At 44.4% G+C, this 72,089-nt stretch overlaps 1 protein-coding gene across 1 annotated transcript; it reads left to right on the forward strand.

Moving 5' to 3' along the window:
* The first annotated feature begins 2,482 nt into the window (after window positions 1–2,482).
* Window positions 2,483–58,955, forward strand: LOC139580153 (neurabin-2-like). The gene is made up of 11 exons (XM_071408698.1): window positions 2,483–2,706; window positions 5,749–7,275; window positions 42,782–42,914; window positions 44,162–44,282; window positions 44,397–44,501; window positions 47,122–47,257; window positions 49,144–49,287; window positions 49,448–49,501; window positions 49,644–49,873; window positions 54,895–54,991; window positions 55,177–58,955. Exons 2-11 carry the CDS (start codon window positions 5,812–5,814, stop codon window positions 55,228–55,230), a joined length of 2,538 nt encoding a protein of 845 aa, XP_071264799.1. The 5' UTR covers window positions 2,483–2,706; window positions 5,749–5,811; the 3' UTR covers window positions 55,231–58,955.
* Window positions 58,956–72,089: the final 13,134 nt, after the last annotated feature.

Here is a 72,089-nt window from a genome sequence, read left to right on the forward strand (position 1 = left end):
TGTCTCTAAGTGCAAAAATGATGATTCTATCAATTTACGAAACATAAAACAATGGCATCCCTCATAGAATACAAGTTTCCCTCTAATCCTGCATGTTATTGTCATGTTCAGTGGGATAGGCCTGCATTTTAAGAGATGGCTTGGTTTATTCCCTATTTTTCATAAAAATCTATTTTTCAATGGAGACCTTCATTTATATACATGTCTTCCATGTATATTCAGCTATCCAGTCCATATGTGCAATTAGCCTAGTAGTACCCTACACACTTAGGAAAAAATACGCTATCTAGAACCCAAAAAGGGTTTCCCCAGAGGATTCTACATGGGACCCAAAAGAGTTCTACCTCGAACCAAAAAGGGTTCTCCTATGAGGATAGCCAGAGAACCCTTTTGGAATCCTTTTCTTTCTAAGAGTGTATATGATTGATTGAATAATATGACACTCATAATGTGAGTATAATTATTCAATACTGTATAAGGCCATAGCTCTATCAAATGTATTCTCTGTTCAGTGCATTGGTAAATAATAACGTCATGCTCCCTGATGTGGTTAGTGGTATAGGCTACTATAAGACATATTTATGTCAAGAGGTCATTTGTTTGTAAAACAACTGAACAAAAATATAAACGGAGCAAAAATATAAACACAACATATAAAGTGTTGGTTCCATGTTTCATGAGCTGAAATAAAAGGTCCCAGAAATGTTCCATTTGTACAAAAAGCTTATTTCTCTAAAATGTTGTGCACAAATTTGTTTACATCCCTGTTAGTGAGCATTTCTCCTTTGCCAAGATAATCCATCCACCTGACAGGTATGACATATCAAGAAGCTGATTAAACCGCATGATCATTATGCAGGTGCAGCTTGTTCTGGGGACAATAAAAGGCCACTCTAAAATGTGCAGTTTTTTCACACAACAAAATGCCACAGATGTATCAAGTTTTGAGAGAGCGTGCACTTGGCATGCTGAATGTCCACCAGAGCTGTTGCTAGATAATATAATGTTAATTTCTCTACCATAAGCTGCCTCCTACATCATTTTTGACAATTTGGCAGTATGTCCAACTGTCCTCACAACCGCAGATGACGTGTAACCAAGCCAGCCCAGGGCCTCCATATGTGGCTTCTTCACTTGTGGGATCATCTGAGACCAGCCACACGGACAGCTGATGAAACTGAGGAGTATTTCTTTCTGTAATAAAACCCTTTTGTGTGGAGAAAAAAAACGAATTCTGATTGGCTGGGCTGGCTCCCCAGTGGGTGGGACAATGCCTTCCCAGCCACAACAATGGTTGCGCTCCTTCCCAGTCATGAGAAATCCATAGATTAGGGCTTAATTAAATTATTTCAGTTGACTGATTAAAATTGTTGAAATTGTTGGATGTTGCATTTATATTTTTGTTCAGTATACATCGATAAAGGAAATGGAAACACTTTCAGATAACATATGTTTCATGTAATGAAAAGACACTATAATGCCTGTAGCCTATCCGATAAACTCGACAAGGATCTCATCTAGATTAAGCCTTCTTAAACCCCCTAAACCCATAAACGATAAAGATTTTTTTGTTGTAATCTATGAATAACTGTATTAGGCTCAAGAGAAATCCTATTTGTCCCTGCATTTAAAGAGCAACTGCCCGTGGCAAATGGTGTTTGCGTGGAAGTGGGACATTCTGCAAAGGATTGTTTAAATTTTACCACAAACCAAGAACAGAAACTCGTCACACTTATCACCATCGCATAAACGATCTAACAAAACCTCATTGGGTTTGGATCATCTTAAGAATAGTAATACAGGCCTAGCATACCATCCCGTCAAAATAGTTAATTGTGTCTTTGGAAGATGTTGTGATTGCTTTTGAATAGTGAGCATTAACCATTGTTCTTCTTGTGTGTTTACAGATTTAACTCAAGAGGTCGCTGCCGACTCTCACATTTTTGTTCCATTCCAAGGAACAGCCTAACAATGTAACAACCACTACCACTTCGATATATATATTTTACTGTTCATTATAATACATTTTTTTATGATGTGTGTAACATTTCATTGGGCTATACTTTGACTTAATTTATTTCAGATCGAGCTATATGAAAGTGTAACAGCTTAGCTTTTGGCGTTTGGTCACCAGTAGGCCTAATGGTTTTGTGCTATAAGGGGCTATACACGCAAATACAATGTCATTTGTAATTATTTGGGTGCTGAAATTAGTCATTTGTATAAAAACGTAATTATATGTGACGTCGGGGCTCCAGTTTAATCGGCTATAAACCCATAGGTCTAGCAGTCGGTTCAGTGGGCTAATAAATCATCTATAGGCCTGTTCGATTATTGTCCCGAATTTATTGTAGCCAATAGCCCTACGAGAGGCATGCCTCTTGCAAGATAAAATAGGGGGAATCTTCAAGTCTATTTTGTTTTGCTCTACATCAAGGGTTAAGGTTGCCTGTGATGCCATATGCTGTTGGTGGTGAGGAGAGGAGGGGGAGGTGGAGAGAGAGGGATGTAGAGAGAGAGAGAGAGAAAGAGTGAGAGAGAGAGAGAGAGAAAGAGAGAGAGAGAGTGAGAGAGAGAGAACGAGCAAAGGCATCAGTTCGCTACGATCGCAAGGGAATCAGAAGCGAAAACAGAACGTGGACACAATGGATTCTATAATAGACGGATTGTAACTTGAACCAACCTCAGTGAAACACTGTGAGCAAGGTACGGTAACCAAACCTAGTAAAGATGTAACGACATTACATGTTTTTGCTTTTATCTTGCTCTTGTAGAGAAAAATAACTTGTTATTCCGACTGCAGAAGATGCAGGAAGCGATGTACAGCCATCATGCACGCGAGGTGTTCGAGGCCCTTCATTTCCGCAGGGTCCTAATGTTTTTGACAACACGGAGTTTTGACGGGCGCACATAGGGTATTGTCGGGGATGTTTAATGAAAGTGTATTCCACAATAAATGTCCTGTATATGCATAGTTTGTTGAGCAGTGCTAGCGTTTATAGCGAACAGACTAAAATATAGCGCTCCGTAATCCTAACTGACTGTCTGCCTGGTAGTCTATTAGTCACAACAAAAACCTATCATGACATGTGTTTATTTTAGATGCTCCGTTGCACATCAGACACACGTTGCTACATTTTACAGACTACCTATTTGGAACGTGTGGTTTCCTGATACAATGTATCGTACGATTGTTGGACTGTAGCTGAGAAAATTGCTATTTTGTGTCAAAATTACGGAATGGTCTATTTAAGCTGAGAAGATGAGTCACTGACAAAATAGCGTGCTCTATGACTAAAGAATTTCGGGTAGATTGTGTTCGTGTTTTGTAGAGGATGTCCTTTGTGCTGTCAATGCATAGACAGTTGCAATAGGTTATTCCATTCATGGAAATGGCACTGATCAAATGCGGATATCCGGATTCTCTGTCCGATTTCAATTAGGCCCAATGTTGGATAGATTCTCATCAAAGGCATTACGCATATCATATTTAAATCAAACTGACATCATACATGACATGTAGACTACAGCAGTTTACATACAATAGGCCTATGTGTAGTGGTAGCAGGATACTGTGCTTTCCTTGTAAATACAATTAGAACGTTCATGGGATAAGGGGTCGCCATGGTAATATACAATAACAGGAAACTGGATCAATACAGTGCTGCCGATTTGAAGAATAAAGGCATTGTGGCTGGTATAATTATGGTCCAGCCTGATATGTTTTACATGATTTGCAACAACAATGAGGCATATTTAGTCTATTACATGGTCTGAGTGCGGCAGGGTAGCCTAGTGGTTAGAGCGTTGAACTAGTAACCAAAAGTTTGCAAGATCGAATCCCTGCAAGGCAGTTAACCCACTGTTCCTAGGCCGTCATTGAAAATAAGAATTTGTTCTTAACTGATTTGCCTTGTTAAATAAAGGAAAAAATATATATATATACAAAAGTATGTGGACACCCTTTCAAATTACTGGATTCGGCTATTTCAGCTACACCTGTTGCTAAAATGTGTATAAAATTGAGCACACAACAATTGGCAGTAAAATGGCCTTACTGAAGAGCTTAGTGACTTTCAACATGGCACTGTCATAGGATGCCACCTTTACAACAAGTCAGTTTGTCAAATTTCTGCCCTGCTAGAGCTGCCCCGGTCAACTGTAGGTGCTGTTATTGTGAAATGTCTAGGAGCAACATTGGCTCAGCCGTGAAGTGGTAGGCCACACAAGCTCACAGAACAGGACTGCAGAGTGCTAAAGCGCATAATGTGTAAAAATCGTCTGTCACTACCGAGTTCCAAACTGCCACTGGAAGCAACGTACGCACAAGAGCTGTTCGTCGGGAGCTTCATGAAGTGGGTTTCCATGGTCGAGCAGCCGCACACAAGCTTAAGATCACCATGCGCAATACCAAGTGTTGGCTGGAGTGGTGTAAAGCTCACCTCCATTGGACTCTGGAGCAGTGGAAACACGTTCTCTGGAGTGATGAATCACACTTTACCATCTGGCAGTCCGAAGAACGAATCTGGGTTTGGCGGATGCCAGGAGAATGCTACCTGCCCCAATGCATAGTGCCAACTGCAACGTTTGGAGGAGGAATAATGGTTTGTGGCTGTTTTTCATGGTTCGGGCTAGGCCCCTTAGTTCCAGTGAAAATAAATCTTAACGCTACAACATACAATTACATTCTAAACAATTCTGTGTTTCCAACTTCATGGCAACAGTTTGGGGGAGGCCCTTTCCAGTTTCAGCATGACAATACCCCTGTGCACAAAGTGAGGTCCGTAGAGAAATGGTTTGTTGGGATCGCTGTGTAAGAACTTGACTGGCCTGCACATAGCCCTGACCTCAACCCCATATAACACATTTGGGATGAATTGGAACGCCGACTGTGAGACAAGCCTAATCGCCCAACGCCAGTCCCCGACCTCACTAATGCTCTTGTGGCTGAATGGAAGCAATTGCCCGCAGCAAAGTTCCAACATCTAGTGGAAAGCCTTCCCAGAAGAGTGTTATAGCTGCAAACGACGAGCAGGTGTCTACATACTATTGGTTATATGCTGTATTTGAGTGACCGTAAAGACATTGGATTTGTAGTCCTCTCTCACCCAGAGTCATGGCTCTGATTACATGAATGAGGATTATTGTAATACAGTTAGCTTTAAGACCCTGTGGTGTCTTTCTACTTTGCAGCAGCTTTTGCTGTCGGTGGTGAGACCAGAAATCTTGAGGCAGCTGAGAGAAATCCTAGCGATCAAAATGATATAATGACTAAGGGATACAGCACAAGTAATCCGTCACAAGTTGGATTTCTGCCAGGCCTACTCCAATTTGCTATCTGTGTGTTATTGTTGTAAACCCTAGACTAGTCATATCATATTTATCTCATATCATTCACTGCAGTTCTCCTTTCTAAGTGTAGGTGAATAAATAGGTTATAGCCTGGGGCGCTGCAAATCTCCTATTTACATCAGCATAAACTTCCCTCACACCCACGTGTGTAGCTTTCTATTTTTTCTCTCTCTTGGATTTCTCTAACTTGCTCCTTTTCAAGCCTCTATCCATCCTTCCCTTCCTTTCTTGTGTGCAAGATCTCTATCTACTGTATCTTCCTTTCATTTTCACTAACCCACTCTCTCTTCGCCACTATCGCTCAACGCGGTTATTGCATTTGTGTCTGTCTACCTTATGTGGCAGGCAGACTCCCTCAGGTGAAATTGAGTGGTTTTGTTTGTTTTTCTCATCCAGGGGGAGGAAGACAGAGGAGCTATGCTGTCACTTCCAAGTCTCAGTGGCTCAGTTTGATTAACCATGATGAAGACTGAACCCCCATCGGCGGGCAGTGCCAGCTCCACCCTCCGAAGCCCGTCCCCCCACAGGAACGCCTATGAGGCGGGCATCCAGGCTCTGAAGCAGGCCCACGACGCCCTGAATAATGCCGCCAATGGGGACGATGCTGCCAAGGACGGCAAGCCGCCCCGGCCTACCGGCAGGGGCCGCCGCCAGTACGGCTCCAATGTCCACCGCATCAAGAACATGTTCATGCAGATGCAGTCGCCAGGCGACGAGGATGACCCGTCCAAGGCCAATGACCAGGCGGTGCGGCTGTCCCTGCCCAGGGCCAGCAGCCTCAATGAGGACGTGAACCACAGCGCCCTGCTCAAGCTGGGCGCCACTGTCTCCGAGCGTGTCAACCGCTTCGACCCCAAGGGCGGCGAAGTCGGCGGGTCCCGAGGGGCCTCAGCGGGGTACTCCAAGCTGCAGGAGACGAGGAAGATCTTCGAGCAGCGCCAGCTGCAGGAGAAGCAGTCGGCCACCAACCGCATCCTGCTCAAGAAGGAGCGTCCGGTTTCGTCCGCGGTCCAGGACAGCCGGCTGGACGTGGTAGTGCGCTTCAATGGCAGCACTGAGTCTCTGGACTGCCTGGATACGGTAGGGGGAGCCGGTGAGGCGGTGTCGCCCACCGTTAGCCAGCTAAGCGCCGTCTTCGAGAAGGGTGACCTGAGGAACAACCTGCACCGGCCCTCCTCCACGTCCCCGTTGCCCTCCCGAGGAGAAAGCCCCACTCCGGCGAAAACAGCGGAGTGCCTCAACTCCAAAATCATCGCCAGGAAGGTGCAAGTCTTGCCCCCAGGCAGTCAGGAGGATGGGAGCAGCCAACCCTTGGACCAGGAGGGTTCCCCCAGAAGCCCCAGGAACAGAGCAGCTCCCCGAAACGACAAAGGCTCCTCAGGAAGTCCACAAACAGGGGACAGGACCTCTTCTGCTTCTACCGAAGCCAAGCCTGAGAGGGAGAGAGGGAAGGAAGCCAGGGGCTCAAGTACCGGAGGCGAGCCTGGCAGGGAACCAATACCCAGGGACCAGGAGGACTCCTCCACACCCGAGGCAGGAAGTCGGCTGGTGCAGGCCGAGATTCACGCCTCACTGGAAAATGGAGAGGCCTCTGGGGGCCCCAGCGACATGGCAGGGCGGCAGGTGAGAGAGAGGAGCCACAGGGAGGAGCCAGGGGAGGGGCCCCAATGTGAGGGACAGGAAGAGGATGGCCTGGAGGAGGAGTCTCGTAAGGATGATTACTCAGAGGGCGACCTGGTGGACATCAGCGCATACAGCGGCATCGGAGAGGACTCCGGCGGCAGCCAGCTGGATGAGGATGAGGAGGAGGAAGATGAGCCCTACGAGCCAGAGTCGAGTTGCTCTGAGATCCCGGGACTGCCTGCCGAGGAGGAAGCACCGCCGGAGAACAGGAAGATCTGCTTTAGCACTGGACCAATAAAGGTGAGTCTCTGGTTCGGGTGGGCAGAAAGGAGGAACAGTTTATCAAGAGATAAGGGAAGAGACTGGTCTGAAGTGGAGATCAGAAGCTATCTAGTGGTAGACTATTATTTCTACCCTTAGGCATAGTACTTTGTTTTATTATTAGTTTTACAGTAGTATTCAGAAGACGAAGCTCTGTGACTCATTTGTGTAGAAGTTATAATAGTAGTTGGTTGACGCTGCCACAGTTTACATTGGCCTACGTCTACACTGACACATTTGAATGACTTTGCATTTCCTGTATTGGTGAAAGCATCTTGTGAAAGCCTGTGCAAGATCAGCATCCACATACTTCCTTCCACCTTCAAATCAAATTTTATTAGTCACATGCTTTGTAAACAACAGGTGTGTACTAACAGTGAAATGCTTACTTAGGGGCCTTTTCCAACAATGCAGAGAGAAAGAAAATAGAGAAATAATCGAAAAGTAATACATGTAATAATAGATACACAATGATCAACAATAAATTGGCTATATACAAGGGGTACCAGGACCGAGTCGATGTGCAGGGGTATGAGATAATTGAGGTAGATATGTACATATAACTAGGAATAAAGTGACAGATGGTAAACAGTAGCAGCAGTGTATGTGATGAGTCAAAATAGTTAATGCAGATAGTCCGGGTAACTATTTGGTTAACTATTTAATTAACCATTTAAGAGAGGTGCAAGAGAGGTGGTCAAGTTACATTTGAAATTCTCTGCTAGTGTTTGCCAGGTAAGTATCTTATAAGTTTACCTATCTAAGATGTGCCAAATACATTCTCTCCAGCACAGCGCTCCAGCTATGCATTTGGTTTGCTAACTTTCTAGATAAGTAGCTAGCTTGCGAGATCAAGCTTCTTGGTTACAGCAGAGACAATCAATCCACTCCTGGATCAAGATCCCTGCTGTCTAATATTGATTGTGCGCGTGCAACCTTTTTGAGATAATTGTACAACTTCATGTCCTTTGTCCTTGCAATTAGTTTAATGTTCTCATGCCCATGTTAGCATTTAGCTAGTGTTCGCTATGTGAATTTGCCAGTTTTTTTAAGCATTTATTGAAAAAAAATGTTTACAATTGTGTGTATAACCATATACCCCGGTATGGTACAGAAATGGTATGAAAATCTGGATACTTCCCAACTCTTCTACGGAGTGCTTCAGAGATAGAAGCTAATAGCTAGGTTTTGACTTCTGGATATCAGGCCCACTTATTGGTTTAGCTGTTTCAACACAGCAGCTGTGTTTACTGCAGAACACATTTAGCACTACTGTGTGAGCTGCTCTATGTATGACTAAGTGACTGACAACTTGTGAAATCTCTTTTTGGCTTGGTCAGCATTCATTCATTTGCTTGACACTGAGGGCCTACTCAGTAGTCCTGACAGCAAGATAGACTTGTTCCTCCTGCCTTGACGCCAGTCAGGTTAATCATTTCAGCTTGCACCAGCAATAAGTATTGTGGTGAAATCCAATGTAGAAATCCCCCTTCAACAGCTTATTTCCTCTAAGATCTGTATGTTGTATCAAGGGACCTCAAAAAAGCTGGGGCGTAGAAAACTGATTTTTAAACTCCTAATGCTGACTCCTGCTCCAATGATATGTCATTTCCAGCCAGGTATAGGCTAGGTGTTCTCAGGGGCTTCAGCCTGAACCACAAGTACATAGTTTACATAAAATGATGTAGGTAGGTAGATATTAGCTCTAGGCTTCTGTATATTGTCATTATGAAATGTCAGATGAATATGCCAGTGGCCTTTCTCTCCTGTCCCTTGGTGACTTGCCATTAAATGCCACCAGCAAGGATTTCATCTCCCCACCATGCACAGCATGCTAACCAACCGGACAGCCACCGTATCACTGTAACTATGTGAGATGGATTTTCAGGAGCAATTTTTGCCTATAAAATATATCTTCACCTCTTCTCAGTCAGTGAGTGTCTGAGATCTCATGATTGTGATGGGGCCCAATAGATTTGCTGCATAGCCTTGTAATCCTAGTAAAGCATTGACTGCTTCACAGTGGGCCACCCTTAAGCGCAGCCACTTGTGAAACGTGTAGCGGCATGCCATGACTTTGCTGTCACAGCAAGCAACGTCCCTTTATTCCTCAGTGGCGGAGGATAGAAGCTATCATTTAGGCTAGTCCACCACGGTGTAGAGTGGAAGTTTTGAAGCTGTTAAATCTACTAGACCTATCTCTGCATAGCCATTGCTGTTGCACTGGCTTGATCTGACCCGTGCAAGAACTGGAGATGACAGTTCAGCGTCTCATTTGACCTTTCTGACCTATCGACCCTGTTATGATGCTATGGCTTTAACTCAACCACGGGTGTGGCTTAACCATGACACATTCACTGCACCTGGGAGTTCATTCTGCGGTCAGCTTCCATTGTTGACAAACCGTGCTGTATATGAGTGTCTTGTTTTGTCTGCATTAGTGCCTGATACTTACGGATATTCCGTACCGTGACTGACTGACTCCGTCTCTTAGCCAAGGTGAGGGCACTCGGTGAAGAGAATGAATGTCAGTTAGTCATTCAGCAGGCCATGGGGATGACTTGGTGAATCACCCGTGTTGTCCTCTTTGCAGAGATAAGGACAGAACAGGCAGGTCGGTCAGCTCCAGAGTTTCTGGGTCACAGGAGGGCTGCATCACAAATTGCACCGTTTTCCCTAGATAGTGCACTGACCTGGTCAAAAGTAGTGCATTATAACAAGTTAAATTCAGACATTGGCCTCATTACGGGAAAAAATGGCATCATTGATACATTTAATCACCATTGATTTCAGTGGGGTATCTCTTTGAAATAACTTATTCCAAGCCTATTCATAATGATAATTTCAAGGTTTCCTGGTCTAGCTACGATTCTTGAATCCTTGGTAAATGTACAGCTTTGCTCTTTTTTTTTTATCTGAGAAATGTATTTACGAATGTATACCAATCAGGGTTTAGGCCTGGGCACAGCACTATTACAGCAACCATTTTAGTTGTTAATGATCTTGTCAATGCTTTAGACATTGAAATGAAATGAGCTGCTTTGTTTGTGGACCTGTCAAAAGATTTTGATACTGTTGATCATGCTATTTTATTGAATAAGTTGTCCTCGATAGGCCTGAGCTCTGACACCTGTTGCTGGTTTTATAATTATCTCAGTGACAGAACTCAGGCTATCGTGATTGATGGGGTTTAGTCTGAATTTCTTGAAGTACATGAAGGTGTAAAAAATTGTAACTTCATCTGTATGCAGATGATACTACTATGTATGCTATTGACCAGACTGTTGATCTGGCATTTTCAAAACTACAGTCAGATTTTGTAGCTATGCGGGAATCCCTTGCTGATTTAAAATGTGTTCTTAATACGGGCAAAACGAAATGCGTGTTGTTTTTAAACTCTCGTAAAAATGTTTCCGATTAAATACATGTTCACTCAGTAGATGGTTCTCCAATCGAACGTGTTCCCGCATTTGGATTGATAATGGATTTGATGTTTAAAACAATTAAAACATATAGATGAGCTGGTTAAGAAGCTACGATGGAAAGTTGTATTTTTCGACAGAAACAGATTGTGCCTTTCTTTAAGCAGTAGGAAGCAGAATATTCAGTTAACCGTTTTTATCTGTTCTTGATTATGGTGATATTATTTATCAAAGTGCAGCTGGTACTACTCTTAAACCTTGGATGCCATCTACCCTAGTGGCCTTCATTATGTTACCAGGCGACAGTTTTGAGACTCGTCACTGCATCCTGTATCAAAAGGTTGGCTGGACTTCCCTGAAGACCTGTATATCACTCCCTTTTTGTTCACAAGGCCCTAATTCATCGACTTCCTTCTCATCTAACTTTGTTGTTGACGTATAGAATATATCAAAATACATTTCATCTAGATGTTCTGGTGCCATTCGGGCATTGTGAATTATTGATTGGGAACTTATTTGTTGAGGAATGTAACTGTTTTTCTGGGTGATATGTGATGTATTTGTGCTTACCGTTTGTGTGTGTCACACTCACCACCGTTCAAAAGTTTGGGGTCACTTAGAAATGTCCTTGTTTTTGAAAGAAAAGCTAAACGTTTTGTCCATTTAAAATAACATCAAATTGATCAGAAATACAGTGTAGACATTGTTCAAAATCACATAGATTTTTTTATGGAATATCTGCATAGGTGTACAGAAGCCCATTATCATACCACCCTGCATCCCACTGCTGGCTTACCTCTGAAGCTTAGCAGGGTCGGTCCTGGTCAGTCCCTGGATGAGAGACAGATGCTACTGTTGGACGGCCAGTAGGAGGCACTCTTTCCGTAGGGCCAAATAAATATTCCAATGCCCCAGGGCAGTTATTGGGGACATTGCCCTGTGTAGGGTGCCTTCTTTCGAAGGGGATGTTAAACGGTGTCTTGACTCTCTGTGCTCACTAAAGATCCCATGGCACTAAAGATCCCCTCTTATCCTCTCAAAGGGAGGAAGCAGTGGAGAGGGAAGGAGGGCTGGGAGTGTGGGGGCAGTTTAGGGGGAAGTAGGGCTGGGTGGGGCTAGGGCTGTGGTGATCATGAAATTGAATCAGCCGGTGATTGTCAAGCAAATACATGCCACTCTCACAGTAATTGACGGTTAATTAACATGAACACATTTAGCATCTCCTGCATTCCATACATAGCCTACAAGCCACTGATGCAGTCCTTTTGATCATTACATTTTAAAAAGTCTAATAAATCCATGTAATGTAGCCTACACCATCACAATAAATCCATTATTTATTGTAGACAGGTCTAAAACATATGTAGAAAATGTAATCTATTTCAGATTAACAGAATAGCATAGTCTGAGTTGTCCTTATGTTAGTCCCTGATCTGGCTATGCCATTTGGCTGTGGGCTATACTAGTTCATTTAGCAGACAAGATTTTCTTGGAATTCCGTGATATTATTTCATAGTATGAAAATGCAATTGAACATAGCTGAATAAATAGAGCAAAAGCAGCTTTTCTGTGTTGAGCAGTTAATAAAGAAACAGGTACTCCTATATGCTTAATTAAGAGTTATTTATGTAACTTTAGTTGTGATAAAAACGCTGGGCTATATGTTTTGATCCTTAATACATTCTAAGGCTGCATGATGCGACTCTAATGATGATTTTTTTTTTAAGTTGCATGAAATGCATGAACTCTGCTTTGTTTTTTGCACAGGCTGCTCACACTTCATCAGTCTATCAATCACAATTTGACAAGCACTTAATAATTCCTCAAATTTCCCGGCGGCATCCGCTTAGTGTGGCCGTGTTGCTCCCTAAAAAAATCCAGGCCTTTTGCGGCCAGTGGCCGTTTTGCCTTTGGGCTGAATATAAGAATTATAATTATAATTCCCTGCTGCATGCTCCATAGCACCCCTCACTCACATGGCTCTCCGTCATGGTGATCAGGTATTTCTCACAGGCTACAAGTGAAGACCGACACATAGGCGACGCAACTGCGCGTGTCCTTATCCAATTTCGAGGTGGATATTGGAAGAACTGTCGACATGTACTTTTTGTCAGCCAACAAGATGAGTAGGCCTAATGAACAGCAAAAGCACTAGCCTATGTCAATCTACTATCCCTTATAGTACAAAAGTTGACTTATTCTGTGCGAGAAAGAAGTATTCCAAACATAGTCTGGGACAGTTGTAGGATGGGATAGATCCCAAATGAATACAACCACTAGCATCAAAAAAACTTTAAGCAATGAGACTGACATAACAGATCAGAACGTTTAGCTTAACATTTTGAGAAACTATTAGGCTATTTCTTCACATTATAAGCGTAGCAATGCGCACATGGCAGTAGGCTATAAGCGCAAATTTTTCATTAGCGGGAAAACGCCATTCTCAAAAGGGACCACAGATGTGATTATGCATGTAATGCTTTCATTATAAAGGTGCGTTTTTATGGCGAAAATTATCTTCCCCAAACTTGATTAACACGTGCTGCGTATGTATGCCAGTTAGGCTTTAAACCCGTTGTAAAGCTGATTTAATGTACTTCATTTGATGAAGTTATTTGGCCACATTAGTTGTGATACAACCAGAGGCCATCACTCTGTTTTCTCACGCAATTGCATAGCGTGAAGAAATGTTGCGCAACATGGGCTCGTGGGCTCTCATGAAGTGTTTGATTAGATTTTCGATTACATTTGCACTGATGTCAGAGGGACAATAGAGTGCTGAGTACCAGGCAGTTAGTGAGTTTTGTAGGCTACTAATGACCATCAGAAGCATCAGAGCTCGGAGAAGCCTAGTTACCGTGACTAAACGGTCACGTGGAATTTGACTGCCATAATGACTCGTGACCGCCGGTGTGGTGGTAATCCGGTCACCGTAACAGCCCTAGGTGGGGGCATGTCTCAGAGAAGTATATAGCCCAATTTCGAGAGGAAGGGTGGGAGGGAGAGAGATCACGTTTCAGTGTGTGGACACCTGGCTCACTGCTGAGGTAGCGCCTTGATGAGTCTGCCATCACCAGAGCCAGCTCGGCTTGTGTCTCTGACCTGGGATCTGAACCTGCAGACACTGTCTTGTAACAGGTCAATGTTTCACCTTCCTCACATTGAATAACAACTGCCTGCCATCCGTAGTATTACAAGCAGACATCCTTCAATGCATCTGGTAGATTAAACGTGTCCAACTAACCACCAGCTACCATGATTGCATCAGTAAACAATACTGTTTTTATGCATCATCTAAGTCGCCTCGGTGGGTAGATCTAGCTTATGCATTCCAAAGGAAATGACTTATTTGAACAAATGACCTTCTCATCAACATCTATCCATAGCATCGGGGTATAAGCGATATATAGTACCATAACCTGGTCCATTGTCTTGCCCAGGCCTTGTACAGTGCCACAGTCTAAGTATTGAAACAGATTAGCGGAATGCCCTAGTGGTTATAAATAGAAGTCTACTGCTCTGAACGTTCCCATAATCCACTGCTTGGTTCTTAGAGCCTCTGTACTGCCGTGCGGGGTTATTTAAAGACATCTCCCTGTGTCAGAATGCTAGGGTGGCGCTGCAGGGGGGGCAGGTCTGAAAGCCACTTAGGTTAGGTAGACGTACTGTACCATAGACGAGAGAGTAACGCTGCCATACCGTGGATCTTTTCTTCTGTTTCTCTCCCCGTTATGCAGAGGCCCTTATCTTTCCGATACAGACCGCTCTGCACTCAGCAGCCTTTCTGTTCACGTTTCGATTGTTATCAAAGTTTCTGCATTCCATGACAATGCTTTTTATAGTCTTAAACGGGCAGCCGTGGCTACAATGTTGCCTAAGGCTTAGGAGGGGGGAGCAGGTCAATAATGTCAGTAGACAGGAAGTTTTAACATCTCCAGTTCCTGTCCTCTCGTCACCACCTGATAATGACACTGATAATGTCATTTGTATACGAATGTCAAAAGGGTGACACTCTCATGACTCATTGTTTGGGTTAAGCTAGTTAGTAGTCTATAAGACCAGTCACCAAACAGGACCACTGTACTGAAGTTCTGTGTTTGTGACATATAGAAGGCTATTCAAAGGTCCAAATCAACGCATAGCCTAGGCTACAGTCTAAATGTCCACTCAGGATGCTGTATATAGCATTTTTTACATATTAAAACACATTTTGAGAGAAATAATATTTGTCCAGCAATAGCGACTATGCTTGCAGATGTGCATCATGTGCTGCCACCCTAATCCAAAAGTATTTAACTCCAAATAACAAAAACGTAGCTTTTGTAACATTTAAACTTAAACAACTCCTTTGTGAGCTAAATCTTTTAAAATCAAACATGTATGGAATCAGGTGAATTAACACTCCTCAGTTAGCAGGCTTAAAAAACCTCTTAAGGATCCACCCTATTTTTCAATTTTCCCTTAAAATGACATACCCAAATCTAACTGCCTGTAGCTCAGGCCCTGAAGCAAGAATATGCATATTCCTGGTACCATTTGAAAGGAAACACTTTGAAGTTTGTGGAAATGTGAAAGGAATGTAGGAGAATATAACACAATAGATCTGGTAAAAGATAATACAAAGAAAAAAACAACCGTTCTTTTGTATTTTTTTGTTGTACCATCTTTGAAATGCTAGAGAAAGGCCATAATGTATTATTCCAGCCCAGCTGCAATTTAGATTTTGACCACTAAATGACAGCAGTGTATGTGCAAAGTTTTAGATTGATCCAATGAGCCGTTGAACTTCTGTTCAAAATTTTGTATCAAGACTGCCCAAATATGCCTAATTTGTTTATTAATAACATTTCATGTTCAAAACTGTGCACTCTCCTCAAACAATAACATGGTATTCTTTCACTGTAATAGCTACTGTAAATTGAAAATGCAGTTAGATTAACAAGAATTTTACCTTTCTGCCAATATCAGATATGTCTATGTCCTGGGAAATGTTCTTGTTACTTACAACCTCATGCTAATTGCATTAGCCTACATTAGCTCAACCGTCCCGTGGACTGGACACCGATCCCGAAGAAGTTTTAAGCTAAAACCCACATGGTAGCAAAAACTAACTAGCAGAAATTGTTAACAAGTTAGAAATGATTTAAACACACTTTGCTGTAGGCTACAATTTACTAGTTAACAAAAAATGATGTATGTAATATAAAATATATTCACCCCACCCAGTATTGTAATCAAAACTTTAGCAGAAAGCATGTTGTCCTTGGCTCAGACAGTGTAGTAGCGTGGGCTCAATAGCACCTCATTAGTGTGCAAGATCTTGTGAATCAGCTGTACATGTGATGGAAGAGTGTGATGAAAGAATGCACTGTGCATGCAGATGGTTGCAATTCCATTGAATTGGGGATAGTTTAACCAAAATATGCCACAATACCTAGAATTGCCTTGTGTATCCCACAAAAAAAGGTTCACTGTTATAAGCTAACTTTCTTGATGAATTTAAGCAAAATTCCCTGGCTTAACTTCCCATGGATAATTTCCGGAAACATACCGTAAATTTACCGGAAAGTTTCCGACTCTTTGCAACCCTAAGTAGCCAGCCTAGGCTACTGCTCATATGTTGCTGTAATAGGCCTACATGTTTCTCCTTTGCATGGTGTTTTGTTGCAGGTTTTTTTGGGGGGGGTTATTCATTGTCAAGCTTTAAAAACTGAAGCCAGACTGCAACATTTTAGTAGTACCCTAGCTATGACTGTGATATGTGCCTGTACACTTTCCCTCCACTGCGCGAAGTAAACGGGACACACGAAGCAGGGCAATTGACTTTGAATTCACAGATGCCAGCGCCTCATCAGACTGTTATCTCATAAAGTAGATAACTCATTTATACTTGCTTGTGTCCTATTGTCCTTTAGTAGTAATTTATACCCACATGTGAATCCTTTATCTTATTGGTATTTATTATGGATCCACATTAGCTGCCAACCAAGATGATATTTTCTGTAGGCTACGGCAATGACCCGTTGGAACCGAAACTTGGCATGGACATTTAGCCACAACACCTTTAAACATTTCAGTCTGGTAGAAGATTTGGTCAGTGATGATATAATACAGTGCACTGGCTGGCTCGTGTGTGTATGGGTCTAGAAAGAAAGGTGTGTGTGTGGCAATGCACTGCCATTTGGCATGCAGCACGTTGGCAGTGCTTGCTGTGACTTGTAGTGCAGTGCAACGCGGGCGGTATGGAAGCGGGCCAAAAATAAATTGACAACCTAAATCATTCGGCGGGCCACATAGTAATGTGTCACTGGCCAGATCCGGTCCGCGGGCCTTGAGTTTGACACTTGTGGTCTAAATCTATTGTCTATATGTCTATGGCTGGACTGTGTGATGGAGTTCGAATGGTGATCTGTGTGCATTTTGTGTCAGTGAGTGTGGAGAAACTGGGTGTATCATATTAAAGAGAGGAAGCAGAACAATACCAATGGCATGCCTGAGCAGCAAAGCAGAACTCCCTCTTTTTCCCTCTCTCGCCTCAGTCTGCCATTCCCCTCTCCCTGGAGAGAAGGATTAATAAAAAAACCTGTCTCTCCCTTTCTTTCTTTCTCCCAAATCCTCAACAGGAAATAGGCTATGCCGTGAGTCTCATTGTGCCAGTTCACACCCAATACACCTCCGAATTTCAACGTAGCTTTTAAGTCTTTGATTCCACACTGTGGTATTTTCGGTTTTTGAAAACAACCTCCCATGACCTATTATCATTTCCCCAGATTTTGCCACAACAGACATTTTGTGTTGCCGTCTGGCATGTTTGCTCTTTTGCCGACGGCGGTTTGCATCCACAGGGCAGGACTCGTTAGCAGAATCCTTGAAGACCGCTTCCGAGTTCACGAGTAGAACCTCTAAGAACAGGAATCGGACAGAGCGCTTGTTCCATTTCTTTCAATCGGTTTGCGTCACCAACAGCGCAGTATTGTTCTCCACCATCCAGGCTGGTTTGTCTCGAACTCTTTCTATGCCACTTCTAGACAATTTTACGGATACAGAACAGTTACTGTATTACCAATGGGCTTAACTCAATTTAAACATGCTATTGGAATTGTTCTGGTTCATTAGCCTAACCTTGGGAGTCTCTCTCCAGTCTGCTAACAGTGTTCTGCCTGTGTGAACGAAAGCTCCTAATGATCCTAATTATCTCCGAACTTCATTCCATCCCTCCGATGCCTTCGGAATTGCCTGCTGTTGTAATCCCCCATTACAGAATGGGGGGGGGGGGGGGGGGCAAATGAGGATATAGCATGACTTCAACATTACCAGTAAAAGCCAATGTAATTCGACCCCAGTGTTTGTTTCTGCCAACTGGAAAATCACTAGTTTATGACGCTCCTCGTCCATTGTTACTGTATCGTCTTTGTCTTGTGCCCTCATGTTAGAGAGAGCCTATTCCCCTGTAGATGCCCATGAACTGAAACATGCTTAGAATGAGGGAGGAAGAGTGTTTTTTTTTTCTGGCCGTGAGGCGGCCATCTTGGTAGTGATGTACGCCGATGTGACTTGCCCCATTTATGGAAGTAGAGACATTCTTTCTGTACATGACATAGATTGTTTGTGAGGTTAACTTCAGCGATAGCGTGTACTGTACCCCCAGTCAGTGTGTGGGGCCGTATGAACTGGTCTTGGCTGTGCTTCAGCGCTCAATGAGATTAACATCCTACTTCTCCCAGGATTCATTCCGCTGCTGACTGTAATGGTACAATAACTCATCTGATTTAAAGCAGCGATTATTGAAAATGGTGTTATGAAATATTTTTTTATTTCACCTTTATTTACCAGGTAGGCCAGTTGAGAACAAGTTCTCATTTCCAACTGCGACCTGGCATATTGACTTGGGCTTGGTTAAATCACAACCAAAAACAGGAAGGCATTGACAGCAAGCAGATTCTGTTTTTCCTCAGGACTTATTCTGCAGTTCTACATAGGCCTACTCCAATCACTTCTTCCTCAGTATGTGCCCCACAAAACAAATCTACTTTCAGGTGCTGTCACAGTCAGAAGCCTGACACAAAGCCAGGTCACAGGTAAACATTGTAAAGCACACACAGCTTTTGTACATGTATCATGGGCAGTAGGTAGCCCAGCTGCTAAGGACTTGGACCTGTTGCCGAAAGGTGGCCGGATTGAACCCTGGTCTGGGCACCGCACAAATGTGGGAATTGATCGTGCATCTGGAGGGCTGCTGGGTTCAACACATCCTAAAAGACATTGCCCTACCGTTAGGCCCCTTGAGCAAGGCTCTTAACACGCTCTCCATCCAGGTGTGCTGATCCTGTGCTTTTTTTATTTTCTGTCTGTCTGTCTGTCTGTCTGTCTGTCTGTCTGTCTGTCTGTCTGTCTGTCTGTCTGTCTGTCTGTCTGTGAGTGCCTTGCCGTCAGGGTGAGGTGAGAACAGCATTTAACCATATGACTGTGGACGTTCAATCCAAGGCCGTGTTTATTTTAAAGCCCCAGGTATAGGCAGTGTCTTAGCCATGACTTGTTTTATCTTGTGTGTAACCTCCACAGTGATCTCTTCTCAGTGTTTTCTCCCAGTCAGCGGAGTCTGACATGTAGAGGAGGAGGATGGTGAGAACGGATTGTTTGTGCCACATCGATTAAAGAGGCTGGAGTGCCATTTTGTAGCGTCGCGGGCGTCTGAATTGAGCTGGGATGTAAGTTAGTGACCCTTTACATCCCTGTCATCATAAGGTTACAATGAAACGATTGTGTAATAATGATTAATAGACTACCCAGCGCCTCTCAAGTTTTTTTTTCTTATATTTTCTCCTTAAAATAGCTAGCCATCAAGCCTCAATATCTAGCAACTTTCTCACATTTGAGTTAAATGTAACTGGTCAAGGAAGTATGACAATGTGATTGGCTTACATTCACTCCAAGTGACCCATGAAAGCACCTAGCCGTATAGGAAACCTCTGCAGTGAGCTACGTATGTTGGTTAGTGACTAGCCCTCGTGTAACCCATTCAACTTGAACCCCACCCTTACCGCGACGCTAGCCACGTAGTAACCGTCATAATAGGATTACTGCTATGTCTCTGTTCGATAACAGCGACACTTACTAGTGTGTACAGGGGAGGGTGGCCATGTTGGAATCCGAGATTCAGAACCGTGAACCAAGATCAACAAGATGGTGCACTTTGATTCAAGCGTAGATGATCAGCAACCAAACTTTGTTATGGCGGTCTCTTACATAAACAACCTAGCCCTGTCGTGACCGGATCAACGCTAGTCATTGTTTCCATTCTGTAGCTGCATATTGGTCACAGTGAAACCTTGGTTTGCACGTGGCTCTTCTGTCGCCCCTCTGCGTTTAATGCGACCGTTTAAGTAACCTCATTTTGAACCATGGGTTCAGAACATTACACCAGCATGGGTTTCCATTGTAGTTTGATGATCATGTGAACACAGTTAATCAAGCCATCGCACTCAGAGAAGGCTTTGACCTTCTAATGGCTGTTGATGTGATTGTTGCCCAGGCAACTCCAATCGCTGCTGCCCTTCTTACTTTCAGTCTCTGACATCTGTTTCAGGGTCAGGTTTCTACCAAAAGCCATGGCCATTATGAGGTAACAAGCGGAACAATCCTCCGCAAATGAATGTACTTCAAGGACATTCTACACTGAATGTGAATAATTGTCTTGTTCTCGTCCTCTTGTCTCGCTCGCTCTCTCCTGGAGAATGGCTTCTGCCTGTCGGTCTAAACTGTGGCAACCTTTTTCCTACTCACCCGTTTATATGAAGAAGTTCTGTCTGCGGAGGAGCCATAGCTTCTTCTTCCTCTCCCCTGTACACACACACCTTCTCACTGACACCATATTCACCTGTCTGTCTGTCAAGGCATTCCTGCACAATACCCCCATGCTTAAGCCGCCTCTTTACCAAGATATCAACACCAATGCCATCTAAAGCAGGACTTGCTTATGTCTCACCTTTCCCCCCCCCCCTTCCTCAAAGCAATGAGCAGGGTTGCCAGTACTGGACCTTTCAATCCACCATTTCTAAAGCGCTTGGGTTTGATTTAGCCTAGTTCTTATAGAGGCTGTCCAAGGAAGGTCACAGTAGGGGAGAAGAACTGGCAACCCCCTCACTAGTTATGACTCACACCCTGGTCTCTGTCTCAACATGCTCCTGAGCCATGACTCAATCCTGCTGCTTTCGTTCATTCTTCCTTTCTCTAATGCTCTCTTTATTTTTGCTCCGTTTTGATGTCCTCTCTTTCTAGCTCTTTACCTGGCTCTGACTGACTGCTTTCTCTCTTTCTTCATCGTGTTGTCTCTCTCGCGGTGTGTCTTTCTTTATCTATCTCACTCTCCCCTCTTGAGTCAATTCAAAAGTCACAAAAAGAAGAAATGTGCCAGGAATTGACTGAATTGAAATGGAATTGAGCCCAGCCCTGAAAGATACCATGTAGTCAACACTCCAATGTTACAGTTACAGTGCATTGTGGGGGATTTTTATTTTTGTGGACAGCACATGCAGGCTTTTAGCCCGTTTGGATACAGGCTTAGTTAATGACTTTCTCAGACACACAAAGAAGCTAGGCTAGAGTCTGCTGTTAGTGTTATTGTGTTTTCTCTCCGACATGTTTTCCTGGTGTTTGAGACAGACGCCTACGAGGCCACGTGGGATTGTGAACCGCGCCCACCAGGAAAAGGGGGGAAAGACGAGGAGGAGAAGTCGTTGCCCGGCGGAGTGAGGGTGGGAGGGAGGGAGGTCGATATATATGAGGTGATGTATATCGAGGTGATATGTGCCAGGATGAGTTTGGTGGAATGGTAGGAGGGAAAAGGAGAGAAAAAGAGAGTGGGGTTGATTCAGGATGTCCCTCCCGGACTGCAGAGTCGAATGAGGTGCACCGTGCATTCTCACGCACATAGCCAATCAATTTCTCCTTCTCCCTTTTACACCCTTCTCTCTGACACTTGGACACTTCATCTGAACCCCTGACACACATCTCTCTCTCTCTGTTATCAGGCTGGCTCTCCAGTGTTGGCTGGCCCTGTCTGTTTAAACTATAGAAGGATCCTCCTTTTCACACTGAGCCCACTTTCAAACACCCCCCCCCCCCCCAACATCCACACTCACCCCCATTCCCTTTTCCAGCTTCTCTCAGCCCACTTCCCCTCCATAGACCGACTCTGATGGCGAGGTTGTGGTGTGGCGGCCTGGAACTCCCACATCCTCCGAATTTAGAAAGCGCTTATTATTTTCTCCACTTGTCCTCCAGCTGTCTGCACCGTCTCCTCGCCTGTCACTACAACTACTCTGCTCTCTCTGTTGCGCTGTAGCTACGCGTCGGCTGGTACCGCTGTTGATCAGTTTATGCTCGCTTTATTACGACCGCGCAACGCTAGGACTACAGTGCATCCCTTTAATAGGGGCAAACGTTGACTTTTCTTTACTTTTCGGTGTCTGTCTCAACCTGGTGTTTTGAAGCAAGGTCTTTAATTTCTCAACTAGAGTAAATTCCATCCCTGTTGCACCCCACTTTTTGTAGTTTTGACATATTTTTGCCTATTCGACATGCCCTTAGTGAAAAGTGCCTTAGTATATTACAGACAAACCTTGATTGTATTTGTCGCTGCTGGGGCTTCTATTGAAGTCTCAAATATTTGGTGTGTTTGAAGTTTAAAGTGAACGGTAATTCTTATGTTTTTATTTTTTTATTTCAACTTTCCTTAAAAGTGTTCCCAACACCTCTGGTGGTATGCAAACAAAACTTAAGGAGAGTTGTTTGTTTGGTCTCTGAGCTCACAGTAAAATCTCAAATTTCAGACTATCTAGTGTGACTGTTCTTACACAACCCTCTTAATTCAGCTTCCCTGTACTTATATTTCAACTCTTGTGTAAGACATTTTGGGGGGGGGCATACAGTATGTGACACGTGTGTGTGATCCTTACAATGGATGGCTATCACGTCACGGCTTATAGCAGGCATAGTGATCACCTTGTCGATGAACACTGAATATGACGACTGTTGATATCAAACCTGTTGTTGCGAGTCTTAGTTCTGCATGTCTAGTTTCATAGGCCGTGATCTCAACAACGAAAAAGAAGCCTATGTACACTAAATGTAACTAAGACGTGATGAAAATGCTCCTGCGTAAGTAATCATGTCTATAAAAACATGCTGCGTCCTCCCATCCATCCTCCCACTGCCCTGGCATCTCTGTTGCTTTTATGGTTCTGCAGTTTCCTTCCAGTTTCACAGGAACAAGGAACACTATTTTAAACGAGAATGTTCTCTGGAAGTCGGCTCGCTAGACATGACATCCATTGGCATCACAGCACATAATGATGACACGGTCGAAGTCCCAAATGGCACCCTATTCCCTATGTAGTGCACCACTTTTGGCCAGAGCCCTATGGACCAGTGTAGAAAATAGTGTGGAAACTGTCAATAAACAGTAAAGTGTTTGTTATGAACTTTTAGAAGTGGGATTTTCACTGGGCGGTTACTTGAACCATTTGTTACCATTATCACCATGTTACAGATTGTGACAACACAACGGCCATTTCAAAAGCCGATCCAACAGGAACCTGCTGACTTCAAGGTCTAATCGCGCCTTGTGAGGGCCGAGGTCATGGAAGACTTAGCAATATAAACTTGTTTACGAGAGCCGAGGGCAGGCAGGAAACAGCAGTTAGAGCTGAAGAGAGAGAGCTGTGTTCATGTTGCGCGAGTGACGCACAGCTTTTACTGTCACTTAGCTAGCTGGGCTACAAGAGGCCCCGGGAGGAGGAGGAAGTGCACTGAAAACAAGGTGTTTCGGCTTTCGCAACAGGCAGCGCCAAACATAGATGTATAAGTAATAGCTTGGGTATTACCGCAACCAAAGTGTGGTAATTGTTTCCAAGTAGATAAAGCTCATTGACTGATTGGTCTTTTTTTTCCCGGGTAATTCTAGATCTGAGTGTCTTATCTGGTCTATTTGACATTTTATTCTATAGAAGAGGTTTGTATGGAAAGTGATACTGTCGTCCTCAGTCACCCAACACTGTCTCTTCTTCAAACAATGTAGATATGATCTGAAATCATGTTTGGTGCTTTGCTCTTACTTCCTGAATTGTTTGGCAGTTGTAATGCCTACTCTGTTCTACAAATGTCAAATGCTACAAATGTGTTACCCTAAAAGGGAATTGTGTTAGGGGGCATAGCTGACTTTCGCCTCGTTCTTTTGACGTTACTGTCAGTCTCTTTTTTTTGTGTGTGTGTGTGTGTGTGCGCGCGTGTGTGTGTGTGTGTGTGTGTGTGTGTGTGCGTGCGTGTGCGCCACACACACTCCACTGTGACATGTAAAGTCTGTTCCATAGCAATGACCCCCATTAGCACTGGTAGACTGAGACCTATTTCTCTGTCATTTAGTTTCTGTGCAACACTTTAAGACAGCTTCCGCCTGGAGAACGGCTTCTCTGGACGACATTGTGATTGTTTGGCCCCAAAATGGCTGTCGTCAGCGAGGAATGTCACTCTGGCTCAGTGGCCTCCAGGGCTGTTTTTGCTCTCCCATGTCGTGGCTAAAAGACCGAGAGGAGGAGAGGGGACGGCGAAGAGGACCTTTTTAAGACAAGCTTAACTCGTGTGTGTTTGTCCTGTTTTTCTACCTTTCACAGTCATCATTTCCACTAAGAACCTCTCCTCCGATGACAGCCGATCTTTGACGTTTTTAGTTTTTTCCCTCTGTTATGCTAATTATTTAGGCGAGGTACATCTCTTCACGTGACGGGCGGCCTTTGAATAGACTTGTGCGGTTCTTCTAGTTGTCTTGTTATTGTTCTTGTTTTGCTGCAGGATGGTCCCAGAGGGTTGTTTTGGTTTCGGAGAGGAAGTGCTAAGGCTGCTGACACAAAGGCTATTTTCCTCCCCTTCTCCTCCTCCGCGTGGGAGAAAATGGCGCCTGTCTTTGGCTGGAAACACAGGGGGTCGGTTGTCAAGAGGGGCACAACGGGTCAGGCTGAAGTGGAAAGAGACAGACAAAACGAGAGAGAGAGAGCTTTTCTGTCTTTCGCTCTCTCGCTTTCTTATCGCGTCCCTTTGATAGTCTTCCACTGGCTAGAAGCCTGTGGAATGGTTAGAAAGAAAGAGAGAGTGTGAGGGAGAGAGAGAGCACACTGCCATCTTTGTTCTCTTTCACTCTCTGTCTCCTTCCCTCTTTTGCTCGTGGGATCTGTGCCTCTCCCTGCCCTCTCTGCCACTCTCTCCCACTGCCTCTCTCTTTTCTACCTCTCATTCCATCTTTCTCTGTCTGCTGTCTCTCTGTCAACCTCCCTAGCTCTCTGTCAGTTAGTGCCACTGTCTCCCCTCTCGCTTTCTGTCACCCCTCTCTCCCCCTCGACCCTCCTCCTTTTACACTGTCCTCCTCTAACTTGATCTCTCTGTCTTTTCTCCACCCATCCTGAATCCACCTCACTGCGTATCTGTTCAAAGCAGCCATTTAAAGAAATGGTCTCATTGTAATTACTGCCACACTGCCTCTGGGTGTCAAACTCATCCAGCCCAGAAAGCCTACTCACTGCTCCTGCATTATGTATGCGTTGTTTTGTTATTGTCCCTCCGCTGTGTGTGCCTGGTGGGTCCTGTTTTTTAGGGGGTTACCATTTTGCCACTAAGCGTGTCTCTGTCTGTCTGTCTGTCTGTCTGTCTGTCTGTCTGTCTGTCTGTCTGTCTGTCTGTCTGTCTGTCTGTCTGTCTGTCTGTCTGTCTGTCTGTCTGTCTGTCTGTCTGTCTGTCTGTCTGTGTGCGCTAGGTTAACTGTTTTCTAAATGGGATTCCTGGAGCTACACATTTAGCAACCAGCTGGGTGGTTGTGGAGAGGAAGGAGGGAGAGGGGAAGTTTGGATTCAGTGGTTTGGGGAGAGCGATCATGATTGGTTTGTTTGTTGTAACTGGTAGAAGCTTTGGGGTGGGTCTTTCTCTCCGTCTGGCATTTAGTAGTTCAGTTAAAGTAGCTGTATTGTTGCTAGTAGCGGTAGGCTAGAAGCACTGGCAGATGTCTCTCACTAACATAATTGTAACTGTGCAGAGTTTACAGTTAAACAACAGCAGTGGCTACTAGCAGCCGTGACCTCGGAGGCAGTAGCCAGTCTCAGCCAATGGGACAGAGAGGCTGTGACGGAGACAGTGCCCTGGGGGGGAGGGGGGGTGGTAGGCTGGGCGTCATGCCTTTTGACCCCTGACCCTTTTCCCTCCACGCTACTGAGCCTCTTTTGTGTTGCCAAAGGACAGCCATTTTGGTCAGTGTAATGCGCCCGTTATCGGCCTCGGTCCCGTGGCCAGAGAGAAATAAAGGACCTGTGAGCATCGAAAGGGCATAATCAGGCTTTTACAGCTGCTAAGGCTGAGATGGAAGTGTATACTGTATGGAAACACACACATACATTGTAGTAACCCAATGTGTGGACAGTTCTACAGCTAGTGTTTCCCCGTGACATAACGTGCAGTAGCAGTTCCCTACCAGCGGTACAGTACAGTACACCAGCAGCAGGGGTATTTATGGGTGTTCATCATTAAAAGGCTGCAGGCTGAGAAGGACATGACCTCTAAAAGAGCCAGAGAGACATGCCCCTGCTTCTTCATCAGACATAACTCAATGACTGCCCTTGTGTGTGTGTGTGTGTGTGTGTGTGTGTGTGTGTGTGTGTGTGTGTGTGTGTGTGTGTGTGTGTGTGTGTGTGTGTGTGTGTGTGTGTGTGTGTGTGTGTGTGTGTGTGTGTGTGTGTGTGTGTGTGTGTGTGTGTGTGTGTGTGTGTGTGTGTGTGTGTGTGTAAAAGAGAAAGGGGGAGACCATTTGTGCATTCTTAATGTGTATCTGTGGCCATCTGGCCAGTATGTAGGAGAGAGTGTTCGTATCTTTATACGTGTGTGTGTGTAGTTATATTGGTGAGCGTGTGTGTAAGCCCTCCTCCATTCTCTCTAAGCTGATTGGACGGTCTCTGACAGCCAGTGTGCTCTGTGGCAGCAGTAGCAGTGCTGTGATTGGTCCAGCTGCTCCAGTGGCGGGGGCTGTCCCAATGGGGGGGGGTTTGACGTCAGTACTGCTCACTGGGTCAGCATGGCGAGAAGGGAGGAGAGAAAGAGGGGGGATGATGGAGGAGGAGGAGGAGGGAGGGGACACTGCAGCATTCAGCACCCCTCCAATACAAGGACGGATGTTTCTTTTTCTTGCCAGGTTGGAGGAGGGAAGATGGAGAGAAGAGAGGAGACATTCATATACACTCTCTCTCTCTCTCTCTCTCTCTCTCTCTCTCTCTCTCTCTCTCTTCTGCAGTGACACTCCTGCTGGTAGGAGTGCGTCGAGGGCCTTTCTATTTTCAATGGCGGTTGTTGTGCAGAAGGAGTGGGGGCAATTTTGGGAGGAGGCATTTGACTATTGTGGCTTCTGCAATGTTGGATCCTTGGTGGGCAAGGCTTGTCGTTTCAAAAGATCCCATCAAGATATAATGTGGGAAACTTGAAGGTGTTAGCAAGGCTCACACCATTAGAAAGATGGATAACCGGCCTGCCAGTGAAACACTTCATTCCTTAGTTTTTTTTAACTCTAAACGGAGAGTGTTCAACTCTGCGTGTTGACTTGTCATTTCTTATTTGTAAAATCGATGGTGGATCGCTCTGACCTGCAGTACTGTCCCCATCCATCATGGTGGAGGGACCAGGAACAAACACCTCAACTACCATGCCGTTTACAGCCAGATACGCTCTCTCGTTGTAGTTCTCTCTCGTTGTAGTTCTCTCTTTCTCCCTATCCACATCCTAGTTCTCACTCGTTGTATTGCTCTCTTTCTCCCTATCCACATCCTAGTTCTCGCTCGCCCTCTCACTGCTCGCTCTGTTTCTCATTACGTACAGGGCCAATAACAGAACTGAAGAGTGCTCTGTCCTTCATTTTCTCCCTCACTCCTTCTGGGGAGAAGTAAGGGGTTATTAGAACAGAGGGAATGCTGCATTCCTCTCGCCATCTCTCTCTCCTCATTGTTGATTAGCAGGGAGGAGAGCGTCACTCCCTCTATTGCTCTCCTCCTCTCTCTCCCTCCCTCATCACCCCCCACTCCTGTCTTTCCTCTCCCCCTCCCTCCCTCATCACCCCCCACTCCTGTCTTTCCTCTCCCCCTCCCTCCCTCATCACCCCCCACTCCTGTCTTTCCTCTCCCCCTCCCTCCCTCAGTACCCCCCACCCCTGTCTTTCCTCTCCCCCTCCCTCCCTCAGCACCCCCACCCCTGTCTTTCCTCTCCTCTCTCTCCCTCCCTCAGCACCCCCCACTCCTGTCTTTCCCCTCCTCTCTCTCCCTCCCTCAGCACCCCCCACCCCTGTCTTTCCCCTCCTCTCTCTCCCTCCCTCAGCACCCCCCACCCCTGTCTTTCCCCTCCTCTCTCTCTCTCCCTCCCTCAGCACCCCCCACCCCTGTCTTTCCCCTCCTCTCTCTCCCTCCCTCAGCACCCCCCACCCCTGTCTTTCCCCTCCTCTCTCTCCCTCCCTCAGCACCCCCCACCCCTGTCTTTCCCCTCCTCTCTCTCTCTCCCTCCCTCAGCACCCCCCACCCCTGTCTTTCCCCTCCTCTCTCTCCCTCCCTCAGCACCCCCCACCCCTGTCTTTCCCCTCCTCTCTCTCCCTCCCTCAGCACCCCCCACCCCTGTCTTTCCCCTCCTCTCTCTCTCTCCCTCCCTCAGCACCCCCCACCCCTGTCTTTCCTCTCCCCCTCCCTCCCTCAGCACCCCCACCCCTGTCTTTCCTCTCCTCTCTCTCCCTCCCTCAGCACCCCCCACTCCTGTCTTTCCCCTCCTCTCTCTCCCTCCCTCAGCATCCCCCACCCCTGTCTTTCCCCTCCTCCTCTCTCTCCCTTCCTCAGCACCCCCCACGCCCGTCTTTCCCCCCCCCCCTCTCTCTCTCCCTTCCTCAGCACCCCCCACCCCCGTCTTTCCCCTCCTCTCTCTCTCTCCCTTCCTCAGCACCCCCCACCCCCGTCCTACCTCACACTCCTTTTGTCCCTCCCTCGGCACGTTTGTATAAGTTCAATCATTTCTAGTCGTCGTCTGTCTATCTGTGTGCCCTAGAAGGGTTAAACAGACAGAACACCGAGGATTCGCTTGTCAATCTCCAGTGTGTCTCTCCCTGCAGAGGTGAGAGAGTGCCGTGTGATAACAGCCCCAAATCCACAATTTAATACTGTTATATTGGATATAAGAGTCGTATTGAATGTTGATTGGACGTGCATTGATTATGTGACAGAGATGATGGTGCTTGTCGGTATGCTGACTAGTGTGATAATCGTTTTGTGACGGGCATGACAATTTTCACATGACGGTGATTGTGTTGCCAAATGACTCGCGTTACTGAGTCTCATATTCAGCTGCATCACCTTATCCATCAACAGAGTGGTACTCTGTCAACCGAGACACGGTGTAATTACAGGGACACGATGAGGGGATAGCTTCCACCCCTGCCGTCTCTCCTCCTCATACAGCTGGGTTGTAAGTAAGCATGCCTCATAGGAGCAGGAGCCTATCTCCTGTTTCTGTAGCGTGAGGCAGCTTGATGTACCAGTACAACCCCCCCCCCCCCCCCCCCCCCCCAGACAGGTTGCTAGTCTATCGCAGGGCCTTACCCCCAATCTATCTCCTTAATGCTGAGTGCCAAGCAAATTGGGTCCCATTTTTACAGTCTTTGTTATGACCCTTTTGGGGATCGAACTCCCAATCTCAGGGCGGGACACTCTAAACACAAGGCCACTGAGTTGGCTACAGCTGGGGTGTACACCGTAATGAAATGTGATTGCTTTATTGATTGGTGACCACTAAAAGCAGCCATACATCACGGGATCAATAGCATTTATTTAAGCTTTGATCTTTTAACCCCAAATGGTGTTTGGAACATTGGGAGATCTGTTGTCGTTTGAGGCCTCCGGGCTTGGAGCCTCCAGGCTTTTTTTTGTTGTTTTGTTGGAGCTAAGCAAGGTTCATTGAACAGGAAATTGAACGTCGCTTCAGCTCGATGGCCTCAGACGCAGTCCTTAGCTACTGCGGTTTACCTACTATGTTTCATGCATTTATCTGGTTTGAGCCCTGGTAGGAATCGATATTCAAGTCAGCCAATATCATATACAGTAATTAACTCAACAGGTTATTTATATGAATGCTTTCCTTCAGCTCCCCCCAAAAAATTCTGTTTACGTGCTGTACACGAGCCACGTTGTTGTTGTGGGCTTGAATCTTGAGTCTGATTTCGTCTTCAACCCTGGTCTGGTCTCAAACCTGGTACCCTGCCCTGGCTAGCTCAATGTGTTGATGACGATGACGATGACAGCCAGAAGCCCTGCAGCTAGTCTGCTCCCTCTCCTCTCCCTCCTCCTCTGCTCCTCCATTCAAAGAAAGAGGAGCGTCTATCCCTCCCTTCACTCCTCCATCGGTTATCCATGCTAATGAGCCTGGGGCCAGAGGAGTGGACAGAGCGGTGCAGAGCGGGGAGGAAACGGAACGTGGGATTTTCTCGTCTCCATGAGGATTCCATCCCTTTTAGTAGATCAAAGCTCTGTCTGTCGTTTTTATTTTTTTACTGCTGTTATATATTTCTAATATATGATTTAATATATTGTATTTCATACGCGTCCTGTTAATCTAACCGGTTGACACGCCGTATGATAGAAATGGATCTAATGAATGCTTCTAATGAATTTCGCTCGCCGAGCGTTGACCTCGTATTAACAACACATTGATTTGATAGCGCGTAGCTGCTACCCTGCCAGGCTTTAACATACTAGGACCTCATACATATCTTCTGACATGTATCCCCACTGTTACACAGGCAACTGCTGTGGTGCCTGCAGTGTTCTACTACGACTACACGTCCCACTGCTAATCTAATACTTTACGATGCCATCTGATGGTAACGGAGCTAATGAATAGTCGGTGCTAGTGTCAGTGATTATTGATAGCCAAGGATAGCCATGCTAGCTAGCTAGCTGCTACGTTTTAATGCGCATAGATCAGACTGACACGCAGTGACGTATACTGTAGGCTATAAAGTATCCCGCGGGGTTGTGTTTCTAGTTCCAGGGGATCTCTGTATACAGTACGTATATCTTATGGTTTCTGAAGCCATCTTTTGAGAATGCATCGGGTGAATGGTTTGATTTAGTCTCCATGTCATTACTGGCACATCATCCTGACACAATAGACTGGCCAGTCCCTCCCTCTGGCTATGGTAAGATGCCATAATAACATAGCTGCTGTACAACCCAAGTAATTCACAGAAAGGCATATGAGGCATTTATTGTGTTTCAACTGTGAACGGTCGTTTCAAATACCAACTGGTGTGTGTGCATCTTCTGAATGGTTTAATTGACTAGAATGGTGCACTGTTTATCTGTAGGCTTAGGCCTACTATACAGGCTACAGTGTACAGTGATTCAGACCAGTGTTTCCCAAATGGTGGTTTGCGGCGGATTTCTTTGGGTTGAGTCATAAGACTGGGCACTGCTTTATTTGTGGTTTATATTTTCAGGAAAACACCCAAAAGCTCTATTGAAGATACGTTTGAAAACACACACACACACACACACACACACACACACACACACACACACACACACACACACACACACACACACACACACACACACACACACACACACACAGGAAGAGAATACCCCCCCCCCCCCCCCCACAAGTCTGACAGTGGAAACACACACACCGACGCGCGCGCACACACAGGCCTGTCACAAGGGATGTGGAACACAAGCTCGATCTGTATCTACCACTTCCTGTCGTCATGTTGTGCTTCCTGTCGTTCCCCAGTTGTGTCTGACTGTCGCAGAGTCAGTCTTGAGCGTATTCTGCTGATTATAGCCCTATGATACAGCGATCGCGCCACGGCGTGGCAGACGCCATTGTAACACCATAGCAACCCCTTAGCTGTCAGATGTAGTGACACATGAACCCCCTAGAGACATACAGACAGATTGAGGCTAATGGTGCGCATGTGTGCGGGCGCTGTCAGACTGCAACACATCAAGTCAACAAGGAAATCAACCAACCCTCAAAACCACCTAGCTCTCTCTCTCTCGCCCCTCTTTCTCTAAACCTGCACATCTAGACAGGACATCTTCATCAAAATAGTCTCTCCCCAGTCCCCCCGCCTCCCTCCCTTCCTCCCTCTCTAAACCCCAGCAGCGTGGTCCCTCTCCCCTCCACTGTTAAAACCAGCATGTCTCCTTAGGTTCATTATCAGATCACCAAGTGGATTATTTAGCTAGGCAAACACCCTCCTCTGCATCCTCCTGCCCCTGCTGTGGTAGCTGTTCGCACGCTATGCTAATGTTTTTAGGCCTAAAGCAGCAATGTAAAATAGTGGCTGGGACAAAGTTGGTGTTATAATGTTGGATTAGGGCTTTGAATTAAAGGCGTATACCTGCTGTTTTCCCTTGAGCAATGTATTTAAAAAAAATCTGAATCTCAATTATTAATCGTTTTAAACTGTTTCCAAAAGGAACTATTTGGTTGCTAAACTAAATCAATCAGATACTCTAAATGTACACTACTGTTCAAAAGTTTTTGGTCACTTATAAATGTCCTTGTTTTTGAATTTTGGTCCATTTAAAATAACATGAAATTGATCAGAAATACAGTGTAGACATTGTTAATGTTGTAAATGACTATTGTAGCTGGAAACGGCTGATTGTTAACTTAGGGCTAGGCCCCTTTTTTCTCCACTTCCTGTCTGAATGACATGACCAAAGTAAACTGCCTGTAGCTCAGGCCCTGAAGCGAGGATGTGCATATAATTGGTACCATTGGAAAGAAAACACTTTGAAGTTTGTAGAAATTATTACTCAAATCGATGGCGCCAACTAAACAGACTTTTGGGGATATAAAGAAGGATTTTATCTAACAAAATGAGACTACATGTTATAGCTGGGACCCTTTGGATGACAAATCAGAGGAAGATTTTCAAAAAGTAAGTGAATATTTAATCGTTATTTGTCAATGTATGAAACCTGTGCCGGTGGAAAAATATTTTGATGTGGGGCGCCGTCCTCAAACAATCGCATGGCATGTTTTCACTGTAATAGCTAACAAGAATTTAAGCTTTCAGCCGATATAAGACACATACAGTGAGGGAAAAAAGTATTTGATCCCCTGCTGATTTTGTACGTTTGCCCACTGACAAAGAAATTATCAGTCTGTAATTTTAATGGTAGGTTTATTTGAACAGTGAGAGACAGAATATCAACAAAAAACTCCAGACAAACGCATGTCACAAATGTTATAAATTGATTTGCATTTTAATGAGGGAAATAAGTATTTGACCCCTCTGCAAAACATGACTTAGTACTTGGTGGCAAAACCCTTGTTGGCAATCACAGAGGTCAGATGTTTCTTGTAGTTGGCCACCAGGTTTGCACACATCTCAGGAGGGATTTTGTCCCACTCCTCTTTGCAGATCTTCTTCAAGTCATTAAGGTATCGAGGCTGACGTTTGGCAACTCGAACCTTCAGCTCCCTCCACAGATTTTCTATGGGATTAAGGTCTGGAGACTGGCTAGGCCACTCCAGGACCTTAATGTGCTTTTTCTTGAGCCACTCCTTTGTTGCCTTGGCCGTGTGTTTTGGGTCATTGTCATGCTGGAATACCCATCCACGACCCATTTTCAATACCCTGGCTGAGGAAAGGAGGTTTTCACCCAAGATTTGACGGTACATGGCCCCGTCCATCGTCCCTTTGATGCGGTGAAGTTGTCCTGTCCCCTTAGCAGAAAAACATAATGTTTCCACCTCCATGTTTGACGGTGGGGATGGTTTCTTGGGGTCATAGGCAGCATTCCTCCTCCTCTAAACACGGCAAGTTGAGTTGATGCCAAATAACTCCATTTTGGTCTCATCTGACCACAACACGTTCACCGAGTTGTCCTCTGAATCATTCAGATGTTCATTGGCAAACTTCAGACGGGCATGTATATTTGCTTTCTTGAGCAGGGGGACCTTGCAGACGCTGCAGAATTTCAGTCCTTCACGGCGTAGTGTGTTACCAATTGTTTTCTTGGTGACTATGGTCCCAGCTGCCTTGAGATCATTGACAAGATCCTCCTGTGTAGTTCTGGGCTGATTCCTCACCGTTCTCATGATCATTGCAACTCCACGAGGTGCGATCTTGCATGGAGTCCCAGGCCGAGGGAGTTTGACAGTTCTTTTGTGTTTCTTCCATTTGCGAATAATCGCACCAACTGTTGTCACCTTCTCACCAAGCTGCTTGGCAATGGTCTTGTAGCCCATTCCAGCCTTGTGTAGATCTACAATCTTGTCCCTGACATCCTTGGAGAGCTCTTTGGTCTTGGCCATGGTGGAGAGTTTGGAATCTGATTGATTGATTGCTTCTGTGGACAGGTGTCTTTTATACAGGTAAAAAACTGAGATTAGGAGCACTCCCTTTAAGAGTGTGCTCCTAATCTCAGCTCGTTACCTGTATGAAAGACACCTGGGTGCCAGAAATCTTTCTGATTGAGAGGGGGTCAAATACTTATTTCCCTCATTAAAATGCAAATCAATTTATAACATTTTTGACATGCGTTTTTCTGGATATTTTTGTTGTTATTCTGTCTCTCACTGTTCAAATAAACCTACCATTAAAATTATAGACTGATAATTTCTTTGTCAGTGGGCAAACGTACAAAATCAGCAGGGGATCAAATACTTTTTTCCCTCACTGTATGTACATAAATGTTTAAAATACATATTATTTATTTGAATTGCGCACCCTCCAGTTTCACCGGAAGTTGTCCCGCTAGCAGGACCCCTAGCCCTAAGAAGTTAATGGAATATCTACAAAGGCGTACAGAGGCCCATTATCAGCAACCATCACTCCTGTGTTCCAATGGCACGTTGTGTTAACTAATCCAAGTTGATCATTTTAAGAGGCTAATTGATCATTAGAAAACCCTCTTGCAATTATGTTAGCACAGCTGACAACTGTTGTTCTGATTAAAGAAGAAATAACACTGGCCTTCTTTAGACTAGTTGAGTATCTGGAGCATCAGCATTTGTGGGTTTGATTACAGGCTCAAAATGGCCAGAAACAAAGGACTTTCTTCTGAAACTTGTCAGTCTATTCTTGTTCTGAGATATAAAGGCTATTCCATGCGAGAAATTGCCAAGAAACTGAAGATCTCGTACAATGCTGTGTACTACTCCCTTCACAGAACAGCGCAAACGGGCTCTAACCAGAATAGAAAGAGGAGTGGGAAGCCCCGGTGCACAACTGAGCAAGAGAACAAGTACATTAGAGTGTCTAATTTGAGAAACAGACGCCTCACAAGTCGTCAACTGGCAACTTCATTAAATAGTACCCACAAAACACCAGTCTCAAAGTCAACAGTGAAGAGGCGACTCCGGGATGCTGGCCTTCTCCGGGATGCTCTCTCTCTCTGCGGGTTGCGTCATGCTTTAATCACATGCGTGAGCCTATTGCCCAAACTGATTGCATTTATATGGCGTTCCTCCGTGAGGGATGCTGAAAATACTCTAGTCACATTCCCTGTGCACACAGGCCTGGCTGAGAGCTATGCTGTGTGTGTGTGTGTGTGTGTGTGTTCAATGGTAACCAGGCCAACAGTGTCAAACATCGGCCCGCATGCCCAATTTTCATCGCTCTTAAGGCGCATGAAACCATATGCTTCTTTTTTTAAAAGGAAAAACAACCTACGCACAAACTCTGCCCTGCCTCACTGGAGTCTAAACTGCTGACTGCCAGAGCTTCTACCTACATTTGTCCGTGGTGTTCGCCTTCTGAATGTTACCTCATGTCTCACTCTCCCTCCACCACTCCCACTCCAGCCAGCCACCACACCCCCTCCACCCCACTGAAGTACACATACAGCTGGGCAGAGCCGAGAGAGAAGGAACAGGCTCTGCTATGGTTGTTATTGCTATGCTGTTAGCATTAGCAACGTGCTATTCTGCTGCTAGCGTAGTGCCAGCCACATGCCAGCTAAATCCTGTGGAATGGCTGAGAGGCAGGAACCAGGAGATGGGTAAACACAGTGGTCAGCCCAGCCACATTCCTCACTGTCTCTGTTGCGTCCCAAATTGCACCCTATTCCCTATACTTTTAATCTGGGCCCATAGGACCGTTTGGGACGCAGGCACTTTCTACCCATCTCCCTAAGTAACCCGCTGAAGGTAGGGGTTGCCCTTAACAGATCTAGGTTGAGATTTACCCTCATTCTTCATCTGAATAATTTGGGAGATTGATGGAATAATAGCTGATCCTGTATAAATTGTTAAGAACAGCTCCCACAAACTGAAAACAACCAGAGCATCTGTTTTATCCACCCTCTCTCTCTCTTTTTTATTTCTTTCTCTCGGTCTCCCCCTGAATCGGGTTAGTCCATGGAAGTGTAAGAAGTCTGTCTTCCCTACTAAAGCTACATAAGGTGTGCTAATCCTACTTCATACTATTTAGAACACACTGTTTAGTAAGAACGAATGCAGTAAGCAACACACATCACCATATTAGGCTCATCCTACTGAGAATGCGCAATCTAATGCACAATTGTGTTGATTCCAGCCATTCGTTCATTTTGGTACAGCGCGTCGCTTTATGTGATTATCAGTTGTTGTCAAACACGTGGATCTCGAAAGACGATTATCTTCCTCAATAGAGTGCCGCGGAATTCTACGAGATGAAAAGCCAAAACGAGTATGACATCCTGGCATTTTAAAGCATACTAAATGTTCGAAATGTCAAACTATAAAACGCAATATTTTTGCATACCCTAAATGTCTACTATTTAGAACGCAAGTACGGGTATTCGGACACTCTCCCTGCCACAGCTGGCTACTTGTATCAATGTATAGCTCCAGGGGGACGACAGGCAGGCAGGCAGGGGACTACAAGCTGCCAGCTAGGGATGAGGCCAGAGCAGGGCCCAAAATTCAGACTTGGTCTCGTACTGTACTATCAAAATGATTTATTCACATTTGTGTGCTATACAGTAGCCTGCTTGCTAGCCTGATTTTGCTCCGTGTCATTGTGTGTCTCTGGCGAGATGACAATATAGCATTGGTGAATGTAGTCAGGCATGTAGTCAGGCACACAGGCTAACTGCACATCTACATGGATACATTATCTGAAAATTGTTGGCTACTGTAACTATCTTAGCCACCCTGAGTCACAACAATAACTTCACTCTCCGCTGTAGAGTTTTTTTTATTTTTTATTGGTTTGCATTTGGCTGGTGTTTTATGGCTGTGAAATCATGCTGGCTGCGTTCATTTTCCACTGGTCATATCTGGATCTCTGAGGTCATCTGAAATGTGCTCTCTCAGTCCGCCCTCATTCTCATGTTGTATTTCATGCTGGTAACCACTAACCAGTTTATAATAGAAATAAGGCACCTCGGGGGTTTGTGGTATATGGCCTATATACCAATATACTGAACAGAAATATAATGCAACAATTTCACTGACTTACAGTTCATATAAGGAAATCAGTCAATTGAAATAAATGAAATTATGCCCTTATGCCCAGCCAATAAGAATGAGTTTTTCCCCACAAAATGGCTTTATTACAGACAGAAATACTACTCGGTTTCATCAGTTGTCTGAGTGGCTGGTCTCAGATGATCCCGTAGGTGAAGAAGCCGGGAAGTGGAGGTCCTGGGCTGGCTTGGTTACACGTGAGGCCGGTTGGACATACTGTCAAATTCTCAAAAATGACGTTGGAGGTGGCTTATGGTAGAGAAATGAACATTAAATTCTCTGGCAACAGCTCTGGTGGACATTCCTCCAGTCAGCATGCCAAATGCATGCCCCCTAAAAACTTGAAAAGATAAACATCTGTGGCGTTGTGTAACAAAACTGCACATTTTAGTGACCTTTATTTGTCCCCGGCACAAGGTGCACCTGTGTAATGTTCATGCTGTTTAATCAGCTTCTTGATATGCCACCCGGGTCAGTGGATGGATTATCTTGGCAAAGGGGAAATACTCACTAACAGGGAAGTAAACAAATTTGTGCAAAAATTGAGAAATGTAGCTTTTTGTGCGTATGGAAAATGTCTAGGATCTTTTATTTTAGCTCATGAAACATGGGACCAACACTTTGCGTTTATATTTTTGTTCAGTAATATATTCCATTCAGCAGATACTTCTATCCGAAGCGACTTAGTCATGCTTGCAAACATTTTACCTACGAGTAGTCCCAGGAATCGAACCCACTATACTGGCGTTGCGTTATGCTCTACTAACAGCTACAGCACATACCTCTCTGTGTCTGTCCTCATTCTTATTACAGCTCTAAAAGCCATTACTTAGATTTTGTCCATTATAGTTTTAGTACAGCACATTTCATAATTGACTCTATAGGAAGATAGAGATCAGTATAGAGAGATATCATTGAGCTGGTCAGCTTTTTCATATCGAGTGAGCGCAGGCAGTATCTTTAATGTTCTGACTGATTATTGAAGCTTCCGCTAATTCGGGCCATATTGTCAAAGTTATTGTAGATTACGTTTTCAAATGTCAAATAGCTTAATTTGATGTTCACAATTTAACTGGGCAATACGCCATGATAGTGGAGACACTGAAAACACACAGGGTTTTTCAAATGTGTGTGCCGTGCACGTTTTAAAAAGCGTGTGAGTGTTTGTGTGTATGTGTAAAATGAATTCCCTGAAGTCTAGACCGAGAGAGATGCTGAGACTGGGGAAAAAAACTGCCCTCTGACTGCAGCCTGGGGAGAGGGAGACAAAGAGAGAGAGAAACTGGTGTCAAACTAACATTTGCCAAGCTGCGGGTTGCTATGGCGACGGGCATCACGTGACCATGGTGATGGTATTCACACAGAGTGGGGAAGCCGTTGAGAGAGCTCAGGTGAGATATTCTTGAAAAGCAGAGTCAAGATTACAATGCATTTGATAAAATATTGATGCTCCTAGGCAGAGAGAGTGAGATTGATGGGATGTGTGTGGAGGGAGAGGTCAAAAACAAGGTTGCGAAAGAAAGTTCCTATGGGATATTTAAGGATTTTTATGCTTGTTTTATTTATTTTCTCTGACCGACCCAATCATTCTATATCCCTCTCACTTTAAATATTCAAGCCTAAATACTGTAAAAATGTGCTTAACAAGTCACATAAGTTGCATGGACTGTGCAATAATTGTGTTTAACATGATTTTAGAATGACTACCTCGTCTCTATACCTCACACATACAATTGTCTGTAAGGTCCCTCAGTCGAGCAGTGAATTTCAAACAGGTTCAACCACAAAGATCAGGGAGGTTTTCCAATGCCTCACAAAGAAGGGCACCTTCTAGGGGTAGATGGGTAAAAAAAATAAAACAGACATTGAATATCCTTTTGAGCATGGTGAAGTTATTAGTACACTTTCAGTGGTGTATCGATACACTCATTCACTACAAAGATACTATATGTGTCCTTCCTAACTCAGTTGCTGGAGAGGAAGGAAACCGCTCAGTGACTTCACTGTGAGGCCAATGGTGACTTTAAAAAAAGTTAGAGTTTAATGGCTGTGATAGGAGAACTGAGGATTTGTAGTTACTCCGCAATACTAACCTAAATGTAAGAGTGAAAAGAAGGAAGCCTGTACATAATACAAATATTCCAAAACATGCAACAAAACTAAAGTAAAACTGCAAAAAATGTGGCAAAGAAATGAACTTTATGTCCTGAACACAAAGTGTTATGTTTGGGGCAAATCCAACACATCACTGAGTACCACTCTTCATATTTTCAAGCATGGTGTTGGCTGCATCATGAGTATGCTTGTAAACAGCAAGGACTAGGTAATTTTTTTAAAAGAAACAGAATAGCGCATAGAGCTAAGCGCAGGGAGAATCTTAGAAGAAAACCTGGTTCAGTCTGCTTTCCAACAGACAGAGATATTAGATATTTCTGTATTTCTTACTCAATAAATTAGCAAACATTAAAAAAAAAAAAAAAAACATGTTTTCACTTTGTCATTATGGGGTATTGTGTGTAATTGGGTGAAGAAAAAATATAGAATACATTTTGAATTCAGGCTGTAACGCAACAAAATGTGGAATAACTCAAGCGGTATGAATACTTTCTGAAAGAGAAAGATGATACCTAGTCAGTCGCACAACTGAATGCATTCAACCCGAAATGTGTCTTCTGCATTTAACCCAACCCCTCTGAATCAGAGAGGTGCGAGGGGCTGCTTTAATGTTGCTATTTGGGACACATCCATAGACTGTCTGGTTGTAGTTATCTAATAGCTGGAGAGAGAAAAAATAATCTTCGCTGGCTGCTACATAGGGCCAATCATATGATATTATGCGAAAACACACTTCTGGTTAATGTGCTTTGAAATGGCTGTTCCTTTTCTTATGCTATGGTGTAGTGTAAGGTAACTTATCCAGAGCTGTCTTAGGACGAAAGGTTTCTGTTTTTTAAACATCTGGATGGCGCTGCTGGGTTTTCACCAGCTGAAATGAGCTGTAAAATAGTTTGTGGCATAGTTTGTCGGCTTATATTCCATTCGGGAGGTGTTATGCAAATGATATGTAAATAGGGCCCTCATCAGTTAAAATCGTGTTGATTTACGGTTGGGCTTGGTTCAGTGTGGCTTTGTGATAAGTAGTCCGTCTCTGGTGTGAAAGAAAGCTAACAGGTGTTGGTATTTACTAGGGTTAGTGATCTGGCTTGCACAGTAGTAAATATGAAGCTACTGCCTTTTTGGAGCAGAGGGACGTGACACACCTACTAGCAGCCCTCAATAGAGCGGCTGATAAAGTGACGTCTTTCACTTGACAAGACGCATCACATTCCTACACTTTATTTAGGTGTTTCTGTCATTTTGTTAAAAACATTTTTTTAAAGTTGTACTATTTTGATATTGAATCCTGCATTGTTGGGGAGGGCCTTGCAAGTTATTAAGTTAAGCATTTCAGCATTTCATTGTACTTGTGCATGTGACAAATAAACCAACTTGAAAATTGAAGTGTCAGGTCTCAGCTTCGTTTCGTAAGAGCTCACGAGGCAGACGGTGTTCGTGTCACTCTATGGAACGCCGAACCTTGAGGAGGAGATTCGAGGACTTGAACCAATGCTGAATTCCAAAACCTTGTTTGTCATGTTTTCTTTTCGCCTCTTCTCCTTCTGCCTCTCACACAGTAAACCTCCAGTTCCTGTTAAAAACCACACGGCTCATTACATTCTCCCCTGACCAGCTGATGAACTCAATTCCCTTGTTGCCTACTTTTTAATTATTTCTCACATCTGTGTCCCATCTACCTTCTTTACTCCCCTCCTATGAGCACAAGACGTTGAAAAGATGTCTTTGGGCATATTTTGCTCACTGGGCCTAGATAGCATAGAACTGGACCAGGCCACTAGGGGATATGGGGTTAGAATTCTAGCAGTACAAAATCCTAAAGGTTGAGGGTTGTGTTTATCCTTTAACCTCAGCAAGAGGAAATCCACCTTATTTATACTTGACCCTCTTAGCACGCTTGTGGACAACTCTGTTAGAGCTGTTGTTGTTCATCTGATTAGTTGGTGGGGGGGGGGGGGGGGGTTTACAATGGAATTCAAAATGCATATTAATAATGTTGTCATGGCAACCCTGGATCAGATCAAATAACTGAATAAAGGATTCCTCCCAATTTATGATATGAATAATACATGTGAAACGCCATGACCGGTGTGTGTGTGTGTGTGTGTGTGTGTGTGTGTGTGTGTGTGTGTGTGTGTGTGTGTGTGTGTGTGTGTGTGTGTGTGTGTGTGTGTGTGTGTGTGTGTGTGTGTGTGTGTGTGTGTGTGTGTGTGTGTGTGTGTGTGTGTGTGGCCACGGCCACGTGCATGACCCCATTTCAAATATTAAACCTCATCTCTCTGAAAGCAGAACACGTACCAAAAAAACGCCCCTACCTGCCCGGACACCTCTCTAATACACTAATACAGGACGGGAGGTTATGAAAAATATATCCCCCTGTTAAATATAAATCGCCTGAGTAGCACTAAAATACACCCCACCTAGCCGCTCACTGGAGCACCCTCACCACTGCTCTCCACACCCACAAGTTGCCAGCGTAACATGGCACTCCAACACCCCCCCAGAAGTATGTCCTCACTGCCAGAGTGAATTTGGCTAGCTGCAGAGGGAGGACAGAGGCCTTAAATACACACACGCTCTCTCCTCTCTCTCGCACTCACACACATTAAACTAGATGGACTTTATTAGGTTGGATGAGAAGCCATTAGCTCAGCGAGAAGCCATGAGGGTGTGTGTTTGTGTCAGCGAGCCGTATATAACACCACCCCTGTCTGTCTGGCTACTGGAGGCGTCTCCTTCCGCCCTGTTAGCGCCTTGCCTGCCTGGCTCTCCTTTTAGCTCCGGGTAGAGGCCTGTAGGCACAGATTTAGGATCAGCTTACTCTTCCCGTAGTCTTATCCTTAACCATTAGTGGTGAACAGGCTAAACTGACCGTAGATCATTTTCTAGAGCAAGGGTTCCCAAAGTTTTTCACTCGGGGGGCCCCCCTTCCAGCATCGGGGAACAGCCTGCGCACGTGCCACGTCTATTTCCATGGGCACAAGCACAGATCATGACACAAACTGTTCACACCCCTCTTGTGGGTGGAGAGAAATGTGCAGGTTTAAAGCGTATTTCCTGCAATTCTCCACATTTTGTCATGGGATGCAAAGGAAATGTTGCAGATTTTAAGCAAATTTTCTCGCAATTCTATCGATTTTGCCACGTCTAATATGTGTTCATGTGATATTTGAGTGACAAGAAAATGACAACATCTATGGGCAAAAAAAAACCATTAGCAAACATGGGCTAGTTGATCTGGACATTTCAGACAAGTTCTAAATAGCTCTCTAAGGTATGTAACGGCTCACATGACAAGAAGAAAACTGAGGATGCACTACTGTTCTAGAGGACATGTCTTCTCTATGGGAAACCTGTTGTGGTGTAAACCTTGCGCGTTGGTGAGTGTCGAGCTGACCTATGACCTTTTTGTCTTCTCTCGGCAGGTGTTCACCACGTACTCCAACGAGGACTACGACCGGCGTAATGATGACGTGGATCCCATGGCGGCGTCGGCTGAGTACGAGCTGGAGAAGAGGGTGGAGAGACTGGACCTCTTCCCTGTGGAATTGGAGAAAGGTAGAAACGTGGTGGAATCTTCTAGAGCATTACAGAACCCTACTGAACCTCACAGTATATTGTTAGTCCTGCATGGCTCAGTCGGTAGAGCATGGCGCTTGCAACACCAAGGGCCGTGGGTTTGATTCCCGAAGGCCCAAACATAGGTAAAATGTATGCACACGACTGTCGCTTTGGAGTTCAATAGCATAAACCAGTACAACAGAAAGACATAAACAGAGAGAATTAATTGTAAACATTTAACTGTAACTATTAAAGCTACAACTAGTAGCTAAACATTTTCAGTGAAGTCTGTAGTTTCCATTAAAAAAAGTAAAAAAATATTACCTTCAGTTAATTAAGAACAAATTCTTATTTACAATGACGGCCTACCCCGGACGACGCTGGGCCAATTGTGCGCCGCCCTATGGGACTCACAATCACGGCCGGATGTGACACAGCCTGGATTCGAACCAGGGACCGTAGTGACGACTCTTGCACTGAGATGCAGTGCCTTAGACCGTTGTGCCACTCGGGTGCTCGAATTGCTTCAACTAGCTAGTTGAAATATTTAAGTAACCTTTACCTTTTCCCTCACAAATCTGCTAGCCACATATATTTGCATGACGAGCGAACACCTTAGTGGTCACTAATGAATCCAGAGTCGCCCGTTATCTCCTTACTGGATTTATATTACACTAGATTAGCAGTGGCTAATTGGGTTCTAATACGGATAATGCCTGTGTATTCAAAGTGGCGTAGTAGCTTTAGCTAGCTACTGTATCTTTCAGTTAAGGTCCCCCATTTTATTAAATTTATTTCCTTACATTGGGAAGGGAGAATATGAGGTTAGAGTTCAGGTGGGCCTTCTCGCTTCAGCGAACAAAGGAAAGGAGGGGAGCTTAACAACCATGACAAAAATCATGAATGGCTTACCAAGAAAAACTTCCAAAAGGAGGACTCAACAAAAAAAGAGCAGAGTGATGTATTTTTGCTGACTTTAATCCATTGTACAGGATGTGAACAGGTCAATGACGTTTCGACATCTTCCTCAGTGACCACTGCACTTAGCGCCTATTTCTAGCCTAGTGGCCCATTGAGACACAACGATGGATTAAAGGGAGCAAAATAAATCAATCTCTGCTCTTTTTTTGTTGAGTGTTCCAACGTACCTTGAATTAGTCCTTATGGAAGTTTGTCTTGGGAAGACACTCATCTTTATGAGGTTATTTCCCCATTTCCTATCTCCTATCCCCTCTTCTCCACAGATGGGGACGGTCTGGGGATCAGCATCATCGGCATGGGTGCCGGGGCGGACATGGGTCTGGAGAAACTGGGCATCTTCGTCAAGACGGTCACTGACGGAGGAGCTGCACACCGAGATGAGAGGTTCTGAACAATCTGTGTTTCAGCAGTGTATCCCAAAATGATTTTTTTCCCCCGCTTGCTCCTCATCCTCTTTTCCTGTTGTTCACTATCACTCTCTCCCTCCCTCCCCTGCAGGATCCAGGTGAATGACCTGATCGTGGAGGTGGATGGGACCAGTCTGGTGGGCGTGACCCAGGCCTTTGCTGCCTCCGTCCTCAGGAACACCACCGGCACTGTCAAGTAAGAACCCTCACTCAATAGCTGTCAGTAAACACTTCTGTTTCAACATCAAGCTATTGGTACAGTATCTATAGTGTATTTACTGCACTCTGGTCAAATATGGTTCAACAGTACCCTGACAAAATCTGTTATGAGAAACTAAGCATGGGATTGGAGAGAAGGGGTCTAGATACAGAACTGTATAAAGACTGGTGATGGGGAACCAAACACACTATTGCTCCCAAGTACCATAACTCTACCTCCCTTCAGACTGGATCACAATTGGAATCCCTCTCTCCCCATTCCCACCTCTAATCCCCTCATCCCTCCGCTCTCATCCCTCTCTCCTGCATTATTAACTGCCTGTGGGGGTCCTTGTGTTAATTGGCGGGGCAGTTTGACTGTAGTGTAGCTAGGCGAGCAGAGACGTCTCTCCATATCTTCACATCACAGCCACCCAGAGATTGGACAGCCTGATTTGAATACATGAGCCTGGATCCCAGGGAGATAGCGGAGAGGCCGGTGTCGGTGAGGGAGCGGCGAAGCTATTTATAAAACAGCCTGGTCCAACCTGACTCTCGGACCAAGCTCAGGCTGCTGTCTAACACTACGGACTGTAATCAAAGGAGGGAGGGAGGAAGAGAGGGAGGGATGCCCCAGAAATGTTATCGCCTGCCCAATCGGACTCTTGTCTCCCCTTGTGGAAGCACCTTTGTTCAAAGTGAATTTGCCACCTATTGTTCAGTTTTGTACCCCCTGTTTAATCAAAATCCAGAAAATGGATTTGTCTGTAGACAAAATTCTCTGGAGAATGCTGGTGTATGACCTCATCCAAGGTAGGATGGGTTTGTACAGATGGTGGCAGGGGGATACTTGCAGATTCACACGTACAAACGGTTCCAGACAAGGCCTGGTTGTTTTCCACTTCCACTTCTCATGTCCTACATCCTGGATGGAGCGTGTCTCTGAGCTTGTGAATATTCATTGATTAACACATCCGTCGATCCCCCTCACAGGCTGCTGACTGGTTGCACGGACAGGTGGTCCAAAATTAGAAGCGCCGTCTCTCTGGTAAATATGCTTCAGCATAGTCGCGGAACATAGATGGCGTGGTTTGTTTTGAAAACGCTGGAGAGGTTAGGTGTCATATTTGCTTGACATCTTTTTCCGTGCACAGCTTGGCTTTTCCACATAGTGGTTAGATTCCTAGTCACCGTTTCTTCCTTCCTTTTGACCACCACGGAGTTATTTCTCCTCAGGCAAGAAAGGGGCACCCTAGTGGGTTCTTAACCCTCACACACTCATCACGAAACCCCCGCCCACACTGAATGCCACAGTGATGCCGGGCAGTCATGTTGAATTATATAGCTACCTCTCTCTGGGGTCTCATTGCGCATGTGTGGTAGTCTAGTCTCAGGCAGGGATATAGATTGGTGACCAGAGGTTTGTTAGTTCAAATCTCACTTCAGGGATTTTTATGATGTAATGATCAATGCCATTTCTTTTCTTCTGCAGTGAACCATATTAGGTGTACAACAATATATCACGTTAGAATAGATTTAGAAATGATTGTTTTCGTCATATTGTCTAGTGCACCAACATGAAGGAAGATGATATGTTCTGTTGAAAGAATCCCTTTTAGTACAACGTGGTATTAGCTACAGCGACGTGGTTTCCTTTGTCTTACGTGTCACTGTGCATCTGGCTGCTTTGCACACATGCTTGGGTGTGAAAAATGATCCCCAGGCAACCGTCCAGTTGAGGTCTTTCCATTCCATTGGACAAACGTGTGACAGCCAGAACTGGTGTCGCGGTCTTAAGGGTCCCATCTGGAACAGGGTAACTCTGTAGGCGCTTCAGTCACTCGTTCTATAAAACATGCATGTCCTCTCATGCTTTGTTTATTTCATTGTTATTCTCTGTGATACATAGAAAAAGGCCGTGTCTAAAATGGCAATCTATTCCCTATATAGCGCTCTGGGCAAAAGTAGTGCACTAAATAGGGAATATGGTTCCATTTCAGACACAATCTTCTGATGGCGTGCTGCACTTATTCACTGAATTGTCTTTCTCCCTCAGCATAATCTTATCACATTTTCTACTCGTTACAATGTCAACTCATCCATCCATGTACAGTGAGTGTCATGTTCCTTCCAGGCACAAGCTGTAACTTTCACTCCCCATCAAATGTTGCTGCCCTGGCTTGCACTTGTTTGTCATCTGTGGGGGGCTATTTTCGTGGAAAATGTAACTGATGTGTTATTTAAAGTCTACAGTATGGTTCTTCTATGATTATAGCATATTTATCTACATTCTACTGTGTATCTTCTGACGTTGCAACCACTAGACCTAAACTTAACCACCCTACCCTAGGTTTACCTTACTACCCACTAAACCCTACTCTAGGTTTACCTTACTACCCACAAAACCCTACCCTAGGTTTACCTTACTACCCACTAAACCCTATCCTAGGTTTACCTTACTACCCACTAAACCCTACCCTAGGTTTACCTTACTACCCACTAAACCCTACCCTAGGTTTACCTTACTACCCACTAAACCCTATCCTAGGTTTCCCATTGGCTACTCCTTGACAGACATGCCTTCCCACTCACCCCGTTGGTCGTTGTTGCCCATGCAGGTTCATGATTGGCCGAGAGAAGCCAGGTGAGCAGAGCGAGGTGGCCCAGCTGATCCAGCAGACCCTGGAGCAGGAGCGCTGGCAGAAAGAGATGATGGAGCAGCGTTACAGCCAGTACATGGAGGAGGACGAGGAGGTGAGGGGCTCACAATTGCTGTGTCCCAAATGGCATCCGATTCCCTCTATGGTGCACTACTTCTGACCAGTTCCCATAGGGCCCTGGTCACACACACACACACACACACACACACAATGAAAAAGATTGCTTCAGCCCATCCACAACATCTTCACTCGTTCCGTCAGTCAATAATATGACAAAACAAGATGGCGCTAATGAAGCGTTTGACACTTTCTCCCCAAACCCTTACAGATGTTCCATCAGCCTCCCTTCACAATGGAATAATACAACTAGAAATTCTAGAAAGAACACTCCTTGTTCACCTCCCCCTTCACTGATCTAACAGGACTGGATAGGTGTAAGCAATGTGAACGAACCTAGGTGCACACAGTGCTTTATACCTGCCCAGTCATCTCAGATCTTTGAAAAGTGGCTGAATAAGGACAGAGGCGGTAGGGGAAAGCGTTGTGGCATGAAGCCCAGCAATTTTCTCAGCTCCTTGTCCCCCCTCAGTCTCTTCCATGGAGAGGAAATGCTTGAATAATTGAATCCGTCTCCTTGTTAAGTTCAATAGATGTCTGGGTTTGGGTGTGAAAGACCGACAAGTACGGACCAGATGCCACGACCCAGGTCTGGTATTCCATCACACTGTGTCTCCCCATCAGAACATGCCCCCCTCCCAACAGATCTGAGCCTGCATCAATGTCATTTCCTGCTAAAGATGCCTTACCAGTTAACATACACGTCCTTTCTAATATGTTTAAAAATGAATAGTAGTTGTTATTTGGTCTTGTTTTCATGGGTAGGCATCGTTTGATGGCATTGTCCTGTGTGACTCCGGCTAATCCCTCAGTCTCCGTGCTTTGTTAGTTTCTCCCCCAACTCCGGTTGGCTATGCAACGTTCAAACAGTGTAAACATTTTCAGCACGTTTGGAGAGTTGACACATCAGACAGTGTTGTTGTGACAGGCGCGTTCAGGGCTTTGATGCTTGGTCCAACTGGGAGGGTTCAGACGGGCAGACAGACCAGGGTTGATAGGCGGGGGGGCTGTGGGTGTGTGTGGCATTCCCTCAGAGAGAGTGACTCATTGGTGTGACAAGGTTAGGAAACCTTTGTTGGGGCTTGTCCCAGGCGGCTGTTGTTTAAGGAATATTTGGAATGGCTGTGTGTCGGTCTTTGTGTTGTGTGTGCGTGAGGTGGGAGGTGTTAGGAGTGAGTGTGTTGGAGTTCAGTGTGTGTGTGTGAAGGTGGACTTTCAAGCAGAGGTGTGTGTGTGTGTGTGTGTGTGTGTGTGTGTGTGTGTGTGTGTGTGTGTGTGTGTGTGTGTGTGTGTGTGTGTGTGTGTGTGTGTGTGTGTGTGTGTGTGTGTGTGTGTGTTATTGACCTCACCAGGTCCGTATAGACGGTACAGTATAGTGGGATTTATTGCATCAATCAACAGAACGATTATAGACAAATTTGTATGTAAACTATTTCTCAGCAAAGATTCCCGTCACTGCAGCTACGGAGTCCCCTGACAAGCTTTGCCTTTTGACAGGCTTCCCTGGTAAACATAAAATGGTGGTTGCCCAATTCAAGGGTGTCAATTCTGGCCCACTAGCATTCTACTCCTGGATGGCTTTTTCCTCTAAGCTCAACTTTACCATCTAGTGGCCATTTTAGGGTAGAGGGAAAACATTGATGAGAAATAGAAATGGAGGCCTATCCTGCGAGGAACCCCAAAAAACGTTGGTTTCCCATTGGTGAAACCATGTATTTACTTCAAATGGTAGTTACATAGGCAGGTATGGTGACTGTGTGACATTGTTGGTTCACAACAAGACCGAAACATGACAGGAATTTGTCTATATGCACTCCCTGAATATATTGTGAATATACTCTGAATCTTCTGAATGTCCTCCAGACAGGTGAGTATGCCACGGACGAGGAGGAGGAGATGAGCCCCATGTTCCCCAACGCCATAGAGGTGTTTGACCTGGCGGAGAATGAGGACATGCTCTCCCCCATGGAGATGGACCCTGAGAAAATGGCACACAAGTTCAAAGAGGTGAGCAGGGAGGCTTGACGCCAAAGGCAAATGTTCGTCTCGAAATGGAGAAAAAGTTATATTCAATTCAACTTCTTGTTGAGAGAGCGTATGAGATGAGACATTGTGCTGGAGTGAACCATGGAGTTAAAAAAAAATTTACCTCTCTCTCCCTCTATAGCTACAGATAAAACATGCAGTCACTCAGGCTGAGATTCAACAGCTGAAGAGAAAGGTTAGACCTGCTCCAAAATCAATTCTCCAACAAACATAGGACTGGTTTCACAGGCCCACGTTAACCCTTGACTAAAACACACAGTCCAGGAGTAAACTAGAAGTATACAGGAGTAAACTTGACACTTTCTTCCCTTATGTAGCTGGCGCATTCAGAGCAGGACAAGCTGCGCTGGCGCATGGAGCGTGCCCAGCTGGAGCAGAGCGTTCGGGAGAACAAGGAGCGCATGGAGAAGCTGGAGGGCTACTGGATGGAGGCCCAGAGTCTGTGTCAGGCGGTGGACGAACACCTGAAGGAGACACAGGCCCAGTACCAGACCCTGGAGCGCAAGTACAGCAAGGCCAAGCGCCTCATCAAGGAATACCAGCAGAAGTAAGGCTGATAAATAAGGGGGATTCTGGGGGTTTGTAGGAGGGAGAGGAATGGAGGATTCTGGGGTTTGTAGGAGGTAGTGCTGAGCAATTAACCGAAATTGCAGGTTTTTTGTTATTAAAACGACCTACATCGGTTCAATTACTTAAATTCCTTTGGTTGAAGGATCTACAATCATGCCTGACGAGGCCAATGAAATCTGTATCTCGCTGGAAGCCCCGCCTTCCACAGGTGATAAACGTGAGGCTCAGATTAATTCCTTCAATTTAATTCCACTCTTCACTGAGCCCAGGAACGGGCGGCCAGTCTGAGACAACGAGTACTGAAAAGGAACAAGTCCTTTATCTTGGCACCAAAGCTCAAACGCTTGTCCCTTTACGTAACCAGGAATACCAGCTGTACCAGCAGTCCCGGATCTTCGACATAGGAATCACTCGGATTGGAGACGGGAGTATATTTCCTCTCTCCAAACGAGCACTGAGGCCTCGGGAACAGTCGATGTGATGAGGCTGCAGAAGCGTGGGGGCAGCACAACAAATTGTAGCCTGTAACCTGACGTCACTGTTGGCATGATCCAGGGCGACACTGCGCCATTGGTTGGAGCAGACGGTGAGACTCCCGTGAAGTGACATCTGAAGGGGCGAGACACCACCTTGTAGACTTGGAGAGATTGGTTGTACTTCCATTTCCACCACTCTTGACAACCGTGTGTCTAAACATGAAGGAACGCTTTTCATCGAACTCGCATATGGGAGACAACACTTTTAACACCAGTGAACACTGGAACTCGGTTGAAAAAACTGTGTTTATGTGCCAAGGTTCACAGGCTCCGGTTATGTGTCAAGGTTAATTGGCCGTGACACTTGGAAGTACTGTTGTCACAACGAGCGTCTGTCAGTTTAGGCGGTAAGATGTGTTCTGGTAACCGACTGGCATCTAGCGCTGGACCGCACGCATAAAAAATAGACAGGGAAAACTTTATCCTACCGACCAGTCATAGGTCTGGCGACCAAAGCGCCTTGTAATCTAGCTGGGAATGGGATAGACGGCTCTGAAAAACAGAACCCTTCTGTTGTAACAGACGGGGGCGATTCGGAATTAAATCTAAATCCCAGGAATGAAAAGCGTTGAGCTGGAGACAGACAGCTCATATGAACCAGAGACTGCATGTGGGATAATAGTATGATCGCGTCAAACCCTGATCGTTCCCTTGACTCTGCTACCAACAACCCACTAATCGCCTAGAGAGCCCATAACCTGTATCACTAAACACCTCATAGGGACTAGTGAGCTACAGGCAGGAATCCACAATAATTCCCAGTAATGAGCCACCTATGGGGGAGGGGCGACCCAACTTGTCACTGTTACCCTGGGGAGATTGATATACCTCTTGATCCCCATGGAACGCAGGGTAACAGAGGGGGCAGCATTAAACACGCTTCCAACATGAGTTGTGCTTCCGTGAGACTGTATAGCCTACATGAAGCCCGGACCCTTTATGGGCAAAGGGGGCTCTGGCAATGGCTGACGTATCACCCCGTTTGACATGGCTTTCGCCTTGGCACTGTTTCCTTCATTCCCTCCAACTCCAGAGGGAAATGGGGATGAGGTTACTATAACGCCGGGGGAAAAGATATTAAGTTTCACTCGCAGGAAGTTAAGCATGCTAGCATGCTAGCCAACGTTAGGCAGGAGGTTTTTTTAGCATAAGCTAGGCTAGCTAGCCTCTTTGACCGCAGCATTTTCCATTTTAGAATAACCAAGCAACTTAACGCTACATATACTAAACAAAAGAGCTACCCCAGCAACTCCACTGTGGGGAGGCAGGAATAGCTAGTAATAGCTAGCTCACCTCTGCGACTGGGTAACCAAGGTGGGACCGGACTCTCCATCAACAAGTCTGGGAAGAGAGGCAAGCGGTGCTTGACCGAGGCAGACACAGGCGGTAGGGTGTAACGTACGCTAACCCCATTCCGTACAAATGTGCGCAACCGCGGCATTCAAACAAGGCTGCAAAGAAAACTAATGGGACTGTAGCGACTGTGTTGACATCAGAATTTGGGGTGTGAACTACATTTCTATTCAAGCGTTGATTGACATGGTAATGGGTCTATAGCATTGGAGAAAATTTTTAAAAACTGACCTCTCCGACTGTACGTTACATCGTGACGTGTCATGGCGTAACGTACAGCACGCATAAAGCAACTAATTCTGTCTTACATGCTGACCAGACCGGACACGTCGCGTGCGCGAGCGTTGCAAAATAAATGTATAAATCCATGTTATTCAATTATTGCTCGCTCGCGCCAATAAGTGTTTGCGTTGCCAAGGGCTAAAATAGAAGTCATTCCTATTTCTGACACAGATCGCGCTGCAAGTCCTGCCTCTCCCATCTCCTCATTGGTTTATAGAAGCAAGTACCCACGTGCCATCTCCTCATTGGTTATACCCACTTGGGTGATTGAAAGACAAACTGTTTTGCCGGTTGTCGTGGTAATACTATGAAAGTGTAAGTTCAAAGATGAAAAATGCCTGGAAGGAGGAGAGATGACTAGAAACAATTCGGTTGACCGAATCGATTCGGTTGTGTGGATTAATTGTCGGACTAGAGGACCTTGTGCATTTCAGGTAAAATAACAACTCAATGTTTATATCCCAGGACAAATTAGCTAGCAAGTGCAAGCTAACTAGCTAAATTGCCATACATGTTTAATGCTTTTCAACCTGTCCCCAAATTAATGTCATTGGTTCAGAGTTTGTTTTGATATTTTAACATACGTGTCGTGATCGCGTTGTGTAGGGGGACAAAATAAATGTATGCACGATAGCGCGCGCACGCAGCCGGTATGGGTTCCGTGTTACGGACAAGTGCCAGGTGTAGCACTTCTCTCACCGTTTAAAAACAAGAAAGGGACAGGGGGATACCTAGTCATTTTTTGCGTCAGCACTGAAAGCTATCATGACTCTCACTATCACGCAATAGGTTTCGCTTCTTCACCCGCCATTTTTAAGAAGACCCGACGGAGCTCATTGTCTTCTTGAATCATGCAGAGATCGGCATCATGAAGGTTTCGTCATTGATTTTGTTGGAAAGGGGAGAAATTGTGCTTTACCGTGGTATTGGTATTACAGTTGATCTGGAAGTATTACGTTTTTTGGGCGCTAAAATAAGGTCAATTGTACAGACCAGCGCGATGTACAAAAGTGAGTTAGCGAACCTGGCCACGCTCTCTCTTCGAGTAGAGCACACAGGAGCCAGGTTGGGTGCAGGCAACCACCGCATACCCGACACCCAGGCAGGCAAGACATTTTCTCCGACCACCCAATCCATCTCCGGCACCTCTGTCCCAGGTGTTGTGCCGAAAATCTCCCCCCCGCCGCATTCTTCATTGCCGCGCCCGCACTCCCTGTGCCGCCCCCGGCAAGATGCCGTCCTGGGCGGCTGCCCATGTCGCCCATACCTAAATCAGCTACTGAATTTTGTATTAGTCTATACATAAATCTCTTTGCCAAAATTCGTCATCTCTCCCATGTCTTATTCGACTAGTATTTTTGAAAGTGTAAGGATAATAATTCAGCCATAGTTGTTCTGAAATGTTTATTGCTTGCCAACGTCTTACTCCCTCTGTTTAATATAACACACATACATTAATGATTCATTTCGGTTGCCTATCCTGACGTGAAGTTTGTTCTATAGAAAGTATTTGACTGATGTGTGCCACAGAAAGTATTTGATTCTAGCCACAAAATTAAGGAAATTAGAAGGGGGGGATTATGGCGGGGGGGGGATTTTCGGCACACACCGGCATCCGGTTAAGGAAAGTCTATCGGTAATTCCAAGCTCCCCCCAATAATGCTTCACGTCTTTCCAGGGAGTTTGTACGCAGTATGTGGCAATGCGCACACGGACTGGTTTAAGCGAGGGCCGCCTGAGCGTTCTGCAAGCTGAGACAAACTACACATAGATCGTAGGTATCTTTCAGAGAAATACTATAACCACATGACTGGGGGCATGATCTCGACCACAACCCGGCTTAGCCATCTGGTCTCGTGCGTTTTCTTAGCCATTTTACTCATTGCACCAGCAAATTGAAGAATAATTGTTTGTGATTAGAAAACTAATGAGAACAAATAGTTTAGCACACAAGTTCCAGAGGATGAGCACGCTCTACCACTATGGGACAGTTTATTTGGCGCAACGTAAGGCAGTCTCGTTTTCAAATTGTTTGTTTTAGTAGCGTGAATCATTCCTGTTCACACTGAGCGGAATAATTGAAAGAATGATTCCTACCCTCACGCTTATCACCTATGGAAGGCAGGGCTTCCAGCGAGGCGCAGATTTCATTGGTTGGCCTTGTCAGGCGTGATTGTAGATCCTTCAACTGAAGTCACGAGAGTGCGACTCCCCCATTATATGTTGTACCGAAGTTGACTGGCGGAAACGGAACTAGTAAAATTATTTTTTGTCAGACAGCATACTTAGCCAGCTATTAGGCAGCTACAGCTACTAGGTTCGTCAGATAGTACAGTATGGGGAGCACCGAGATAACGTTGGATGGTTGTTTGGCTGGCTGGCTGCTATTGCCTGAGATGAGATGACTGAATGAAAAATAATAAAGTCATAAAATAAAACCCAAATAATATACACAACTGATATATTGAGTTATTTCATAGTAATTCTATTGATGTCTTCCCAATGTGGACCTGACAGAGACACTGGATTGTTTTCAATGTTTTGGCAATTTGTTCACTGTTTTTGGTTTTGAACCCCCCCACCCCCCATTTTTTTAAATCAAAAACCGTGAACAATTTTTGTATAATTGAACCGAAACCGAACCAACCTCAAAAAAGCACTAATGCTCAGCACTAGTAGGAGGATGAGAGGAATGGGGGTTTCTGGGTTTTGTAGGAGGAAAAGGAATGGGGGGTTCTGGGGTTTGTAGGAGGTAGAGGAATCGGATTCTCTGGTTTGTAGGAGGATGGATGTGCAGGATTCAGCCTAACCACGCTTTGTGTCTCAGGGAGATTGAGTATCTGAAGAAGGAGACGGCTCAGCGCAGAGCCCAAGAGGAGACAGAGGCCACTCATAAGGAAGAGGCAGACAACCTCCAGGACAAGGTGTTGTATATTTAGGTTCTACTGTATGTGGAAACATTTCATGAAATTCTCAATAATTATGTAAGACATTTTGCTTTGGTTAATCAAGATGCATAGCAAGAGGATGCTACTGAGTTATGATCATTCTGCCTGGACATTTTGTGTGTAATAAAAGCCCCTTCCATCACTCTCTGTCCTCTCCTCAGATCACAGACCTGGAGACCAAGGTGGATGCTCTGAAGACCTCTGATCCCTCCTAAACCTCTGGCAGAGAGAGGGAAAGGAGGAGCAATGCCTTCACACTTGGGCCATCCTTTTTCCAATCCACGTTGTCCCTGACGGATTGTAAGAACGACAAAGGAAGAAGAAAATAATGGAGAAAGGAAGACTTCAGGGGCAGCGGTTTGAAGGGGGGTGGGGGGGTTCAAAGACACCTGCGAGGGAAAATTGAATACTCTTTTTTTTTAAACTGATGTCTGTCATTTGCTTCGAGCCGCGTCAACAATCCCAATATGCTCCTTATTCAGTACCTGGAGTCCTTGTTGCATTGAACCACATTCAACTACCCAACTGATCAATCTGTGAAGGAGGTTGCTTGTCTTCTATGCTCTTCTTTTTGTCTAATCACTTGTAAAATAACTAACCAGGAAATACAGCCCCTACTGACTTAATGCTTCTAGTCTATTCTAGACTTAGTGGATGTGGGGAACAGAACTGGACAGAAGAAACTGTATTGATGACAGAGACTCTCCTCCGATACTGTTGAATATACTGCTTCTGCTGTATGGCATGATCTCTCTTGATTTCTACTAACTGGACAAAAGAAAATGGCCGCTTCCCCTTTTTTGCTAGACTGCTCCCCTTGTATGATGGAAAGACTCAGGTTGGGTTCAAGTTCATTTGTACAGTGATGATATGCTTGTTTTGTATATATTCTTTACATATATTTAAAATAGCTTAAAAAGCTTAAGCAATGTGGCTGGGGTGGGAGGGTGTTGAATGGAATCGACGTAAGCATCGAGAAGACTGGGTATACCGAAGATGGTCTAATTCCAAGTGGATATAGGACACGCAAAGTGGGTGCATTTTCCTTTTCTATTAGCAAAATGGTAAACAGGGTGTGAATATGTGTAAGGTTAACAGTTCAATTGTGTTACCCGTGGTTTTACTTGCGTATGTCTCACCTTGGGTTCTGATAACGTAGAGGGTCAGTATTATTTGACTTTGTGCTTCACTCTATATGAATTTCAGAATCCGGGGTTTTCCCGCCCCCAACCAGTAAGGTCTTACTCACGCTCTAACGTTTGCATCTGGAATCACTGCTAGATTAGCAAAGGGGGTTAAATCTAGCCCCCAGACGTTGCAGCCCTTCGAATTTGGGGACTAGATGTCAATCTTTGTGTAATGTTGGGGTAGCTAGAACCATTGGGAAATGTTGTTACCTAGCAGCTTTATGAAAGAGAGCGAGATCGACGGAGGCAGGGGGGGGGGGGGGGGGGGGGACGCTCCAGCATGCCTCAATAGTCTCAAGTGGCTTCCTATCTTGTCTCCTATTCTTCACTTCATCTGATCTGAAAAACACAGGGAAGGTAAAAGCAAAGCAGTGTATCTGATCTGAAAAACACAGGGAAGGTAAAAGCAAAGCAGTGTATCTGATCTGAAAAACACCGGGAAGGTAAAAGCAAAGCCGTGTGTCTGATCTGATTCCTACCTTCTCCTGTCACCTGTCCAGTGTATCTCAGGTCAGTGCAGATGAAGGAGACAGGAGGAGGCCACTGTGGACTACTGAGGTGCAGTAAAAGGTCTTTGTCTGTAGACGCGATGCTCTCACTTGATTCTCCAATAATACCAGTCAGCTGCCTTGCTCCCTCTTTGCTGCTCATGTTTGTCAACAGTGTCTTTTTATCTAAGACTAGGCATTTGGAACTTCCTGTCATCACTTACTTCACTGTCCCCTAGTAGCACAAACACGTCAGACTCATTTGCCCCCACTATGTATTCATTTTTTAATCTTAAAAATGGCCCTATTATTATTTTAATCTTGTATCATTTTAATGTCAAATTTGTATTATTTTAACTATGAAACCAGATGTATTTGACAGTGTTTTCATGGGCCCGATGTTATGTACTGCTCTGTTATGTTGCAGTACTGCTCTAAGCCAGGAGGTGTCACACTTTCAGTGAGTTTTGATTGAGAGAAGGCATACTAGGTCATCAGGTAGTGAAAAATTCCTGGTTTGCCATCTCTGGAATAAGCTGACACGTTTTATGACCATATTTTGCAGTATTAGGTAATATTGGAGTCGATGTGTGAACAACTTCCACATGCTGAGAAGTGGCATTGAACAGAACTTAAAAGGGACTTAAAGGCCCAGTGCAGTCAAAACATGATTTCCTGTATAAAAGTATATATTTCCATACTATGAGGTTGGAATAATACTGTAAAATGTTGAAAATTATGATAATTCCCTTTTAGTGTAAGAGCTGTTTGAAAAGACTGCCTGGGAATTTCTGCCTGTTTTGGTGGGATGGAGTTTAGGCCTGCCCTAATTAGCTAATAGAATTCCAAACAGCTAGTTTTCAGCTTTCCCCTGCCCACTCAGACCACTCCCAGGCAGTCCTAGAACAATTATTGCTTGAGAAATTGCTCTTTGCTAAGAAAGTATTTTTGTTTCTTTTAGATGATTTTAATTGAAAACAATCACAGTAAGGTACTTAGATGTTACCCAGAAATTAATTCATATTGAGATGAAATGGCGGAATTTGACCTTTTTTAAGCGAAAGGAAACACAATCCAAAAAAGGACTTTTCTGTGTTCGTCTTGTATGGCCTACTAACTCCATACAGTATGCTTGTATAGGATGCTGGTCGTAACATAGTGAGTGTGCCAGTATGGAACACACATGGTCCTACTTAGAGATAAGCAGTGCCTCTCTCATCGCAAGACCTTTTATATCCACTGTCCCCAATGGTATTATTGCTACTTTGCGCTTTCCTCTTGGCTATACGCAGTATATGTTTACTTTTTAAATCCATCTTCATAGTGAATACCTTTCCCTACAGTTGTGAATCAAAACTGTTGACCTCTACTAACCAAAAGAAAGAGAACTGCATAGAACACATTCAGATAGATACGCTGCTACTGGGTCTGTTAATGTATGAATCTCAAACGGACCTAACCAAACGGACTTGCCTGTAAAGTCTTCGTCACCAAATGGACTCCTTCTCTCACCTCTCAGATGGCGGGCAGACACTCTGGACAAGTATCATTTAACTACAAACTGGACTAAATGAAATATGTTCATCCATGAACATTCCATGGCTAGCTATGCTGTCAGTAAAGTTACAACAATGGGAAACGTGTCAGAAATGGGATAGTTGACCAATGAAATGGCTGGGTGAAAAAGGGATGTGGTTTACTGAAGCTGATCTTTGAATTTGACACAACATTTAGCATCTTTGTGATTCCAGTTCTGATAGTACCCCTCGAGGCAGAATTAGAATACAGTACATATGCTGGGCAATGCATGTTCATATCTGTACCTCAGAATAGGAAAGGGGAACCACATGTACCCATAAACCACGCCAATGAGGGCATGAATCAGGAGCTCTATATTGTGATCTCGACCAGATGAATCGTATGGTGTCTCATCTTTTCACATTCCATTGTACACTTTGTCATTACTTCAAGTGCATGAGATTCAAGATGCCAGATAAATGCTGTTGGAAACTCATTCTGGATCTCTGCTTCATACTAGAGACTCTTGCATTATTGACCATGGCCCATTAGTAAGTGTAATAGCATTGCCCTCCTCTGAGGTGGAAGGAAACTGGTTCCATTCCTTTTTGTATTATTATTTGTTCCATCCTTGCTTTGTGGTTTGCAAACACAATGAGTAAGAGGGGTAAAAAGTCCTAAAATTCATCATGTTTGTCTCACATCATTTACTGTCATTGTTAATAAATGCAGACGTGTTGAACAAGAGCTCAAGGGTCACGTTGGCTTGTTTTGTATGCACTGAAAGGGGTATCCTTTTCAGAAATGAGAGGTATAGTGATGTTAGTGTCTGTTTAAATTGTATGCGCTCAATTTGTTCACAAAAGTCAAGAGGTTTTTAAAGATTAGAGGCTATTTCCCTTTTGAATTATTTCCTCAAAGTGTCTTCTAGGAGCTTTAGGCTAATAGTTGGCCTAAAGGTGTAACAAGGAACATAGCCAACACATCCTTGAATTATTGCTCTTATCACAGCACCATGCCTATATCCTTGCCCCCCCCCCCCCCCATGTTGTTCCCAGTCCCCGCACTCCTCACGAACAAAACTACCTTGATGAGGTCATGCACAACATTAGGTTGTGTGACGTAATACCGTTATAAAGTCTGTTACTTTTCATCAGTCCTCATTAGTAATTAGTGTTCTTCCATGGAGCTGACAAGGACAAAAACTTCAAGTGGATCACTTATGGATGACAGTAAGACAGGCTTAGTCCTTGAAATACATGTAAATACATTGGAAATAAGATGTTATGCACTAAAATATTGCAATAGCGGTATGGTTACTGGCTTGTAGCCTTTGGATTGTTTTTACTTGGATAAGTGCTCTTCTCAAATTCCTGTTAAGTAGCTAAAACATTCAGGGGCAGGGACGAGCTCCCTCAGCCCAATGCAGAGCAGGATTCATTTACTGCATCATCTTGTGTCTAACAGTGAGACCGCTGATAAAAACACAAATCATTCATATTTAGCTATATATTCTCATCGTGGTGGCGCTAACAGTTTACGAACATAATTAAAATGTTTTAAGGACTTTTAGGCCTCTATAGCCTCAATCAGTAAGCTATTTAAGCAATAAGGCACAAGGGGGTGTGGTGTATGGCCAATATACCATGGCTACGGGCTGTTCTTTATGCACGACGCAACACGGAGTGGTAATAAATGTTTTGTCATACCTGTGGTATACGGTCTGATATACCACAGCTGTCAGCCAATCAGCATTCAGGGCTCGAACCATGCAGTTTATAACATTTTATAATCAGCAGTGGGCCTATTATGTCATTAGCCTATGAATACATTTTAAAAAGTTGTAATAATCATAACAACTGATATTGATAAGCATATTAGTCATATAATAGTCCTATATATCAAATCAAATCAAGTTTATTTTATATAGCCCTTCGTACATCAGCTAATATCTTGAAGTGCTGTACAGAAACCCAGCCTAAAACCCCAAACAGCAAGCAATGCAGGTGTAGAAGCACGGTGGCTAGGAAAAACTCCCTAGAAAGGCCAAAACCTAGGAAGAAACCTAGAGCGGAACCAGGCTATGAGGGGTGGCCAGTCCTCTTCTGGCTGTGCCGGGTGGAGATTATAACAGAACATGGCCAAGATGTTCAAATGTTCATAAATGACCAGCATGGTCAAATAATAATAATCACAGTAGTTATCGAGGGTGTAGCAAGTCAGCACCTCAGGAGTAAATATCAGTTGGCTTTTTTAAATTTTATTAGTGCTATTGCTAATAGGCTATCTATAGTGGGTGCATTATAGAATAGCACCTAGCCAATCAGGTACAGTAGGACTATATTTATGACATTATCATTATCACTTTATGACACCTGCAATTCCCGAATTCAGGGTGCAGTTTAAACGGGCCTGTACTGGTTGTACATGTTTTAGCAAATAGAAAAAATAAAAATGTTGCATTCTTCCCAAGTCGGATGGAAAGCAGTTGGATTTGAAAGAGCAACAGGAGAGAGATGGAAGAGGATACAGATTCAGTAGTCCAGCCAAAGACAGGCAGTGGAAAGACAACCTGGTCTCAGAGCCTTTTGTATTATTCTGTATGTAAAACCAAGACACTCCATTTAGTATTGTTAGGTTCGTTCCTTACGTCCTACCTTGTCAATCATTGGTTCATTGGTGAAATTAGCATTATGACAATATCTTTAATTAAATAATTCAAAAACCTTTATCAATGCAATTGCAGACAGAAGTTGACAAACAGGAATATGGCACGCATGTTTATGAGTAAGTTCTGCATCATACAAAAGGTCTCAAGTAGTTTTATTAAACCGAAGTCCCGCCTTAGTGATGTCACTGACTACGTCATTACCTTTTTACTCCTGAGACCAAAACCCTGCATCTGTAGCTATACAAACATAGAGTTTCAGTGTTTATCTAAAAGCTAGGCAATAAATGTCCCCTTCCCGAAGTTGATTTATTGTGGAATGTCTGAGCAGTCTCTTATCTCCCACACTCCCCTGCAGAGTTCTGTCTCAGTCACACATTATAAGAGAAAAAGAGCAAACAACTGTGGAACAATTCTAAAACTATATAATTAATATTTATTGTTAATCTGTAGTCTAGGACCCTATAAATGTGAGGGAGGGGTCTTATAACCCCTCCCCTTCTATTAATATAACATAAGCATAATCAATTATTCTAATACATCAAACATTTGTACAGCCCCAAATAATGACCCCTAGGTGAATCCTGACATTTCCCCCTTTGAGACTAATTAGTCTCACAGCTTCAATCATAATATTCTCCTCTGAAATCAAATAGATTAGGCAAATCCCCCAGATCTATTTGATCCCAGCGATGGCCTTCTAACGGGTGAAACGACTCCCGTGGTTGCTGGAATGCTGGTGGGTGAATCTGGCTATACTCCCATTCCTCGTGTCCAAAATCTCACCCGGGTGTAGGACATGACCATAGGCTTCCTGACTGTCTGGGATGAGTCGTTTGGCACACTGCAGTTCCCCAGAGTTTGTTTTACCTGTTTCATTGAAAAGATCGGTGACTGGCATTCTTTAACATGTACATTTCTGTTCTCCCCAAATAACAACACCCCCCCATCCGGGAGGTAAAGTGAGATACACCTTGTCACTGCATACCCACATTCATTCAAAAAGTGCTCCCATGCCTTCCTCTATCCTGGAAATGTTTACACCTGTCACCTGTTGCTGTCAGTCTAACACACTACAATCCCCTTTATCATAGTTTCTCCTATCACTATACTCTTCTCTCAGTTGACCCATATACAGTATTCATGACAAGCTCTAGTATCTCTCATATCTTCCCTCTACCACATTAGGTAAGTTTGCTCCCTTCTTGTGACCACCCCTACATACATGTGTCCTATAATCCCCAAATGTTCCACAGTCTTTCTAGCCAAACACTTTATTATACATAAATCAAAAGCAAAACACAGTAGACCTACCAGGAGCGGAACAATCATGGCATACCTGGACATCATTACCTTACCCATCACGTTTCCAAATACACCATTAAACCAGTGTCTAATTTGGTCAAAGATGGTGTTGTCAGCTTTTCACAGAGTACCTCCTAATTTAGCCAGGTCATTAATAATAGATGTCAGGTTGTCAGAGGAGTCAGGAAGCAACATGACACAGTTATCCTCATTGTTTATTCCAAGGGACCTGTAGGCCCCTCTGTCTTTAGCCAATATGTGCCATTTCGTCTCTGGTCACTTACTGCCTTCAAATTCTGCACATTTAGTGACAACTGAGTAAAACCCTGTTTTATCAAATTAGTAAGGACCTGCATGGAGTATGTCAAATTATTAATCCATTTACCCATTACTACAACTTCCCATGCTGCTTCCTTCCCCCTTTGACCAACATCAGAATAGTATAATTGCTTTTTTTGTTGTCAAGCCCTAGTTTTGTTCCTTTTCATAAAATGGAGTAATCTACACCCAAAATCATTCTTTCCAATTGGTACTGCCTGGGTTCCCCACAAAAATGCTGTGGAGGTGGGTTTCTGGAAAATCATTACCCGTGTGCCAGATGTGTTCCCCCTCCACTGTAATCCTATGTATGTCACTGTTTTCACCCATTTATTATTCTCCACATCCCGGTCCATAAAGGGAACGGGTAGATTTGGAGAGCAACAAATACCCTGCATGTGTTTTTCCATGGTTGCGATTTTCTTGTTTCACAACCATAGTGTGTGTGTATGATGGTGTTCTCGACATCTGATGACTCTTCAAGTTCTGTGGCTGAAACGTCTGTTGGTTCTTCTGGCCTTTGGTCTCGGCCTTCTGCTCCTGTCCTTTGGATCGGACCTTTTTCTTCCTCCAGATGTTCTCGGGGCCCTGCTCTCCCTCCTTCCAGTCGCTCATCCATGGCTCCCACTCTGGGAGATTCTTGCAGTGGGAGAGATGATGCCAGCCGGACCTCTCCCTGTTGGTGTTACCATGGTTACCTGGAACAGACCCATCCATCGTGGTTGGTTCCATTTTCACTTTTGGACCCTGAGTTCCACCCATTCTCCAACATTTATGGGTAGCTCGTCAGGGTCTTCACCTGGGATTGGTTCTGCTGCTTTCCTAGTGTGAGTGGAGAAAACTTACAACAGAAGTTAGTTCCTTCATGTACTCAAGATGGTCACACTATATCTCAGTTATGTCTATCTATCGGTCAGTCATAGGTCTCACCCCTGGGGTGTTCATTGGTCGTCTTGTTAACATTTCATAAGGTGTACACCCAATACCTTTGTTAAGGCCGCTGCGTATTTTCATGAGGACAAGAGGTAATCTCTCTACCCCTGTCATTCCCGTGGAATGGCATAGTTTGACATGGGAGCATTTCATGTTATTAGCCCTCAGTAACTCTCGTTACTCTGCGGTTGATAGATGGACACAAACTTCTGGTCAACACTCATCATTTTGGCCATTTGGGTAACCACATCTCCTATGAGATGGGTCCCATTGTCTGCAGACAAATCTCAGGCATTCCGAACCGGAGTATAATTTTCCTAACTAGCAATTTTGCAACTGTTCGCGCAATGCAGTTGGATGGTTCCACCCACCTGGTAAACCTGTCAATTATCACCAGGCAGTATCTTTCTTTTCGCTCTATCATGTCTATAAAATCCATAGCTATGTTGACAAAAGATCCTTTTGGAGTGGGGAACTTCCCTGTTTGCAGGGGAGTTCCCTTTTCTATATTATATAACAAACATGTCTCGCAACGATAAATAAACTGTTTTACGTGCTGATTCAAATTCTGGGTCAATTTAACATTTTCAAACATTCTCCTCCTCCATTCTCCTCTCATATCCCCCTTTTGACGAATGGCTCACTCCATGAGCCAATCGGAAAATAACAAAACCATGGTTGATGATAAACAGGGCATGCCAGACAAAAGATGTAGCCATAAGCCAGACCTAGGACAGAGAGCACACCCTCTCTCCCTCCACACCTGGTGATTGAGAATATCAGTCTGCTGCTGTTTATCAAGATCAGTAGTTTCAAATGATACAACCAACTAAAAAAATAAAATGCACGTGTGTGACAAAGGGAAACAGCAAATTTGGCCGCCTCATCAGCTATGCTGTTACTAATTCTAGCATTATCACACGGACCCGTGTATGCCTCAACCTTAACAATAGCCAATTTGTTAGGTTTTCACATAGCTTCAAACAACTGTTCAACAAAAAGGTCTGTTTTTAATAGGGGTGTCTGTGGTATTAGTAAACTCTCTTGCTCTCCAAACCCTACACCATGACAAACAAACCCCAATAACATATGCTGAGTCAGAATAGCCAGTAAAAGCCTTCCCTTCCCCCAATTCACAAGCTGTGGTCAGAGCTAATAAATCTGCCTGTTGCGCTGATAAATGGTCTGGTAGGGGCCGTATAACCTCAATATCACCTCCCACATCTACTACAGCAAATCCTACATGTTGATACCCTGAGGTTTAATCTATATAGGCAGATCCATCAACAAACAACACCATGTCAGAGTCAAGCAGAGATTCTTAAACAAGTCTTTGACCGGTGCACATCCCTGGGCTGTCCAGATGTCCCTGTTATCGTTACTGATGATTTGCTTAGGGAAGCTCCAACAACTTGTCCAGGTTTACATGTACAGGAACAATGAGCTCCAGTGTCTATTAGGAATGGTAGGTCATGTCCAGTAATGTTGAGATAACCGTTGGCTCTTCTCTTCCATCTTTGAATTCGTACTGGGGACACTGGAGCAGGGGAGTCAGGCACCTTCGTTTTTAATTCTGAGGAAAATAAGAACCATTGGTGTTCTGATTTCCCATTGGCCATGGCTGTCCTCCATCATTAACTTGTCCTCCTTGTTCATGGGGCATAAGTGGCCCCTGGGGAGCATTTTCAGCTCCGGGTGAGTGGTACTGTGGCTGAGGAGCATATTGTTGCCATGGTGGGTAATACACTCCAGGATGTGCATTATCAAAAGTTTCTCTCCCTCTGCCAGGCCCAAAGTTTCCTCTGCCCCTGCTATAACCTCTTCCTCTTCCATGTCCCCCACACTGGGAACTTATATGCCCCAACTTTCCACAGGTCCAGCATTGAGTGTTGCTCCAGTCACGAGGAGCTCTGGCGGGCTCATATCCTCTGCCATACCATGTTTTTGTGTCACCATAAAACTCAATGGAGAAAAAGGCACATACCCTGCAGGCACCAGGTTCACGGGTGGGGGGGGGGGGGGTTGTGCAGGTTGTGATGAGCCTGTAGAAACAATTTGAGCAGCCATCACATTGTGAGTAAACCCACCACTCCCTTTCTCGATCTGGGCAAGCTGGACCTTCTTCAGTGCAGTGTCTAGTCCTCCTTTCCTCGATTTCTCATCATACTTTTGTTTCTTCCAGTTCCTGAACCAGTGTCTGAGATACTCTTCTTTCTCTCCCCCAGTCTTTCTGTCCCATCCTATTTCATCTTCAACCTTTTTTCTGATGGGTTCAGGGCAATTTTTTTTCAGTATAATCATAGAACATGCGTTCTCCAGTGTCATTCTGGTCATATCTTTCTCCGAGTTCCTCATTCCATATTGTTTTAAACTTTTCAAGCCATTCTGCGGAATCTGCGTTTTCGTCGAGGGCCACATGGGGTAGCCTGGTCATATCTCTTACAGTGGGGGTATTCATATCTTAGAGTCCTCCACAGGGGTGCTCGGACTTCACTCAATACGGCTTCAGGTGGAGCATCATCGATGCGGGCTCTCAACAACAGCGTCTCCAATTGCCCTGGTGTCATCATCCTTGCCAGTAGCGCCTTGAGGTTCCTCAGGCACAGGTTTCCATTGTGCCCGTGTAAATGCTCAAAAGTCTGTATCCACCCATCCCCTCCTTTCGAGATCCTGGGCATGCCTTTCACTGCTGTTTCCAGGTCTCCAAAACTCCAAGCCTTGTATTCCTGAGTCACCTGTCCCCCTGGACCTGTACGATACACCAAGGGCATGGAAAATGTCTCTCCCTTTCTATCTCTCAGTTCTTCTTCACACTCTTCCACCTCCCTCTGGTATCGTCTTACCATATCTTTGGCTTGTCTGACCTCATATTTCAGATTTTGACTTTCCTCCACATCATCTGTGTCCATTGTCTCTTTAATCTTATCATCAATTAGCATTTGTAGATCTATCAACTTTCTCTTTTTGTAATGTATATAACTTATTATTTGCCAGTTTTCCTTCTTCTTTCTTTCTTTCCTGTCTCTCTGGTCTCTGAATAGGTCCTCCATGGATGGTAAAACTTTGTACTTTACTTTTATTTCTTTAGTAGTTAGTTTGTTTTCTACAGGCGGCCATATGTTTATGGTTTGCCAGTCTGTCCCTTTTTGCGGAGTGAGATGGGGTGACGAGGGACTCTCCCTCCAGGAACTGTGCCTCCTTTTTTTCATCCAATTCTATTGTTCTCATACCGCTTGCTGCTGCTGTGTCATCCACCTCCTTCAGAGTTCCTTTGAGGATAATTGTGTTTGCTTCGCCATTTTCTTCTGTCAGTAGTATAAGAGGGTAGATCTGTGTATAGTCACCCAGGGTACCTTTGGGTTGATTGTTATACGGCGGCGGGGCAGTGGGGAGTACTCCTGTTCTGTCTCTGTCTTGACTCAGTTCTTTCTTTCCGCATTCTATTGTTCTCTCTAGTTTTAGTTTGGTCACGGTAGTCTTGTTCATGAAGATCTGTCCTTCCAGAAAAATCATTTCAATCACAATTTCTGATACAAGAGTACTCTTTTGTCATCATCTTCTTTTTGTCAAATTTTCTTGTCTGAATTATCTCCTTGACTAAATCCAACCTCGTCTTGTTGAATGATCCAGCCATTGGATATCTATTTTCTCCTGCCATCTCAGTCCAAACACGCCATTTCTTAAAAGTGACTGTAAATTCCACAGCAGGAAACTTCTTTTACATATATTCAACAGGCGTGACAGGCTTCATTGCGCCTATCTCCTCATTCTGATTTGACTGTGCCATGGTGCTGCGGTTTTTTATTTAGATAGTCTGTGTGTAATGTGTTTTTCTACAAGGTTATCCTAAAGTGAGTGTAATATGTATGAATATGCCAATATAAATTGTGCCTATATAAATAGCAAACAAAGGTTTCTGTACCAAATATTAAGTTCTGCTTTTCTGTTGTATCAAATACTTATGTCATGCAATAAAAAGCAAATTAATTACTTAAAAATCATACAATGTGATTTTCTGGATTTTTCCGTCTCTCACAGTTGAAGTGCACCTATGATAAAAATTACAGACCTCTACATGCTTTGTAAGTAGGAAAACCTGCAAAATCGGCAGTGTATCAAATACTTGTTCTCCCCACTGTATACGCAGTATATATATATATTGTCAATACTGATACTGATGGTATAATGACATTATAGTACTTTTTTCTATCAAACTGCTAATCTGTAATTGTGTGGATTTAAAACTGTCTTGAATCTCTAACCTGCTTCTGTAGGCCTATTTGTGCCATGCCGCTCAGCCGAGCGCTTCCTGCCAGTTGACTTTCTTGTCGCTTAGAAGAAAACAAATCTCACTTTATGACAGACAGCCATGCAGGACTAACATCCATTCAAAAACTTGGATAGAATAGGTCCTGTTGAAATTGTGGAGCATTAGAGGAGGGTGGATGTGCTATTTCCAATAATGAGCCAACGCAAATGTTGAGATTGAGTTCATATTCATATTATTATATTACAGTGCTGGAAGGAACCAGTATTTGTTGTAATTTTAACTTACCTTCTTTCCCAACCTGGTCTCAGAGGATTTCACATTATTCTGTAAGTAAATCCAAGACACTCCATTTAGTATGATATGTTACGTTTTGTATGGTATGTAATACAGTCGTGGACAAAAATACACAAATATTAATTTTCACAAAGTTTGCTGCTTCAGTGTCTTTAGATATTTTTGTCAGATGTTACTATGGAATACTGAAGTATAATTACAAGCATTTCATAAGTGTCAAAGGCTTTTATTGACAATTACATGAAGTTGATGCAAAAAGTCAATATTTGCAGTGTTGACCCTTCTTTTTCAAGACCTCTGCAATCCGCCCTGGTATGCTGTCAATTAACTTCTGGGCCACATCCTGACTGATGGCAGCCCATTCTTGCATAATTAATGCTTGGAGTTTGTCAGAATTTGTGGGTTTTTGTTTGTCCACCTGCCTCTTGAGGATTGACCACAAGTTCTCAATGGGATTAAGGTCTGAGGAGTTCCCTGACCATGGACCCAAAATATCGATGTTTTGCCACTTAGTTATCACTTTTGCCTTATGGCAAGGTGCTCTATCATGCTGGAAAAGGCATTGTTCGTCACCAAACTGTTCCTGGATGGTTGGGAGAAGTTGCTCTCGGAGGATGTGTTGGTACCATTCTTTATTCATAGCTGTGTTCTTAGGCAAAATTGTGAGTGAGCCCACTCCCTTGGCTGAGAAGCAACCCCACACATGAATGGTCTCAGGATGCTTTAATGTTGGCATGACACAGGACTGATGGTAGCGCTCACCTTGTCTTTTCCGGACAAGCTTTTTTTCCAGATGCCCCAAACAATCGGAAAGGGGATTCATCAGAGAACATGACTTTACCCCAGTCCTCAGCAGTCCAATTCCTGTACCTTTTGCAGAATATCAGTCGGTCCCTGATGTTTATCCTGGAGAGAAGTTGCTTCTTTGCGGCCCTTCTTGACACTAGGCCATCCTCCAAAAGTCTTCGCCCCACTGTGCATGCAGATGCACTCACACCTGCCTGCTGCCATTCCTGAGCAAGCTCTGTACTGGTGGTGCCTCGATCCCGCAGCTGAATCAACTTTAGGAGACGGTCCTGGCGCTTGCTGGACTTTCTTGGGCGCCCTGAAGCCTTCTTCACAACAATTGAACCGCTCTCCTTGAAGTTCTTGATGATCCGATAAGTGGTTGATTTAGGTGCAATCTTACTGGCAGCAATATCCTTGCCTGTGAAGCCCTTTTTGTGCAAAGCAATGATGACGGTACATGCTTCCTTGCAGGTAACCATGATTGACAGACGAAGAACAATGATTCCAAGCACCACCCTTCTTTTGATGCTTCCAGTCTGTTATTTGAACTCAATCAGCATGACAGAGTGATCTCCAGCCTTGTCCTCGTCAACACTCACACCTGTGTTAACGAGAGAATCACTGACATGATGTCAGCTAGTCCTTTTGTGGCAGGGCTGAAATGCAGTGGAAATGTTTTTTGGGGGCTTCAGTTTATTTGCATGGCAAAGAGGGACTTTGCAATTAATTGCAATTCATCTGATCACTCTTCATAACATTCTGGAGTATATGCAAATTGCCATCATACAAACTGAGGCAGCAGACTTTGTGAAAATTAATATTTGTGTCATTCTCAAACTTTTGGCCACGACTGTACATTTGTGGATGTCCATCACCCATTTCGTATGATATGTTACAAATTACAATTCATGCTATATGTTACGAATTTGCACAATATGTTACACATTTGCAAAATGTATGATATGTTACAAATTCTAGCTTGCTAACGTTAGCTAGGCTAGGGGTTAGGGGTAAGGTTAAGGTTATGTTTAGGAGGTAGGATAAAGGGTTAAGATTAGGGTTAGGGGAAGGTTTAGCTAAAATGGTTAAGGTTAGGGTTAGGTGAAGGGTTAGCTAAAAGGGTTAAGGTTAGGGTTAGGGGAAGGGGAAGGGTTACCTAAAATGCTCAGTAGTTGAAAAGTAGCTTAAAAGTAGTACATTGTTGAAAAGTTGCTAATTAGCTAAAATGCTAAGGTTGTCCATGATGAGATTCGAATTCACAACCTTTGGGTTGCTAGACGTTTGCATTATACCCCCGACCAACCACCCTACTAAGTAAACATCTGTCTTATGTAACCATACCAAACTTAACATATCATACTAAATGGAGTGTCTTGGTTTTACGTACAGAATAATACAAAAGGCTCTGAGACCAGGTTGTCTTTCCACTGCCTGTCTTTGGCTGGACTACTGAATCGTTATCCTCTTCCATCTCTCTCCTGTTGCTCTTTCAAATCCAACTGCTCTCCATCCAACTTGGGAAGAGGTCTACACCTGTTGTATTCGGCGCACGTGACAAATAAACTTTGATTTGATTTGACTGGGTTGTGTCCAAGTCTACTGGACATGGTCCAGGTTAGTTGTCTGACCAGCTGTGAGCTTCCGCCTGTCTGAGCAGTATATCTGCGGGGCTGCAGCTGTATCAGGATGTGCTGGGTGAGCTGACGGAGCGTGTGACCACTGACAAGGTGACAGGACTCCTGGCTGACATCAGAGACCTGCTGGCCCAGGTCAACAAGGTGAGACTGACACACACACACACAAACTCCCTAAGTAATAAGAGGTAGACACATGCATGCACACTGGCACAAGATCCTAGAGGTCCTACACTCATATCATCACACTTGAGATGTTCGTTTAGGTTAATAACCTTCTGTATGTGTGTGTTTTTGTGTTGTTCAGATGCAGGAGCCTGGCCAGATGAGCAGTGTGGCCCAGTACGAGGCCTCAGGACTGGCCTCACGTCTCCCAGGGGACTACGAGGTTCAGGTTGCAACTCACTTTACCCTGCTGCAGCTCCGTGACTTCACACAAAACCTAAAACGCAGCCTGCGCAACATCGAACACCTGACTTCCAGGCCAGGGCAGAGGGTCTGAACTGTACTCTACAGCAGCAGCAAAACCTGTGCAGACATGGATGGAGGACCGGAGGGGGGGTCGTCCGTGCCAGAAGCCTATTGGACTTCTAAGGCAACTGCGTAGTGATGGAATCTGGCTGAAACATGTTTCATTTCTGTTCGAGCCTGCTTCAGTCTTTCTATCTAATCTGTCCATCAAGGTCAAACTGGACATTTGAAAACATGAAGCAAGCGGAGCACTTTATTTATCTGAGATAGGGGATGGCACCAAAACCAATTGTGTAGCGTCCCTGTATCTGCCAAGGTCTGTACCTCATAGTATAACTGCAGGTAGCTGGTTCAAGCCTTGCTCTATCTGTTCCCCATCAATTGGGACAATAGCAACTGGTCAAGGACTGAGTGCCTGCTTTTCTTCATCTCTTTCTCCCCATGAGGGTTTTGTTCTTAGCTTGTTCTGCCACTCAACACCACCTCTGATTGCTTTCTCAGACTTTCCTTGAGATAAAGCAACACCTGCCAGATAGTGGCAAGTCCCCGACAGTCTCTGAGATACTTATTTATACTTAAAAATATATATATTTATACATTTATGAAGTACTGGGATATCATTTGTTTGTGTGTTTGAATTCATTTGTTTGCATATGCAGGTATTTATTTATTTGTAATGTATTTATGTATTTATACTGTATGTGTTTTTTTACTGATTGATACTGTCCTCCAGAGTCTTTTCCTGGTGGGTGTCAAGAGATTTGTACTGTATGTGGTTTGGCCTCAGCCAAGGTCATTTTTTTATATACTAGGAGCTCCGATCTCCTTCCCTTTGTTTTATTTATTATTATATATATTTTTACAGGACAATAGGAAGTTGGAAGACATGTATAGAACAAACAGTGAGGAAGAGCTTTAGACGAACGGCCGAGTTGCGACTTGATCCCGTCGCCTTGGAGGCATGTGTGGTCCGAGAATCGAGAGTGTTACTACTCGAACCAGACTCCGGCACGAGAGGGTTATTAGTCAATACAATCACCCCTAGAGTCATTTCCTGGTAGGTGTGTCATTCCCTGTTTAGGAAGTTCCTATTCTAGTTTTTATTGACACAAGACAAACGTCACACAAGTGTGAATTGATGTTAACCGACATTTTGTGTGTTTTAGTCATCACTTGTAGTGTCGTAAACGTCACACTTG

This window comes from Salvelinus alpinus, chromosome 1 (genome assembly GCF_045679555.1).
Source record: "Salvelinus alpinus chromosome 1, SLU_Salpinus.1, whole genome shotgun sequence".
In the NCBI taxonomy this organism is placed as follows: Eukaryota; Metazoa; Chordata; class Actinopteri; order Salmoniformes; family Salmonidae; genus Salvelinus; species Salvelinus alpinus.

Coding starts and splice junctions, on each gene's coding strand:
- LOC139580153 (XM_071408698.1), top strand. CDS start 5,812: ATGATGAAGACTGAACCCCCATCGGCGGGCAGTGCCAGCTCCACCCTC. Junction 49,502..49,643: donor TTCAACAGCTGAAGAGAAAG/GTTAGACCTGCT, acceptor TCCCTTATGTAG/CTGGCGCATTCAGAGCAGGA. Junction 54,992..55,176: donor CAGACAACCTCCAGGACAAG/GTGTTGTATATT, acceptor TCCTCTCCTCAG/ATCACAGACCTGGAGACCAA.